General features: G+C 40.2%; 1 pseudogene; it reads left to right on the forward strand.

The window, feature by feature from the left end:
* Positions 1 to 37,617: 37,617 nt before the first annotated feature.
* On the forward strand, positions 37,618 to 38,935 carry LOC142853529 (Y-linked testis-specific protein 1-like; annotated as a pseudogene).
* The last annotated feature ends 33,154 nt before the right edge of the window (positions 38,936 to 72,089 follow it).

Raw genomic sequence — 72,089 nt, forward strand, 5'->3', positions numbered from 1 at the left:
TAAAGAGGCACAATGACCATGGCAACTCCTTTTTTTCCCCCAAGAACAGGTTTTTCTGTGGAACAGTCCTGACTGTCCTGAAACTCAATCTGTAGACCATGCTGGCCTCAAACTTACAGAGATCTGCCTGCCTGTGCCACCTAAGTGCTGGGACTAAAGGTGAACACCACCACCTCCTGGCTACCATGGCAACTCTTTTCGTTTGATTGGTTTGGTGTTTCAAGACAGCATTTCTCTGTGTAGCTTTGAAGCCTCTCCTGGTACTCGCTCTGTAGTCCAGGCTGGCCTTGAACTCACAGAGTTCTGCCTGTCTTTACACCACTCCTCCACCCCCAAGTGCAGGGATTAAAGGTGTGTGCCACCAGTGCCTAGCTCGGTGTTCCTTATAAAAGAAGCATTTAATTCAGGTGCCTCGCTTACAACTTCAGAAGTTCAGGTCGTTGTTAAAATTGGGGAGAACATGGCATTGTGCAGGCAGTCATGGTGCTGAAACTGAGAGTGCTACATTTTACAGGCAACAAGTCAACTGACTGACCCCAGATGCAGGGCAGCTCCTCTCAGAGCCATCGCGATTCAGCCAGCCGTCAGGTCAGACATCCTGAATCTTCCCTGGTAAGAGCACCTAGTGGTGCTATGCAGATTATTAGAAATGGGCTAAGTAATTATGTGAAAATTAGCCTAGAAGAGGCTAGATATAATGGGCCAGGCAGTGTTTAAAAGAATACAGTTTGTGTGTTGTTATTTTGGGGCATAAGCTAGCCAGGCGGCCGGGAGCTGGGTGTCAGGAAGCGGCCACTACAGAATGGCGCCTGACGTGGTAGCAGCAATTTTTCGGGTCTGCTCTGCTTGCTAGAGGCAAGCAAGCACTCTCATCTAAGAGAGGCTTCCTGACTCAACTTTAGCTGCAAAACCTTGCAGCTCTTTTAAGAGGTCCTGCGACAAAACACTTAAATGGTGTTGATGAAAAGCTGAACACATGCTCTTTGGTTTTCAGCCATAGCAGGAACAAAAGCTGAGCCATTGTAAAATGCCAGCTTTCTGGGCCATCCTGAACAAACGCTGACTCTTTCAGGCAGGCAGTCTGTGTGGTTAAGAACACTGTTGCAGCTTGCTTGCTGGCAGGGACCTTGAAATGCCATAGAGTTGTGGCAATAAAAATGGCTACAGCTGTTACCTCTTCCATGAGGCTGGAAAGCTAAGTAATGGGCTGGATGTAGCTGGCAAAGCCACGGCTTTAATCCTAACCATATTGCTCAGTAATTTAAAGATTCATGTAGTCAGAAAAAGAGAAATATACAGTAAAAAGAGATTCAAAGACAAAGAAAACCCTTAAATAATTTACAGTGTGTTAAAAATATATGCAGGCTAACAGTTAAAGTTCTTAAAGTAAAAAAACAAAAAAAGGAAGAAAGAGATTAGTTTGGTGTGGTAGTACACACCTTTAATCCCAACACTTGGGAGGCAGAGTGAGATTGACCTCTGTGACTTCAAGGTGTGGTAGCACACGCCTTTAATCTCAAAGCCTGGGAGGCAGAGACAGATGGATCTCTGAGAGTTCAAGGACAGCCTGGTCTACAGAGTTATTCCAGGTCAATGATATACAGAAAGGGTTGTTCTGAACACCTTCAAAAAAATCACTTCACTCAACTGCTGACAGAGATGAATCTAGCACACAGGTTATACCATAAAAAACGTAAATAAAAGTGCCCCATTCAGCAGGAAGCACTTTGGAGAGCAAAAACTGTGCCCATGTTCCCAAATATTGTTTATAAATGTTCTTTTACATTTAAAAGGGGATATGCTAGAGATATGAATAATTTGCATTGGTCGGGATTTGACTTTATTGATATAAATTTAAGGTCAATCTTGTTACATGTGTATGTATTTCTGATATTGATTAAGGTCTTCTGATTAGGTAGTTCATGTAAAAATGTAATGTATATAGGTTGTTAATGGATAATCATTAATAATAGTCCAGTGTGTAGTTATGTTAGGTAGATTTTTTTGGATTGACATAGATATATTTTAGATAGACATTCTTCATATTTTTCAAAGACTACAGAACAGGACATTTAATGTTTTAATAACTTAGGGCTTTTCATGACAATGAGACATCTGCTCCTGGCAGCACCAATCTACTCCAAAAGGAAGATGGGCATTGAAGAGGCTCCTTATCGAGTTTGATAGCCATTTGGGCAAGAAACTGCTATTGCCTGGACTATTGCACAAACTGGACACATAGAACCCACAGAGAGTTGACTACTGAACTTGCTTAAAGGTGAGATGATCTTACAGGCTTCTGATTCATGAAGGAGTCTGCAAGACATTCTGCAGGACACAGCAGATAGTGACTGAACTGCCTTTGAAATTTTCTGCTTCATGGAAATGTCTCTGGATTCTATGGGCCTGAAGGCCGAAGATGGATGCCCCAGAGGTACAAAAGAACTTTGGGTGACTGTCCAGGCAGCGAGATGTCTCTGTTAATTCTAGAGTTTGGAAGTTGCTTATTTTTTGTTTGCTTGAGTAATATTGTATCCTTCTTGTGTCTTTGATGGAGGTGAAGAAGAGATAGTTAGTTAAAGTTATAGTCTTCCTTAGTTAGGAAAAGAAAAAATAGATGTAAATATTGTATTTTTTACTTGATAACTGTTTTGTTATATTAATTTTGCTATGTTAATGTTAAAGCCTTCCTTCCTTTTTGTTTAAACAGAAAAAGGGGAAATGATGGAGGAAGGTCATTGGCTAATAAAGAAAGTGCCTTGGCCCATTTTGTAGGTTAGAACATAGGTAGGTGGGGTAAACAGAACAGAATACTGGGAGGAATAGAAAGTGAGCTCAGACGCCATGCTCCCCTCTCCCGGGCAGATGCGATGAAGTCAATGATAATGGCACTGGGATTTGTCTCTACTTCATGTAGTGGCTTTTTGAGATCCTAGTCTATTTGGATGCACACCTTCCTAAGCCTGAATGGAGTCGGGAGGTCCTTGGATTTCTCACAGAGCAGGGTGGTACCCTGACCTCTCTTAGGACTGGAGGATGAGAGAGGTATCACAGATGGGGGAGCTTAAATGAAATGGGAGGGGGGTAGGAAGTGGAAATTTTGAATTGTATTATTTATAAAGCATAAAAAATTAAAAAAATACCACAATTAAAGGAATGGGGGAAAAAAGAAAGAGAGCATAGGCATAGGGATCAAAACCATGATAGTGATACCCACAGAAATAGCTGATCTGAGATAGTGAGAGCTCCTTGTTCTGGACTGATAGAAGAAAACCTGCAAAAACTAAATTAGAACCCCTGAATTTGATTGAAAGTCTTGCGGAACAGGCCACTAATTGTGGAACCAGAATGTATCCCTAGTGCTTTAACTGTCAACATAGTATGTTCAATTAGGCTGTTGCTACACGAGATAAGCAGCTACCCTTGGCAGAAAACCAGCGGTTCTGGCATTCCACAAAATCTTTGTGTACTCTAGGCAATACCATCTTCAAGATCACGCCTTCAATTTCACTATAGGCGTCCATTGAGGGTCACTCTTGACAAATGCCTGGCCTCAACCGTTTTCTTTAAGTGAAAGGCGAGATACTTCTACTTTTGACTTTAATGTGAGAACCATGTAGCTAAGGCTGGAAGGTTCTGTTACTAGCTGGATCATGGTCCCTGGTTTAATTACACCTTCACCAATTTTCAGTTTCTCTTTGTTTCCTTCACTAACTTTGCTTGACTCCTCAGGGATTTGCTGTGGATACTGTGCTTGCCTAACCACAGGGATCATTCAGCAAATGGCCTACTAGAGGTGGGATTAAAGGCATGTATCACAGCAGCTGGATCTAAACTTTTCCTTAATTCCTTTACACTAGTTGTTAACTTAATTGTGTTGATCTTGCCCTGATGTCACCACTCCCTTAATTTCATTTCCAAGTGTTTTTTTCCTTAAACACAAGATTTAACTTGGTTCCACTTCCTGGTGCTCCTTTTAGCCTTGAATTTTTTACATCTTTTATTTTTTAAATGCTCAGTTTGCCTCGTTTCACTATAAATACTGCTTAAAGTCACTACTTACAATAGTAGACTACTCCAGTGGTTTTCTTTTTTTCTTATTTTTTTATTTTTTAGACTTCCTCTGCCATAAGGATCAATTCCAAACTCCACAATTTAGAGTTAGGCAGACTCTAGAAAAGGGCAAAAACTAGATACATTCTACATGACCCAGCAGGACTGGGTCTGAAAAAGCCTGGGATAAAACCGGACTAGCTGAACATAGCAGACAATGAGGACTACTGAGAACTCAAGAACAATGGCAAAGGGTTTTTGACCCTACTGCACCTATGGTCTATGTGGTAGCCTAGGGAGTTTGGATGCTCACCTTATTTGACCTGGATCAAGGTGGGTGGTCCTTGGACTTCCCATAGGGCAGGGAAACCTGATTTCTCTTGGGCTGACAATGGAGGGGAACTTGATTGGGTTAGGAGGAAGAAAATAGGAGCCGGTGGTGGGGCGGAGGCAGAATTCTTAAATAAATGAATAAATAAATAAATAAATAAATAAATAAAAAGAATTGTGTTAAAGTTTTAAAGATCCAATGCTTTCAGTCCACACACACTAGCAACTACTCCACAAGCTCGTTCTGCAGAGGCAGATGTCATCCCTAAATAGGACAGTCTTTTATCTACCTGGACCTTGTAACTTGGAGGTGCTGTGATTGCAGTTAGCACTGCCAGCTCTCCTGGGAGACTCACCTGGTAGAGTTTCATGTGGGGGTGAGGGTGGGACAGTGGTGCTGTCTCCAGCTACAAGCCTAAAGGTAGAGCCTGGAAAACCTTAGAGAGGAAGACCTCAAGGGAAGAGAGGTGGCTGGCAGCCCGGAATTCACAAGGAAACTTTCATAATTCTCACCCCAAAGCCTGTCAAAAATGAGATCCCATTTTTTGTGTGATATCTCAGATGAACCCCAGTGCTGATCTGTTATTTATCATCCATAAGAAACCAGAAACTGTCAAATGGTGCTGATTCTCACCGTTAATCCCAACATCCTTCAGGCAGAATTATCCACATCTGATTGTGAGTTCTAGGCTAACCTTGTTTACACTCAGAGTCCAGGAAAACCAGGGTCGTTACACACATAAACCCTGTTACAAAAGCCAAAACGTAAAAGGAACCATAGAGCGTCAAATTCAAAGAGCCGAATATAAAAGCATTAAAAAAATGTAATAGAAAGAAAAAATAAAGTCTAATGAGTAATTGCATTGTAACCCTGAGTGGGCAGAAGAATACACTGTGTGACACACTGCAGTTTTCTAAAGGCGTGAGTGGTGGGATGAACCACTAACATTTTCAGATTAAATCAGAAAGCACAGACAGCAAATGATGAAAACTCAGTTCCTTAATCTCAAGGTCAATTAAATGGAGGGAATTCTGCCATTGTGAGAGATATTTTTGTTTTCCAACACGACTACAACTGGAATGAAGTACAAGCCAAAAATGAAGGGCACACCTGTAATGGATCATTTTTGATTGGTTTGTTCTCAATCTCAAGGAGGGAAAGACACTCCTTTGATGATTGAATTTGGTGGGAAGACACACGCCTTTAATCCAGTTCATGACGCCAGAAGACACACCTTTAATTTTGGCCACGCCTTGTGCTGGAAGACTATATAAACACGTGGGTGGAGGCTTTGGCTCATTTGTCTCTGGCCCTCACCTTGTTCGCATCTCCATTCCTTCCTGGGAAATAGAGCGAACTTCTTTGGGATTCCAGTAGATACTGAAGACCAGCCAAGAGAGAAAGCACTCTGGACTGGGCAATTCCTGAAATTTTTGAAGTTTCAGTTTATAGCGAGCCATTGTTGGATTACCTGGACAGCAGCCAGTAAGTGATTCCCATAAACTCCAAGGGGGAGAGAGGTTGATTGTACTGTTCTATAAGTCACCACAACTCTACCACATGAAATTAACTAAATGGGCCCAAAAGTGGTGCTCAAATGCCCAATACTGTGGAGACCTGTCTCATTCACATACCACAGTGGTTTTCTTAGCACGATCTCAGGTTTTTGAGCACTTAGTAACAATTAGCCAGTCCTGATCGAAAAGCTTTGAAAGTCATAGAGTCGAAACTTTATAGGAAGTGAGTCACTGCCGGATAGAGAATTTATCCTGAGATGACATCAGCCACAAAAATACCTAGCTTTATAACATGATATTTTCAGCACCATGGCTTTGTATATTTTTCTCAATAGCCACACTTTCTACGCATGTCTCATTTGTTTCAGGGTTTTTCTTTATCACATTTCAATGTTCACACAAATATAGGAATTCCTTTAATTCTTTCAAATTACCTAGGTTTTAATTTTTGAAGTATTCAGAAGATATTCTATGGATTGTAATTTGCATAGAACATTATCCCTTTTTACCTTTAATTTAATTTGTATCTCTTATCACTTTATAAGTTTGGCCAAATATTTTCATTTTGATTCATTGTTGAAAATAATCAAATCATTATTTCCCTGATGTAAGTGTTTGTATTTTCATGGACACATCAGGAATTCCCTCTTTGATATTTTCTGTGATTCCTTGTCGACTGCTTTCTATGTCCTGGAAGTGCATCATTAGTTTTTTTGGGGAAATCTGAGATTTGATGACCGTATATTCATAGTGCTAGACCTGCATCTTAACGTTGATTCAATTTTTGTTTCTAGCATTGCCGGCCAACAAGAAAAGTAGGTGGATTGAGACGACACATCATGGCCAGCCCCTGGGACGAAGTCATCCTTGACAAAGATTTCAAGATCTTAACACCTCTAGGCGTTGGTTCTTTCGGGGAGGTGAAGCTTGCCTGCCACATTCCCACCAAAACACAGGTTGCTGTCAAGATCCTTAGTAAAAAAAGCAATAGTCTGGGTGAGATGAACTCTGAAGTAAAGATCCTTCAGACTTTGGAACACAGTAACATCATTCATTTTTTTCATGTCATTGACACACAGTCAACGACTTATATAATCATGGAGTATGTGGCTGGAAAGGATCTACAGATTTTCCTCAGTGAGGTTGAATATTTAAAGGAGCAAGATGCTAGACCCATCTTCCAACAGGTTGTATCAGCGGTGCACTTTCTCCACCAAAGACGCATCGCACATCGCGATATTAAATTGGAGAATATCCTTATTGACGGATATGGCAATACTAAGCTTTGTGATTTTGGTATGGCAATTCAGCTTGCAGAGGGGCAGAAGTTGGAAGAATTCTGTGGTTCTTTGCAGTATATGGCTCCAGAGATTTTGGCCAGGAAACCTTATGATGGGCTGGCTGTTGACATGTGGAGCTTGGGAGTCGTCCTGTATGTAATGGTCACAGGACAATATCCATATGAAGAAGACACATTAGATGGTATGCACAGGCTCATCACCAACACAAAGTATCCCATCTTTGACCACTTGTCAAAATCCTGTCACATCATCATTGCAAAATTACTCATGGTTCCCACAAACAGGAGAATAACAATATTTCAACTTGTGAAAACACCATGGCTGGGACCCATAAAAAAACATAGAACACCTACAACTAAAGAAATCCTTCCAAGGCTTGTAGAGACTATGTGCACCATGGGTTATAACTTGGAAGATATTTTTTCATCAATAAGATACAGGCAACCAAATAACGTAACAGCAACTTTTAATATTCTAAAACACAAATTGAGGTGTGAGAACAGTTTCCAACATACTGAGCATCCCTGTTTAAAGAGCAGCCACATAGATGCTCCTCACCCTCTTTTCTCATTGAAGAGGAGAGCCAGTGAACCAGCCCTTGCAACAATTAGAGAAGCTGGGAAGAGACAATTTAAAGAAGAGGCTGTTGGAGGAAGAAGCAAGAGTTGCCAAAGTCTTATCAAGCTCAACAAATACTCGTGCTTGGAGATGAGACCCTGTTCAGATGTCACAGTCCCAGCAGAAGGTGTCCTGATGGCAAATGTTATCAAGTGTGCTAGTGGGGACATTGGAGACAGCATGAATTCTGTGGACATCTGGCCTGGTGATCTCTCTTTATTTGAATTACCCTTGGATGGAAGTCCCACATTGTTTCTGAACATGGAGGTTTTGACAGAGGAACCTTCCATGGAACCCGATATTCCTAATGACCAGCCTGAGATTGGATCCACAACCTCTACATCCAGGCCATTCAAGGGCTGGAAACGGATGAGGAATGAATTTCCCATGTATTCGATGCACTCTTGATCTGTGTCATGCTTATTCCAGAGTGAATTATGAACACATTTTATGGTCCAAAGTAAAGTGTTGAAAGTGTAATGGTTGAGGGGCACAATTTCTTTTACCACCAAGATATTCCCTTTGATTGTCTTTTAACTCTTATATTAATAAATATATTTTTAAATGCCAAATGTACAATCTCATATGGCACCTGTTATGCATCTCCTCCCCTGAAGACAAAACCACACAAAATCACACAGAGAAATGCATGAACACATACAACTGTGTACCAGGGCCTGTAAGCTATACAAACATAAACTCTAAGCCTCCACATTGGGTTGGTTCATGACTTTTTCAGTATTATATTGTGTATTGACAAAGTCTCCCATATACATATCTGTCTATATTTCAGGTCTTACTTGTTATTCCCTGCCTTCCCGACAAAGCAACAACTCCTTTCTCATATACACATCAGGGTCGACTAGATAACTCACCTCTAACAATTTTAAGCCCACTTATATAAACCCTATTCGTTATTAAACTTTGCTATATAACCCCCTGCCTGATTATCATGGTCACGATATTCACAAAAGGCAAGTGTCTCTTTCTGTTATATTTCTCTTCTTTTCATGTCACCATACACAGGGATGGATAAGTATCACGTGCCACACAGAAGCCCCTACACTACATTCAAATAACTACAAGCAGATGACAGCGTAGGTGGCAATTCCTTCTGTCCATTCCCTACAAAACAGCCTTGGTCCTCTCAGAAGAATGTGTTTAGCCTCTGTTAGGTACAAACTTTCATGTAACAAAACCACAAATAAGTTGGTGTTCATTAGCACCCAGCATGGTGTTAGAGTTTCTGTTGCTGTGGAGTACACATTGACCACTTACAAAGGAAAATATTTAGCCGCCTGAATGTGATGGTGTGTTGTGAGGATTGAGCCACTGACAGTGGAACAAGCATTTATCCCTAGTGCTTTAATTGTCAACATACTATTTTCAACTTAGGCTGATGCTATACCGTAGTGAAAAACTTTGGTGCACGTTAGCATTACTGCACCTCTCTTCCTGGGAACCACTACCCTGGTAACCAACGACATATGCACTGGAGTTTTGAGTACTTTCCATCCCCTTTGGAGTCTTTCTTCAGTAGACCCAGAACCTGGATCTGGGTTGAGACAACCTTCAGGTGTTCCTCCTTGTAATTGCCACAGCATTGATCAATCAGAGTTAGCTGGCTGTTGAATGAACTAGTCAAAATAGTTGACAATTGATTTCTGGACTTTCCCTTTGATTCTGTACTACACCTTCTTGATTTTGTGGGGTTTTTTTTCGTATAAAGAGCTTGTAGTAGACAAAGCAGGGTTCCTTCTGCTCTCAAGGCTGAGGGATCTCTGCCACAGCAGCAGAATAAAAATTCCTCTTGCTATTGACAACTGTTCTGAGGGTGTCTCTTGGGGTGACATCCTCCTTGGTGGGGCTTTAGGTCCCAACAAGAGAAGCAGCTACCCTTGGCAGATAACCAATGGATCTGGCATCCACAAAATCTTGGTGTAGTCTAAGGCAATACAAGCTTCAAGTTCACACCTTCACACAATTTCACTATAGGCTTCCTTTGAGTGTCACTCTTGACAAATGCCTGGCCTGAACCATTTTTTTTTTATGTGAAAGGCGAGATACTGAAATGCCGTTCTTCTACTTTGGACTTTAATGTCAGAACCATGTAGCTAAGGCTGACAGGTTCTGTTACTAGCTGGATCATGGTCCCTGGTTTAATTACACCTTCACCAATTTTCAGTACCTCTTTGTTTCCTTCACTAACTTTGCTTTACTCCCCTGGAATTTGCTGTGGATACTGTGTTTGCCTAAATCTCAGGGATCCATCAGCAAATAGCCTACTAGAGGTGGGATTAAAGGCATGCAACACAGCAGCTGGCTCTAAGCTTTTCTTTAATTCCTTTTCACTAGTTATTAATAACTAGGTTGATCTTGCCCTGATGTCACCACTCCCTTTATTTCATATCTTAATGCATTTTTCTCCTTAAACAGAAGATTCAAATCTATTCTACTGCTTTCCTGGTGCTCTTTTCAACTTAAAATTTCCACATCTTTCATTTTTTAAATGCTCATTTTGCCTCTTTTCTTTATAAATACTACTTAGTGTGACCCCAAACTGATGGAGGAAGGTCATTGGCTAATAAAGGAACTGCCTTGGCCCATTTTATTGGTTAGAACATAGGTAGGTGGACTAAACAGAACAGAATGCTGGGAGGAAGAGGAAGTGAGCTCAGACTACACAGCTCTCCTCTCGGGAGCAGACGCCTCAGAGCGACGCCATGCTCCCGGCTGCTGGGCAGACACACGCAATGAAGCTCCGACCCAGGATGGATGTAGGCTAGAATCTTCCCAGTAAGCGCACCTAGCTGTGCTACATAGAATATTAGAAATGGGCTAGTCCAGGTGCGAGAGTTAGCCTAGAAGAGACTAGATAGAAATGGGCCAAGCAGTGATTAAAAGAATACAGTGTACGTGTAATTATTTCGGGGCATAAGCTAGCAGGCGGCTGGGGTGCTGGGGACGCAGCCCTACTGCTCCAATTTCAAAAGAATGGCGCCCAGACGTGTGGACAATGAATCTTCTGAAAGCCTGAGAAAGCTTGGGAAAGAATAAAGCATTTTTTCTTGGTAGCGACACTTCTCGGGTCTACTCTGCTTGCTAGAGGCAAGCAAGTGCTCTCATCTAAGAGAGGCTTCCTGACTCAGCTTTAGCTGCAAAACCCTGCAGCTCATTAAGAGGTCCTGCCACGAAACACTTAAACGGTGTTGACAAAAAGCTGAACACATGCTTTTTGGTTTTCAACCATAGCAGGAAAAAAGATGCGCTGTTTAAAAATGCCAGCTTTCTGGGCTTTCCTGCCAGGTCAAACTCTTACTCTTTTATGCAGTTGGTTTGTGCGTTTGCAAGCACAGGCTGCTGAAGCTTGCTTGCTGGCAGGGACCTTGAAATGCCATAGAGTTGTGGCAGTAAACATGGCTACAGCCAGTACCTCAGCCATGAGGCTGGAAAGCTAAAAAATGGGCTACAGCTAGCCGGCAAAGCCACACCTTTAGTCCTACTGAGATTGCTTGGTAAATTAAAGACTCATGTGGTCAGAAAAAGAGAGATATACAGTAAAGAGAGATTGAAAGACAGAGAAAATTTCTGAGTGGTTTAAAGTGTGTTAAAAAATTTATGCAAACTAAAAGTTGAAGTTCTTAAAGTAAAAAACAAAAAAGGGAAGAGAGTTGTGTCTGGTAGTACACACCTTTAATCCCAACACTTGGGAGGCAGAGGGAGATTGACCTCTGTGACTTCAAGGTGTGGTAGCACAACGCCTTTAATCACAGTGCCTAGAAGGCAGAGACAAACAGTTCTCTGTGAGTTCAAGGTGTTGTAGAGTATACCTTTAATCCCAATGCCTCGGAGGCAGAGACAGGTGGATCTCTGAGAGTTCAAGGACAGCCTGGTCAACAGAGTTACTTCAGGTCAAAGATACAGAGAACCTGTCTCAAAAAGCAAAAAGTTAAAAGTAAAAATAAACAAAATAGAGGTTAAAATAAAGCACACAAAGATGGAAAATACACAGAGAATTTTGATACTGTATGCTATTATGCTCTCTTTGAATTATTTGAATGCTGAGGAAAGAGCAACAGCTGCTCAAAGATATTTATTTATAAATGCTGCTGAACTAATCCAACATAGATATTTTGATGCCTTGACTTTGAAATTTGGATCTAAGGACATGATGCTTTGGAAAGGAGTTTCTTATTTTGTTTTCACAGAGGATGAGACCCTGTTCATATCTTCTATTCTGATGTGGTATGATGGACCACGCCCTCCTGAAGGGTTGCAGTGAACATCTTCAGACAATTTCTTCGCTCAACTGCCAACTGAAATGAAACTAGCACACAGGTTATACCATGAAAGACCTAATTAACGATGCCTCCATTCAGCAGGAAGCAGTTTGGAGAGAAAAAACTGCGCTTATGTTCCCAAATATGGTTTATAAACATTCTTTAGCATTTAAAGTGGGATATGATATAGATATGAATAATTTGTATTAGTATAGTTTTTGCTTTATTGATAGAGATTTAAGGTCAATTTTGTTATATGTATATGCATATTTATGCTATTGATTAAGATATTGTGATTGTGTAGTTCATTAAAAAATGTAATGTATAATTAAGAAATAGGTTAATTGATAATCATTAGTAATGGTCAAGCATGTCGTCATGTTAGTTAGAGTTTCTAGATATATAGAGGTACATTTCAGTTAGATAGACATTCTTCATATCTTTCAAAGACTGCAGAATATGGCATTTAATGTTTTAATAACTTAGGGTTTTTCATGACAATGAGACACTCTGCTTCTGGCAGCACCAATCTAATTCAGGAGGAAGATGGGCATAGAAGAGGATCCTTATGAGGTTTGATAGCCATTTGGGCAAGAAACTGCTATTGCCTGGACTATTGCATAAACTGGACACAGAGAACCCACAGTATAATGTTGTAAACGAATGCAGACAGATTGTAAATATATATATGTACAGCTTTAATGTAGAAATAGACTTACAGAACCACCATTCCCGCGGAGAGCAGGAAAGAAGAAGCAGCGGTTGGGAGCACGCTTGCCAAATTTATAGGCAAACATTAGCCCGAGGCGAACACGCCCCCTAAGGGGCGGGACTTATCCCTACATCTCCCCTTTTTGTCTAAATAAGACAGAACTAAACCAAATACAACTATATACAATAATAACAAATAATAAATATAACAAACAATATTGAGAACAAAAGTTTTGCTAAACATTCTATCTCAAGGAGTCTAAATAATGTAGAGAGTAACTACAATTATATAATCTTTAACTCCGTCAAAGATCTGAGAAGGGAATAAATATTACTTAACAAATGAGATATATCCAAAATGTGCAACAATTGACAGAGACAACTGACCACTTGGGCAATCACCCAAAGTCTCGTTTGCAATGTTGGGTCAACCAATTTTGGCTAAGGCCTAACATAACTGACATACCATTATTAAAGGCAAGAAACTTTTCAAAACTATCTTACCCTGTCTTGGCAGGATATGACAGTCCTGTTTTATTCATTGATGCACGCTCTGTATCTCTGTCAGTGGTTGAGGTATGGGCATTTCTTTGCTCAAAGGCCAGGTCGGCCAAATAGAAAGGCTCCAGGTGGAGGGTCTTTGGTGCTCAACATTCTCTTGGGAATAGAGCCGTGTTGCCAGGAGCAATTGTGTCTCACTATCACGAAACTCTGAGTTAGATTAAAGGCCATTTTCTACAGCTCTTTGAAGAGTTTGAAGATTATCTATCTATACTGAGTATAATCTCTATATATCTAGAGAACCTGATTAGTCTAATTGTAAATGACAAACTTAGATGACTATTTATCTATATAATTCTCAATATCTAACTTAAAGACTAAGACAATAAACAACTGTGTAACAAATGAGGATAATGACCTCCAAATATAAACACTGTACAAATATACATTGCAATATGGTAAATATATATCAATACACAAACATTATATAAGTATCTTAATCAGAGGTAGAAATGTACACTGCAATATGGTAAATATATACTATATATATATCAATACAATATATGTCAATACATAAAAATGTTTTAAACAGAGGTAGAAACATGCATGCATACAATAGTCAATATAATTTAACTTAGTATCAATATACAAGAATCGATACCAATATATTTGTCTAAAAGCAGTAACTCACAATTATAAATCTATTATCCCATCATTCCCTCTTTTTTTTTCAAAATGATCCCTGAGCTTATAAAATTCCTCCCCCAACCTCCCAACTTCTAAATGATGTCCCTAAACCCAGGGGTAAACTTTACTGGGAGAGGGGACATCGTCCTCTAGAATTACTTCCAGCTGTCATGGGGGTGACGCTATTTCTGGGGGATCCTGTGAAAGTAAAATGATGGTTAAATGTCAAGATCAATGTCTTTTAAAATTGCAAATAGTCTCTGAGTATTTTGTGGAGGTCTGGCCAGAATGTTGTACAAGATGTGCACCATTTCAGCTAACCAAGTTGGGATCGTTTTGTGCAGCTGGTATCCAAAACGGGTCTTGTAGTAGCGCTATCAGTATCATGACGTCATATCAACCAGGTAGATTTGTTGTTGTAGGGCCCCATCTTCTTCCTGGAAACTTCAAATGTCACTTTAGGAAAAACTCATTATTCATTGTGAAAAACTTAAACATTAATCATATAGACGTACATATATATATTCAATGAAAGGCATGATAGATATATCCAATGAAAAGTATGATAGATATGAAGAAAAGCAAAGATGTTTTCTATACTCATATTTCTTTCTGTCCCATATCATGGCTCTTGACATGAGACAGAAACTCCAGAAACTCTTGGTTTTTCTCTTATTAACAGGCATGGAATTGGAGAGGGACTGAGCCAGAGTCCAACTTCAAAACCAGCTCTACATATTTATAAAGAAATGTTTAATAAGACATATATATATATATGTATATATATATATATATATAAAATTAATACTTACAAAAATGTGTCCATCCATCAGTAATTAAATATTCAGGGTCCCTTAATTTCTTTGAAGATTAGTATTTTCCTATGGAGATAAGAAAAGAACCCGGCCCCAACCTATCTGTATTTCTTACCATCAGTATGCTCACCATCCTTGTGAATGAATTGCTATTTATCTTTTCCAAGTGGCTTCTCTTCTTCAAGCCGAACCTTTATTAATTTTGATGGTATCCACAATTTTTCCTCACCTGTGGAGATAAGAGCAAAACCCCTTCCCCAACGCAGCACATATCCTGGCTTCCATTCTCAGGTCAGCACATCCTTGAAATAAACTGGTTGATTTAGTTCATTAGACTTTTCCATTATCAATTGTCTTTCTGCGGCCGTTGTCCCCTTCTCATTAGGGTTGAGCAAATTCAAGGTTAACAAAGCATTATGTAACCTATTTCTGGGGGTGTTTTCCACCCCTTTCTGTTTGTTCAACATATCCTTTATAGTTTGATTTGATCTTTCTATGACTGCTTGACCTGTAGGATTGTATGGTATACCTGTAACATGCTTATTATTGTAATAATCAAAAACCGTTTCATTTTCCTAGATACATAAGCAGGACCATTATCCATCTTTATTTGTGTAGGTATACCCATGATAGCCATGACTTCTAATAAATGAGTGATTACTGAATCAGCTTTTTCTGAACTTAAAGCAGTTGTCCACTGAAAGCCTGAATAAGTGTCAATGGTGTGATGAACATATTTTAATTTGCCAAATTCTGCAAAGTGGAACACATCCATCTGCCAGATTTCATTCCTTTGGGTGCCCTTTGGATTAGCCCCTGCAGGCAGTGGCGTTTGGTTATAGAAAGAGCAAGTATGGCATTTCTTTACAATCTCCTTAGCTTGTTGCCATGTTATTGAAAACTCTTTCTTCAAACCTTTGCTATTAACAAGATGTTTTTTATGAAATTCAGAGGCTTGTAGCACACCACCAATCAATAATTGATCAATTTCTGCATTACCTTGTGCTAGAGGACCTGGCAGACCCGTATGGGATCGGATGTGTGTTATGTACATAGGGCAAATCCTGTTCCTGATCAAATCTTGAACCTGGAGAAACAATGAGGTTAGTTCAGTATCATCAGGTATAAATTCAGCAGTTTCAATATGTAAAATAACTCTTTCTGCGTATTGTGAATCTGTAACTATATCAATAGGTTCTTTAAAATCCCTTAGCACCATAAGAATGGCATATAATTCCACCTTCAGGACAGAATTATACGGACTTTGTTCCATCTTACCCAAGTCTTCTGATTTGTAACCTGCCTTCCCTGATTTATTGGCATCAGTATAGAATGTATGGGCTCCAGTTATTGGAGCATCACGGACGATTCGAGGAAGAATCCAAGAAGTTCTCTTTATGAGGTTAAGCCTCTTGCTTTTTGGATAGTTGTTATTAATGTCTCCCAAAAAATTAGCACAAGCTCTTTGCCATGGTTCATTATCTTCCCATAATTTCTTTAGTTCATCAGCAGTGAAAGGCACTATAATTTCTGCTGGATCTATGCCTGCTAGTTGATGAAGTCTCAGCTTGCCTTTTATAATTAAGTCAGAGACTTTTCCACATAAGTTTTCAGTTTCTTACTTGGTTTATGTGGTAAAAAGATCCATTCCAAAATAATATCATCTCTCTGCATTAAAATTCCTGTAGGAGAAATTTTTGATGGTAGTATGACGAGAATACAATCGAGCTCTGGATTCACCCTGTCCACATGTGCCTGTTGTAATTTTTCCTCAATCATTCTCAGTTCCTTTTCTGCTTCAGCTGTTAATTCTCTGGGACTGTTTAAATCTTTATTACCATCCAAGGTTTTGTTCAAATGAATTATTAGATCAGGTGTTATTCCAATAGCTGGTTGTAGACTTGAAATGTCTCCTAACAGTCTTTGGAAGTCATTAAGTATCCGTAGGCGATCTCTCCTAATTTGTGCTTTTTGTGTCTTAATTTTTTGCAAACCTATTTTATAACCTAAATAATTAACAGAATCTCCCTTCTGAATCTTTTCAGGAGCGATTTGCAATCCCCATTTAGGTAAAAGTATCTTTATTTCTTCAAACAGTCTGTTCAAGGTATCCATGTTTGAATCGGATAACAATATGTCGTCCATGTAATGATATACTATAGATTTGGGAAATTACTTGCGTATTATTTGCAATGGTTGGTTCACAAAATATTGGCACAGGGAGGGGCTATTTAACATACCATCGGGGAGGACGGTCCAGTGGTACCTCCTTGAAGGTTGAGAATTGTTATAAGTAGGCACTGTGAAGGCAAATTTTTCTCTATCTTCTTTTTGCAAAAGTATAGTGAAAAAACAATCCTTTAAATCAATAACTATGAGAGGCCATCCTTTTGGTAATAAAGAGGGCAAAGTAATTCCAGATTGCAGAGGGCCCATAGGTTGAATAACCTTGTTGATGGCCCTGAGATCTGTCACCATTCTCCATTTACCTGATTTTTTCTTAACCACAAATACAGGAGAATTCCAAGGGCTGGTAGATTCTTCTATATGTCCAGCATCTAATTGTTCTTGTACCAGCTGTTCTAAAGCCTGTAATTTTTCCTCAGCTAAGGGCCATTGCTTTGTCCATATTGGTTTCTCAGTCAACCATTTTAGAGGCAAGGCTGTTGGTATCTCTGAAGGGACATCAATTGCTTGTTATTGTACAGCCCGAATGGCTGGTTTTCTCCATTTGTAATATCTTTTAATATTATTCTCAGAAATATAGGCTCTAGAAGTAGCAGGAATGTTAATTTCGGTAATCCATTGTTGTAATAGGTCACGACCCCATAAATTCATTGCGATATTGGCTACATATGGCTTTAATTTTCCTATTTGTCCCTCTGGCCCTATACATTCAACCCATCTCGTGCTCTGCCTTACTCGAGATAGGGTTCCAATTCCCAGGAGGTGAACATTTACATTCTGAAGAGGCCAATGCGGATGCCAAGATTCTGGGGTAATGATACTTACATCAGCACCTGTGTCCAGCAGGACAGTAATAAAAATGCCATTTACACACACTCTCAGTTTAGGTCTTTAATCATTTATAGAAGTTTGCCAAAACACACGTAACTTATCTTTCTGATCATTATTGCTTGTAACAGTAGGCATGGGGCTTCCTAATTGTCCTGATGAGGCACGTTCTCTGCAGAAACTGGAAATGACTGAACCATGTTTGCCATGGGGGCCTGTGAGGCCCCCCTCTCATGTTTCCCGACTGTATCAGGTTGCCTTGTCTATCTCTTGTAGACCTTCATTCGTCCAATGTCTGCCTTTCCCACATCTTCTACATAAACCTGAAGGCTGAGTCCTCCTATTTCTGTTATTTCTAGACGATGCATTATTATTATTTCTGAAAGATGCATTATTATTATTATTTCTGAAAATCCGTTATCTACAATTCCTTTTCATATGACCCATTTTGCCACAATTAAAACATTTGGTATTCTGGTGTCTCCTTTTACCATTGGAAATTGTTTCTTCTACCCATGCTTCAGTGCCATAATCAAATGTATCAACATTGAGTGTATGCAAGATCCATTCTTCCAAGGGCGCTGATCTTAGCTTTAAAAGGCCCAAAATCCTTTTGCATTCCACATTTGCATTTTCATAAGCCAAAGACTCAATCATTATACGTTTTGCTTCTGGGTCAGATATCCCTATTTGTACAGCCTTAGTTAATCTTTGTAAAAAGTCACTAAAGGGTTCTCTCTGACCCTGTTTAACTCTGACAAATGATTCCATTCTCTGTTCTGGGTCTTGTACCCTGTCCCAAGCCCTTAAGGCTGTTGTAGTACACATGAAGAGTGTGTTTTCATCCAAATTAGCTTGTTCCTGAGGGTCGGAAAAGAGCCCTTCACCTAGAATTTTATCTAGGGAAATGTCAATTCCCTTTGCTTTTTCCTGCTGTTCTAAGAGTCTAGCCTCTTGCCTGAATAAGCATTTCCATTTCAATTGTGGTCCACTCTCAAGTACCGCAGAGCTCAGCTGGAGCCAGTCTGAGGGGGTTGCTCTGCTTGTTGTGGCCCAAGATCTTAGCATCTCTTTAACAAAAGAGGCTTGCATCCCAAAAGTCATGACAGCCTGTTTTATTTCCTTGAGGTCATTCACAGAGACAGGCTCCCATGTATCCTCCTTGATGACCCTAGGGTTTCTGGAACCAATCACCTTCTCTGTTGTTATTACTGGAAAGGCAGGTAGAGCTGTAGGTAGAGCTTTGTGGAAGTTGTCCCGGAGAGATTTACCCACAGATGTAGTTAAAATTTGCCTTTCTACCCTTTGCTCTTCTTCATCAGAATTTAGAAATTCCTCAATCTTTTCAATTCTATTCACCATGCCTTCTGCAATGTCTGAATCTCCTGTCCAGAATTATGTTCCAAAGCCTTCATTGAGGATTCTAAAGTATGAAGTTTGTCCGTTAGAGATAATATCTCATCTTTGGACATAATTTTTATGGCATAAACCGTGCCTTCTTGTATTGACAATCTTTCCGTCATTCTGTCATAAGCTTTAGACAAAATCTGATTGTCACATTCAGCAGTTTTGATTCTCTCAGTTAATGTTTCATTTCCTACAGAAAGGGACTGAAGCTTATGATCCAAATCAGCTGTTCCCTCTTCCATAGTAATGAATTTCTCCTTAACATCAGCCTAGAGAACTTCAAACTGATTCTTGAGAAGATTGTTGTCATTCTCAATTGTTTTTAAACGTTCAATCTCTGCCTTAAGAATCCTGGATTCGTCTCGTAAAGACTTTATCGTATTTCTATTACCAAACCATTTAGTGCCTATGAAAACTATGAATCCCAGAAGGATCCATAGATGTGGGGTGATAGACACCTCTTGTAAAATCTCCCAGATGGTACAATTAAAAAAACTGTTAAATTCTTGAACAGTAATGTGTTCAGACATTTTATTTATAAAAGAAATTTTTTTTTTGCCTGCAATGATAGGTTCCTGCCAGTGGTGGTCTCTGTGTTTTTGGAGCCTGTCCTGGAACTAGCTCTTGTAGACCAGGCTGGCCTCAAACTCACAGAGATCTGCCTGCCTCTGCTTCCCAAGTGCTGGGATTAAAGGCGTGCGCAACCACCGCCCAGCCAAATCACTTTGTATCAGACCAAATCTACCACTGTGTAAGCTTTTGTTGTAAAACTGCAGGTACTTGCGTTTCTGCTAATTCAGGCAGTTGGGTTCCGCTGCAAACTTAGCCAAGGCAGGCAGAATGTGCCTGTGTGGCCGAGTGTGTCTCGGACTCGGCACTGGGGCCCAAGTCACAAACTAAAAAACGGCACCCAGGAGGGTGCTGTGTTAGCTAGCGGGCTACCCGCTTGAGTCGGGGACAAAATAGCCCGACGTTGGGTGCCTAAATGTAGAGGCGTAAACGAATGCAGACAGATTGTAAAAATATATATACAGCTTTAATGGCGAAATAGACTTACAGAACCATGGTTCCCGCGGAGACCAGGAAAGCAGAAGGGACGGCTGGGAGCATGCTCACCAAATTTATAGGCAAACATTAGCCTGAGGTGAACACGCCCCCCAAGGGGCGGGACTTATCCCTACAATGGTGCCAGTATTTTATATCTGGCATCAAATCTCATTATTTTTTAAAAATTAATTTTGTATTTACTTTACATCTGACTAAAGTTTTCCGTCTCTCCTCTCCTCCTGTTTCTTTCCCCACCTCCCCTTTGCACCCTCATCCACCCCTCCTCTGTTTCTGTATAGAAAGGGGGCAAACCTCCCTTGGATGTTAACAAAGTATGGTATAATCAAGTTGAAGTAGAACTAAGCTCCTTCCTTTGTATTAAGGCTGGGTGATGCAACCCAGTAAGAGGAATAAGTTTCCAAAGGCAAGTTCAAGAATTAGGGACAGGCCCTAATCCCACTGTTAGGAGTCTCACAAGTAGATCAATCTATACAACAGTCACACAAATGTAGAGGGCCTAGGTTGGTCCCATTCAGGCCCCTAGATGTTGGTCCCGAATTAGTGAGCTTCTATGAGCCACTTCCATACAATCCTTCCTCTATGTCTTCAAAGACAAACATATCATGTTTGTCTTTCTGGGTCTAGGTTACCTCATTTGGGATGATATTTCTTAGTTTTATCCATTTGCTTACAAGTTCGATAATGTCATTGTATTTTAGAGCTGAGTAAATGTAACATATTCTCTTTATCCATTCTTTAGTTGAGGGGGATCTAGGTTTTTTTCCAGGTTCTTGCTATTACAAATAAAACTGATATGATCATATCTGAGCTAGTGACCCTGTGGTAATGATTGAGCAGCCTTTGGGAATATTCCCAGGGTTTCCATAGTGAGGTCTTGAAGTAGATCGATTCCTAGTTTTCTGAGAAACTGCCATATCTGCTTCCAAAGTGGCTGTACAAGTTACACTCCCATCATATCACATTATTGTTGAAAGGCAAACAAAACAATTCTGTGGAAGTTATTAGATATTTTTAACATTATTTTCCTTCCTGAAATGATTGCCAGGGAATTCTTAAGTGTCTTCTTGACAAAACAACAGAGGAAACTCTGAGAATCATAAGAAGATGTTTTTAAAACACACACTCCACCAGATTAGAAATTTACAAGAAATGAGTAATTTTGTTATAACTTTCTTTTTAAATTATTTTTATATCTTTTGTATCATGACTCCCAATCCCACCTATATCCCTCCTACCCCTGATAAAACAAAATTAAGTTAAATACTTCCTTACCTCAAGAGGGAAGAACCAAGGCATAGTCACAATCTGAACAAATCAAAACCAAATTCCAATTGTATAAATAATTAAATGTCCCATGTCTGGAACACACATAGGAACATATTACATGAAGAGTGACAAACCCTGGGACAAATAGCTCTACATGGGATGTCTCCATCAAATCCCTCCAGTCATGGACAGGGAAGAGCAGGTAGAAGGAATGTAAGAGCCAAGGGAGATATAGGACACCAGAAGACCATGGCCCTCTCAGTCAACTGAGCAAGGCTCATGTGAACTCACAGAAACTGAAGCAGCAAGCATAGGCACTCCATAAGTTTGTTGTTGGTTTTTTACATATATATTACAGAATTCTATCTAGTATTTTGATGGAATTCCAAGTATGTGAAACTGTGGGTTTTGGATCTTGAACCTTCTCTTAGACTCTTTAGGCTCTTAGGCTCTCTTAGGGTTCATTGGATCAATATACGTTATACAAAATTTTCTAAGGACTACTAACAATAAAACAAAATAAAGAAATTATTTGATTAAAAATAAAAGAATTGAATAAAATAGAAAATTTATGTGTGAGGCATAAACATTCACTTGTAATGGAAATAAATTTGTTGAGGAGAAGACAGAACTCCAAAGAGCATGCCCCTTGATGTTCTACTGGCACATTCTCAGCAGATACAACCAGGCGACAAGAGCTTAGCTCCTAAGTCACAGGCTCTGTGTAGAACCTGAGTGTTACTTACCTGCTTTTACTCCAGAATTATGCCATTAACTAATACAAGGAACTTGGGCCACAGGCTAAAAAGGGATTTCCAAAGTAAACAGATACCTATATTCTCAAAAACCATAAAATTTGTACCCCTAGCCTGACTCTAGCACTTTGGAGCCCTACAGAAGTCATCTTGGATTCAGGTGAAGAGGAAATATATACAAGAGAATGTTGGAATAGAGGGAAAGTAGTCTTCCCTAACTCTACTTACTTATAGAAACATATTCAGTGTCTCCATCCCATTCTGTGAGCCATTGGATATGAGAACTGATGCTTCTGGTTATTAGCAGTGAGTGGGACAAGATAACACCTTTTACTGCAGTTCTTCAGCTGAATTATTGAAGGTTATGGACAGTAAGAACACAGCAACTTGCACAGACTGCTAACTGGCTATCAGGCATTTATTTATTAAAGGATGTGATCCATATTGCAAAAATTTTAACTTAAAAGGGATACTGGTGTTTTGAATTATGCAACATAGCTGGAGAAGGGAGATGTGTAAGGATGCAAAGAAGCCTTAAAGGAATGGGGAAACAGTCTCAAGGATAGAACACCAAGCAAGCTTTCAGAAGCATGCATTGACTGTGATATAAAAGCTATTTTTAGAGTTCCTCATACCAGAGCCCCTGATCTAATCTGTGTTTGCTGAAGGAACACATCACCTCTGCAATCTCAGCCACTCTTGTACACTGTTTACAGTGTTCAATGGTGTGAGACTTCCTGGTTTGCCAAGAATATACTGTGACTAAGATCATGCAAAGGCTGTAAAGCTCCTGCAGAAAAACAACTCACAAAAAACAATCACTGCTTATCAAAATGATTTCTCCAAAGCCTGAGTACATCTAAAACAATTGCTTCACTTTGAGGTTTATACCAGGTGTGAGTCTAATAAAAACCCATCGAAGTGGGATAAAGAAACAACTTCCAAAAGAGAGAGAAAAAAATTCTGATAGGGCCAAAAAACTTTCAGGTACTATTTGGGTAACTCTCCTCTACATGCTCTAACCTCTGTTAAGGAACCCTCTCACTCTCTGCCTCTTCTTTGTGTTCTCTTACACAATGGAGTTACCTTCCCTGTAAATTGATATAAGCAAAAAATTCCCTTGAAATAGTAGGATTATAGAATAAAAGAGGAAGCAATTCTCCATGCTTTGATCAGCAGAGAAATGGGTGGGGTCACATCAGATTAGGAGAGTAAAGTATGGGAAACAGAAACAGAGGGGCCAATTACAAAATCCAATCAGTAGATCCCACATGACATGCCAAGCAATGCTGGAAAAGAGGAGGGGAAATATTTAGAATTCCCCTTCAGATAGCAAAGTACCAGCATAGCTCTGAACACAGCTGAAAGGGGTTTAACGCTGGCAGCAAACTGGGCAGCACTATTGTCATTGGATTGTCTGCCAACAGTGTACAGACTCTCCTGACCCCTTACAACAATGACTTCTACACGTGTGCTGCTGGCAGAAACTTCATGGAAAGCTGTCCATCTGGCCTTGTCTGTGAGCCCCCTGGGAAGCTTTTAGAGGCACTAAAGCCCCAGGCCTTAATGCCCTTCTTATAGATTTCCACACTTGTCTGTCTTTGCTTGAAAAATGGCCTTGTCACAATTTAGATAACAATTTAAAGTGGCCACCTAATGGCACCTTTTATCCCTATATGCTATGGGAGCTTTCTAACTGGCAGCACACAGGAGGATGGAAGGAGTTTTCTTATATCCAAGCCTTTTACTATCTAATCTCTAAGTCTAAGCCCTCTGTCCTTGCAAGTTGTTCACTGCTCACAGGTTCCTGGCTATGCAATCTGAGCTGGTAGAATCCTCCACTTCCTCTCTGGACCCAGGAATAAAAACCACCTTTCTGACCTCAGGGGCAGCAACTCCTGTTTCTTCAGCTCCTGCTCTGGTCCCAGCTAACAAACCCCTACCTTTCCAACCCCAGCGAGCAGCTACTTTGACTTCTTCACCTCCCATTCTGGGACCCTGCTAAGGTACCCACACCTTTCCAGCCTCAGCAGACAGACACTTCCACTTCTCCTCCTGCTGGCTCCCTGCCACCTCCCCCTTTGGCTTACACCAGCGCTGGTTCTACTGCCCTCTTCAACGAAGAAGTATCCAAACAGGCAATGATCTTAAGTGACCATGGAAAAGCCTGATTGGATAAGAAGAGATAAATTAAATCATAGAGTCATAGCAGAGTTGTAGTGTGAAATCTGCTTCTTAGTTGTCATATCCTGTGTTGAACAAAACCAGGCAGGACTTACTCTCTTTGTGTGGGGGTCTCAGAGACCACCACAGTCAGCACAATAAAAGTCCATAGGAGTCGAGACTAAGTAGCTGGTGATTTTCAAACTTCAGGAACTTGACCCCAAGTAGATTATTTTTAAGCATAATTAATCATAGCACACTTTGGTGAAAACTTTCCTGTTGATAATGAATTCAGTACAATAAAGTATGTATAAATAACCTTAAGGAAAAAAGTAAATAAATTTAAAGAAGACATGACTTTCCAAACTCTTTGTAAATACATTAACATCATCAATAAAAGTGGGGTTTATAGATTGGCAACATGTGACACCTTCAATAAAAATATGTTCCATAGGCTGACAGAGGAAAACAATTTCCCAAAGGGGGACATAACCACAAACACAGAGGAAATTCAGAGAGTCATTAGATCTTACTACAAAAGCCTGTATGCCACGAAACTGGAAAATGTAAAAAAAAAATGGACACTTTTTTAGATAAATACCATTTACCAAATTAAACCAGGACCAGGTGAACAATCTAAACAGACCTGTCAGTCGCGAAGAATTAGAAGCTGTTATCAAAAACCTCCCTACCAAAAAAAGCCCAGGGCCAGATGGTTTCAATGCAGAATTCTACCAGAACTTCCAAGAAGACCTAATACCTATACTCCTCAATGTACTCCACAATATAGAAACAGAAGGGTCATTACCAAATTCCTTTTATGAAGCTGCAGTTACTCTGATACCAAAACCACACAAAGACTCAACCAGGAAAGAGAATTACAGGCCAATCTCACTCATGAATATCGACGCAAAAATCCTCAACAAAATACTGGCAAACCGAATCCAAGAACACATCCGAAAAATTATCCATTATGATCAAGTAGGCTTCATTCCTGAGATGCAGGGCTGGTTCAACATACGAAAATCTATCAATGTAATCCATCATATAAATAAACTGAAAGAAAAAAACCATATGATCATTTCATTAGATGCTGAAAAAGCATTCGACAAAATTCAACATCCATTTATGTTAAAAGTCTTGGAGAGATTAGGGATACAAGGGTCATACCTAAATATAATAAAAGCTATATACAGCAAGCCAACAGCTAACATCAAATTAAACGGAGAGAAACTCAAAGCCATACCGCTTAACTCAGGAACACGACAAGGCTGTCCACTCTCGCCATACCTCTTCAATATAGTGCTTGAAGTTCTAGCAATAGCAATAAGACAACATAATGGGATCAAGGGAATCCGAATTGGAAAGGAAGAAGTGAAACTTTCGTTATTTGCAGATGATATGATAGTGTACATAAGCGACCCCCAAAACTCCACCAAAGAACTTTTACAGCTGATAAACAGCTTTAGTAATGTGGCAGGATACAAGATCAACTCCAAAAACTCAGTCGCCCTCTTATACACAAAGGATATGGAAGCAGAGAGGGAAATCAGAGAAGCTTCACCATTCACAATAGCCACAAACAGCATAAAATATCTTGGGGGTAAATCTAACCAAGGAAGTGAAAGATCTATTTGAGAAGAACTTTAAGGCATTGAAGAAAGAAATTGAAGAGGATACCAAAAAATGGATGGACCTCCCTTGCTCTTGGATTGGGAGGATCAACATAGTAAAAATGGCAATTCTACCAAAGGCAATTTATAGATTCAATGCAATCCCCATCAAGATCCCAGCAAAATTCTTCACAGATCTGGAGAGGACAATAATCAACTTTATATGGAAAAACAAAAAACCCAGGATAGCCAAAACAATCCTATACAATAAAGGATCTTCTGGAGGCATTACCATCCCTGACTTCAAACTCTATTACAGAGCTACAGTAATGAAAACAGGGTGGTACTGGCATAAAAACAGAGAAGTCGACCAATGGAATTGTATAGAAGACCCGGATTTTATCCCACAAACCTATGAACACCTCATTTTCGATAAAGGAGCTAAAAGTATACAATGGAAGAAAGAAAGCATCTTCAACAAATGGTGCTGGCACAACTGGATGTCCACCTGTAGAAGAATGAAAATAGACCCATATCTATCACCGTGCACAAAACTCAAGTCCAAATGGATTAAAGACCTCAATATCAGCCTGAACACAGTGAACCTGATAGAAGAGAAAGTGGGAAATACCCTACAACAGATGGGCACAGGAGATCGCTTCAATTGTATAACCCCAGAAGCACAGACATTAAGGGCAATATTGAATAAATGGGACCTACTTAAACTGAGAAGCTTCTGTAAAGCAAAGGACACTGTCACTAAGACACAAAGGCAACCTACTGACTGGGAGAAGATCTTCACCAACCCTGCAACAGACAAAGGTCTGATCTCCAAAATTTATAGAGAACTCAAGAAACTAGACTTTAAAATGCTAATTAACCCAATTAAAAAATGGGGCACTGAACTAAACAGAGAATTCTCAACAGAAGAACTTCAAATGGCCAAAAAACACTTAAGGTCATGCTCAACTTCCTTAGCAATCAGGGAAATGCAAATCAAAACAACTTTGAGATATCTTACACCTGTCAGAATGGCTAAAGTCAAAAACACCAATGGTAGCCTTTGCTGGAGAGGCTGTGGAGGAAGGGGTACCCTCATCCATTGCTGGTGGGAATGCAATCTTGTGCAACCACTGTGGGAGTCAGTGTTTCGGTTTCTCAGGAAATTCGGGATCAACCTACCCATGGACCCAGCAATATCACTCTTGGGAATATACCCAAGAGATGCTCTATCATATGACAAAAGCATGTGTTCAACTGTGTTCATAGCCGTATCATTTGTAATAGCCAGAACCTGGAAACAACCTAGAACAGTTGTTTCAATGGAAGAACGGATGAAGAAAGTATGGAATATATACACACTAGAGTACTACGCTGAGGTAAAAAACAATGACTTCTCGAATTTTGCATGCAAATGGATGGAAATAGAAAACACTATCCTGAGTGAGGTATCCCAGACCCAAAAAGATGAACATGGGATGTACTCACTAATAATTGGTTTCTAGACATAAATAAGGGTCACGGAGTCTACAATAGGTGAACCTAAAGAAGCTAAGTAAGAAGGTGAACCCAAAGAAAAACATATAGTTATCCTCTTGGCTAAGGGAAGTAGACAAAATTGCCAGGGATAAAATTGGGATCTTGGGGGTGGGGTCGGATGGGGGTAAGGGGAGATGGGGAGAGAAAAAGTAGAAGGGAAGGAGGGGGGGCTTGGGGAAACAGGAGGATTGGGATAAAGGAAGGTTGGATAGGGGAGCACGGAACCACAATTCTTAGTTAAGGGAGCCACTTTAGGGTTGGCAAGAGACTTGACCCTAGGGGAGCTCCCAGGTGCCCAAGCTGAGGTCCCCAGTTAGTTCTTTGTCCAGCTGAGGATAGGGAAACTGAAATGACCCTATCCTAGAGCAATACTGACGAATATCTTGCATATCATCATAGAACCTTCATCTGGTGATGGATGGAGATAGAGACAGAGACCCACACTGGAGCACTGGACTGAGCTCCCAAGGTCCCAATGAGGAGCAGAAGGAGGGAGAACATGAGCAACGAAGTCGGGACCAAGAGGGGTGCACCCACCCACTGAGACAGTGGAGCTGATCTACTGGGAGTTCACCAAGGCCAGCTGGACTGTTACCGAAAAAGCATGGGATAAAACTGGACTCTCTGAACATGGTGAACAATGAGGGCTGATGAGACGCCAAGGACAATGGCACGGGGTTTTGATCCTACTTAATGTGCTGGCTTGGTGGGAGCCTAGCCAGTTTGGATGTTCACCTTCCTAGATATGGACGGAGGGGGGAGGACCTAGGACTTACCACAGGGCAGGGAACCCTGACTGCTCTTTGGACTGGAGAGGGAGGGTGAGAAGTGTGGGAGGAGGGGTAGGGAAATGGGAGGCTGGGAGGAGGTGGAAACTTGTTTTTTTTTTCTCCTTTTATCAATAAAAAAAAAGAAAAAAAAGAAAAACAATTTCCCAATAAGAGACTGACTGAGGGGATAATTGGAGGGAATCCCAACCATATAGATAGCACAAAGGTACCAGTTCTATCTAGGAACCATGTCTGTTCCTAGCCATCTAGGTGGGCAACAGGTTATGCCTTTCTTCCTTTGAAAGAACAATCCTATGTGTTTAACATGCCCGGTTCTGCTAGTGCTTACTCATGAGCACAAAGACCTATTTGTCCTCTATATCTATGTCTGATTAAAAACTTACTGTTGAAAATAATGAATTTGGCCATGGTGCCTTCAGTACTGACTCATCCGAACTTTCTGGTTTTTACCCATCTGAGACCCTGGTAGTCACAAAGTTATTTAAGAAAGTGTTAACCAGGATGTGCATGTGTGGCTAATCAGTAAATCAACATTCTGGCTCACCACCTGACTCAGCTCCTTCAGTATGTCAACACAACATCACCTTTCTTGTCCTTTATGGGCAAAGCTATACTATTATGGTGGATAAAATTACCATAGGGAACACTCACTTACTTAACTGCCTTGAGCAGATCTTAGGGCACACAGCACCTGTTCAAATATAGCACTTATGTGTTGTGATTTAGACACTTCATAACTAACATCCAGTTACAGTCTTACTGGAGATCAAACAGATCCTTCATAGTTGTTAGCTCTTTCTCAATCTTTTTCTTTTTGGAATTACTCCCATTAAAGTCTTAATGTCATTCTTTCTTGCTTTTTGTACCACTCTCTTGACCCTCATTCAACAGCTGTTTCTAGAAATGACTCTATGTTATGGGTTTAGATAATTTTTATAAAAACACATAGGCCATGGAAAATCTCTCTCAGGCCTAAAGGCGGTCTCTAGACTTTTAAAATGTCATCTGACATATAGGAGTTTCTACAAAATGTTTTCACTTGCCAATATAGAAAGATGATTGAGAAAATGAAATGTCTCTTTTCTCAAAGCGTTTACTAGTTGCAAAGTTTCTGAATTTGTGTCCAAAATTAGTTCCTTCTACTCCCTCCGAAGATGTTCTGCTCCCTTATCTTACATTAAATTTCTCTATATTAAAAATACTGTACCTCTAACCCCTGACATATTTTGCTTGTTTCTGCTCAAACTGACCTGGTATTTCTCATCTCCCTCTCTAACCAATGACAATCCCTCGAGTCAATATTAGACCTTCTTATGTTTCAGTTCTGTACTCCCTTCATTCTTTTTTTCACAGTAATGCGCACTGTCTGGACAGTGCATAAGATGTTGACTTGTGACAATACCCAGAACTTAACTGGTAGCAAATGAATGTTCATCATGATAGGTCTGTTCCACACTGGAGTTATTGTTAGTTTAGACTGGTTTCTCTATTTAATCCATGTGGAAATTGAAATGCATCCATTCCTTCTTTAATGACTGGATTTTAAAGGTTTGGTTGCCAATCACAGGACAAGGCAAAGCATCAAAGAAATGCTTTCAGGGAACATTTAACTGTACAAATAAGATCAAAAAATTCTGTAAGTATTTGATGTGGCATTGGTTACAAATGCATATTTCTTTTACCTATGCTTAATTTTTCAGGCGACTGGTGTAGGAGGATCTTCTTTCTATGTGTTGCTTTCACTGGTTAAATAAAGAGACTGCCTTGCATAAACAATCCTAACAATCATAAATCAGGGTATTTGGAGAACATTGGGATCCCACAGAATCAAAGCAATGGAACATAGAAACTGCCTTTGAATTGAGAGAAATCAAGTCTTCATGAGAGGAAGGAATTAGAATTGGAAGCTAGGATAAATAAACTGCAGTGTTTTCCCCAACAATGAGTTCAGATCCAATTGCAAATCAAGACGATATAGAAAATTCTCTAGTTGTGAAATACCAGAACCTATATTAGTAAAGGACAGGGCAGAAGTACGTGTGAATCAATCAAAGAATATGGGGAAAGACTGCTAAACTTAGGACCATTTGAGTGGTAGTATGGAAACTTAATTCAATAGAAGCTAACTGGAATATACACATAAATGAAGGTGATCTGAAAGAAATCACCAGATAGTAGGCAGAAGGACATTCAAAGAATGCGTGTTAGAACACAGTGGTTTAAAGGGTTTCAATAAAATAGTGATACATGGAGGTCTAGACTGAGATGATTTGAGAGGAGACAGAGAAATTACTAATATTAAGGACCCTTTGAAAAGTTCATATGCTAACACAGTAGAGTAAAAGCTTCCTAAAAGGTATATACACATATACATATAAAAGTTAATATGGGATACCTTATAATGGAACAATGTTCCTACTTAATAGTATAGGATGGCAAATTAAAAGTCCAATGAAAAGAAAGGGTTACCTCTTTAGAGTTCTTGGACAGTGAGGTCCCACCGAAACCCAATTGTTGCCAGTGTTTTTCTTCTACAACTTGACAGTAAGGTTCTACTGATGAAGAAACTAACAGAGTACAGAACATGAAGAAATCAATATGGTACTTACCTAGAAGCTGAATCTCTACTGGCTTTCTTTTTAAAGTACTCAAATGTGCTATGCCTACTACCAGAGGAATCATCAGTCTTACTGAACTCTGAATTTTGTAGGCAAATGGATGGAGCTAAAAAACATCATTTTGAGTGAGGTAACCCAGATACAGAAAGGCTATTATCACATGTACTGACTCATAAGGGGTTTTTTAACATAAAGCAAAGAAAACCAGCCCACAAATCACAATCACAGAGAACCTAGACAACAATGAAGAGCCTAAGAGAGACATACATGGATCTAATATACATGTGAAGTAGAAAATAACAAGATCTCCTGAGTAAATTGGGAGCATGGGGACCTTGAGAGAATGCTGAAGGGGAGAGGAGATGTAGGGAGGGGAGCAGAGGAAAATGTAGAGCTCAATAAAAATAATAATAATTAAAAAACACTTCAACCCTCCCTCAAGATTCCCATGCTCCCAGTTTACTCAGGAAAGCTTGTCGTTTTCTACTTCCCATGTAGATTAGATCTATGTAAGTGAGGGAGGAACTTAATCAAAGCACACTGCACCAAACTTTCAAAGAACAAAAAATTAAAGAAAATATTATGAGCGTATCTAATTAAATTGAACTTGCACACCAAAGAAGAGCCAAGCTATATGGTAAGCTTTATATATATTTTACTACAACAGAATGTGGAAAAGTATTAACATGTCTACTATTAGTGAATGCCAGCCAATCAAACAAAGTAGTGGACGTATGACAGATGATGGCAGCTACGGTGAGGACTACAATGAGAGGGGCATTGTCTAGAAAAACATCCTCTCTGACCTGTAATTAAGCATGCTTCCCAAGAGGAGTCCACTGCAGAGATATTTCCCAAATCTCAGAGGCATAAGAGCTGTTCAAGTTTTCATTGGAAGTGGGAGAATGTCCTGACCTCTTATCTTTGGACATGTGCCAAATAGTCATTTTCTACTCAAAGCCTCAGATGCATACAGGTGAGTGTTAGTAGATAGAAGGTTATAGAAGAGTTGACTCCACTAGAGATTGAACTAATAGCTACTCACATAATAGAATTGATGCTGACCCATAGTCCTACAAACTCTTTAAATTTTCACATTAAGCTCTTATTTTTCTGCTGTAATTTTGGGCTTCAAGGTATAAAGAAATGTATATTTATCCATAATTTTATGTTGTAATAAAAAATCTATAAAATGATACTTAAACAAGATGTTATCCTTTGCTCAGATCTGATTGGATTATTTTGATGTTTTGTATATTTTAGTATTTTCTTGATTTCTTGATGTGAGTATCTTAGTTAGGGATTTTGTTGCTATGAAGAGACATGATGACCATGGAAACACTTATAAATGAAAAACATTTAATTAAGGGAACTTGCTTACTGCTTCAGAGGTTCAATTCATTATCATAAGGCAGGGAGCATGGTGGCATGTAGGCAGATATGGTGCTGGAGCTGAGGGTCCTACATCTTGACTTAAAGGAAACAGGAAGGCAACTGACTCACTGGGCAGTATCCTAAACATAGAAAACCTAAAAATTCACACCTACAGTGACACACTTCCTTCAATAAGGTCATAACCACTCCAACAAAGCCACATCTCCTAATAGTGTCACTCCCTATGAGATTGGGGGCCAAATATATTCAAACTGGCACATTCCACTTCCTAGCCCCGTTACCCTTTAACAATATTATAATGCAAAAATAATTTAGTCCAACTGCAAAAGTCCCCATAGTCTACCATAGTCTCAACAATGATTGAATGTTCAAAGTTCTAAATCTCTTCTGAGATTCATTCAATGTCTTAGTATAATCCCCTGTAAAGTCAAATGAAAAAGTTGACCACATACTTCCAACATATATTAACATGTGGTATACATTATTATTTTCGTTTTCTCCATTGATGGTGAAAGAAAGCTTTGCTGGGAATATTAGTCTGGGTTTGCATCCATGGTCTCTTAGTGTCTGCAGCACATCTATCCAAGACCTTCTGGCTTTTATGGTTTCCATAGAGAAGTCAGGTGTAATTCTGATAGATTTACCTTTATAAGTAACTTGGCCTTTTTCCTTTGCAGCTCTTAAAAATTGAAACGCACATGTACTAGCACACATATATACACACAAAGTAGAGTGACTAAAATAAACTTAAAATTCTTTTAAAAAGAAAAACCAACCTCTGCTGCTCTTGTGCATGCTGCCAGAGTTTCTGTAGGGTCCTGTGTGCATCTGTAGTATCACTATTTGCTTGGTAATTACGTCACCTATGATGATTATTACAATCATATCACCTATGATTATTACAACCTTTCTTCATCTGTGTCTTCGTCTTAAACTTCTCTTTCCTTTCCCTTTCTTTTACTTCATAGATCCCTGAGCCTTGAGGGGAACACTGAGGACTTTAATATAGACATCCCATTTAGTGCTGAGTACTCTCAAGTCTCTTATTCTCAGCATATTCTCCAGCAATGTCTCTGTTAATTACCATCTAGTATAAGAAGTGGCTACACTGATGAGGGTTGAGTGATACTCACATTGTGGATATAATTATTTGTTGTTAGAAGTCATTTTATTGCTATGTTCCCTTAGCAGAATGATATTTGTAAGTTTTCCCAAAGGACATATCAACTATCTAGTCTCCAATTGTTGCCCACTTTAGCAGTTTCAGATATAGAATGTAATTCATGAAGGAGGCTTTAAATCTAATTTTAAAGCTGATTGGTTACTCCCATGACATCTGCGCCACATTGCACTAGCATATCCTGCGGTCAGGTTGCTACTGTAGGTTACAAAGCTTGTAGCTGTGTGATATTTATTGATGATTACTTTTCTTCTCTGGTAGCATACAAAGTGACTTTCAGTACTATGAATGTTTATCAGTAACAGGCAAGCTTCAGCTGGATAGCAACTCAATTTCTCCATATTCCAAGGCATAAATAAGTTGTGTCTTCAGCAACAGAGTCTTAACAGCAGGTTATGGAGAGTAACCAAACAGCTTTGAAAATCGGTTGTGATATTTGTGGAGATGTCAAGGGGACCTTTTGCCCAAGGAATCAAAAAGATATAAACCATTCCTGAAAGTTTTATTTGGTAGAATAAGATCTCCTTTTGGAAGTATTCTCTCCCAAGTTATATGGAAACTCCATGTAAATTCCCTTAAGGTATGTGAGTATTTTCGGAAGCTTTTATGGTGGTAGGTTTCTATGTTGCTTTTCTAAAGGTGCATTCTGCTGTTTTGTCTCCCTCTATTCTCTTTTTACCCTTCTCCCCTGCACGCCTCAGTTTAATCCTTCTACTCTAGTTTCCCCATCATCTCTACAAATTCTATATTCCATCATATTCAGAGTCTGGTTTTATCCCCTGCTTTTTCAGTCTCAGTCCAGCTGGCCTTGGTGAGCTCCCAATAGATCAGCCCCACTGTCTCCGTGGGTGGGTGCACCCCTCTTGGTCCTGATTTCCTTGCTCATCTTCTCCTTCCTTCTGTTCCTCATTGGCACTTTGGGAGCTCAGTCCAGTACTCCAGTGTGGGTCTCTGTCTCTATCTCCATCCATCACCAGATGAAGGTTCTATGGTGATATGCAAAACATTCATCAGTATGGCTATAGGATAGGATCATTTCAGGTTCCCTATATTCAGCTGCCCCAGGAACTAACTGGGGATCTCGCCTTGGGCACCTGGAAGCCCCTCTAGGTCCAAGACTCTTCCCAACCCTAAGATGGCTCCCTTAATTAAGATATGTGCTTCCCTGCTCCCCTATCCAACCTTCCTTTATCCCAATCATCCCGTTGCCCCAAGTTCTCCCCATCCTACCCTTCTCATTTTTCTCTCCCCATCTCCCCTTTCCCCCCTCCCACCCCACCCTTAAGATCCCGATTTTTTTTGCCTGGCAATCTTGTCTACTTCCCCTACCCAGGAGGATAGCTATATGTTTTTCTTTGGGTTCACTTTCTTATTTAGCTTCTTTACAATATCCAATTATAGACTCATTGACCTTTATTTATCTCTAGAAACCAATTATGAGTGAGTACATCCCATGTTCATCTTTTTGGGTCTGGGTTACCTCACTCAGGATAGTATTTTCTATTTCCATCCATTTGCATGCAAAATTTGAGAAGTCATTGTTTTTTACCGCTGAGTAGTACTCTAATGTGTATATATTCCACACTTTCTTCATCCATTCTTCCATTGAAGGACATCTAGGTTGTTTCCAGGTTCTGGCTATTACAAATAATGCTGCTATGAACATAGTTGAACAAATGCCCTTGTCATATGATCGGGCATCTCTTGGGTATATTCCCAAGAGTGGTATTGCTGGGTCCAGGGGTAGGTTGATCCCGAATTTCTTGAGAAACCAAAACACTGCTTTCCAAAGTGGTTGCACAAGATTGCATTCCCACCAGCAATGGATGAGGGTACCCCTTTCTCCACAACCTCTCCAGCAAAGGCTATCATTGGTGTTTTTGATTTTAGCCATTCTGACAGGTGTAAGATGATATCTCAAAGTTGTTTTGATTTGCATTTCCCTGATCACAAGGGAGGTTGAGCATGACCTTAAGTGTCTTTTGTATTTTGGCCATTCTACTGAGAGAAAATGATATCTCAAAGTAGTTTAATTTGATTTTTCTCAACAGCTATTTTCTTAGTCATTTTTTTTCATCTTTCAAGAAATTTCCCTTTAGAACACTCATCCATTGCTGTTGGGAATGAAAACTTGTGCAACCACTTTGGAAATCAGTGTGGCAGTTTCTCAGGATATTGGGAGTTAACATACCTTAGGAACCAGCACTACCACTCTTGGGAATATACCCAAGAAATGCCCAATCATACTACAAAAGCATTTATTCAACTATGTTCATAGCAATATTATTTCTAATACCCAGAAAATGGAAACAACCTAGATGCCCCTCCATGGTAGAATGGATAAAGAAAGTGTGGAATATATACACATTAGAATACTACTCAGCGGTAAAAAAAACAATGACATCTTGAATTATGCATGCAAATGAATGAGAATAGAAACACTATCCTGAGTGAGATAACCCAGATGAAAAGTAAGAATATGGTGTATACTCACTCATTAGTGGATTCTAGTCATAAACAAAGGACAATGAGCCTATAGTTCATGATTCTAGAGAAGCTAAATAATAAGGTGAATCCAAAGAAATATATATATATATATATATATATATATATATATATATATATATATATCCTCCTGGAAATTAGAAGCAGACAATATCGCCAGGAAAAAGTTGGGAGCATGGGGGTGGTAATGGGGGAAGAGAAGAGGGGGAGAGAGAATGGAGAAGGGAAGGTTTGGGGAGAGCTTTGGGGAGTGGGATGGTTGAGATGGAGGAAGGACAGATATGGGAGCAGGGAAGAAGATACCTTAATTGAGGGAGCCATTTTGGGGTTGGCAAGAGGCTTGGCTCTAGAGGGGTTCCCAGGTGTCCACAGGGATGGACCCTGGGCAATGGAGGAGAGGGTGCCTGAACTGGCCTTGTCCTGTAGTCAGACTGATGACTATCTTGAATAGTCATAGAAGCTTCATCCAGTGACAGATGGAGATAGAGACAGAGACCCACATTGAAGCACTGGACTGAGCTCTCAAGGTCCAGTTGAAGAGCAGAAGGAGGGAGAAGATGAGCCGGGAAGTCAGGACCACATGGGGTTGGTCCACCCACTGAGACAGTTTACCTGAGCTAATGGGAGCTCACCAGCTCCAGCTGGACTGGGACTGAATGAGCATGGGATCATTCTGGACCCTCTAAATGTGGCTGACAATTGGGGCTAATGATAATGGCACTGGGATTTTTCTCTACTGCATGTACTAGCTTTTTTGGATCCTAGTCTGTTTGGATGCATACCCTCCTATGCCTGGATGGATAGGGGAGGGCCTTGGACTTCCCACAGGGCAGGGTACCCTGCCCTCCTTTAGGGCTGGAGGTGAAGGGGGGAGGGTTAGCGGTGAAGCAGGAGGGAAGTGGAAATCTTGAATGGTATTATTTATAAAGTAATTTAAAAAATTTAAAAAAATAACCAAGGGAGAAATAGGAGCTAGGAAAAAAAACCTTCAAGTGAGTTGTTGACTCAGAAACCAGAGACTTTTTCAGAAAATAAAGATACTGGGAGTGAGTTGCTTGGGCCAGAGTGTGACTCAAGAAGATGAGAAGGGATTTTATTTTTTGTCTCCAGATGGTAGTATGAGCAGCATTTTAGGACCTGGATGCTGGACTCTTCTGTGGGTAACTAGTGAAGAAACCAGCCTATGAGGGGTTCTATGACATAAGTAGAGTCTTGGTGATGTCACAAAGCCCTGGGTGGGGGTTGCACATTTGTTCCACTAGGGATGCTAGACTCCCTTGAAGGTGGCTTCACTATCTTCACAGTGGCTATGGAGGTCAGTTCAGCTCCTGAGCCCCATGAGTGTTCAACAGGCTTTTGGTGCCTGAACATTTCCAGAGGACAGAATATGGACAACTAGGACATTTTCTATTGGCACTCATGGTGGAGGCAATGACTTTGTGTCTGGTTTAAACAGACGAGCTTTTCCAACCCAGAGAGTGGGCAGCTATGATACCCAAGCAAAGAAAGATAGCCACAAAACAGTGGACCATGAGTGCTGTGGCCTTCCACACTAGGTCTACAGCCATGATGAAGATGCCTCTGAGTATGAGAGGCGGGCCACCTCTCCAGAAGAGGGACGGGTCATCTCTCCAGAAGCAAAAATTGGGCAGTCCTTTTGAGGCCCTGGAGAACACTGTAGGTCGCAGAAGTTCTCATGGATGGAAAGAAGGCAATGAGCCAGTCACTCAGTGGAATGCCATCGTTCTAGATCAACCGCCAACAAATCTTTCTACTTCCTGAAGTATGATGGGATTGATGTGTCTATGAATTGGAGCTTCCCAGTGATGAAAGGATTTTAAACCTTAAGATTCTGCCTAATCACGTGCCATTTCCTCAGGTGACAGACACCCACCTCGCAAACACCGTAGTTGGCAGAGCAGTGAAATATAAATTTGAGGGCAAAAATGGCTCTAAGGTTGAGTGGAGGGGATGGTCCTAGAGGAGGTGCCGATCATGAAGCCCTGGTTCTACATTACCTATGAGAAATACCCGGTCTTGTACATTTTCCACCTCGTGGATGACTACATTGAAGGCAACATCAACATCACGACAGAGTGTCCTCCAGTACAGGTGACCTCAGAAGTAGGCAGGGATGTCTTGACAGGCAAATGAGTGCAGTACAAAAAAAGCAACGGAACCCAAAAGTCAGGCAAAATCATTCACCAAGTTCCCACTAAACCTCCCATGTATTTCATCAAGCTTGATAACGATGTCTATATCTATGTCTATGATTTGGTGAAGAGCCGTTAAAGTGAAATTCACAAAGTATGGAGGGACAGACATAAAATTGTGTTGGGGGGATGCTCTTTTTTTTCAGAGATACATAAGGTCCTCTAATATCCCTGGTATCTTTTCCAATGGAATTTGTCTTGTTCTAAAAATAAAAATTTGTGAACATGCAAAAAAAAAAAAGAAATTTCCCTTTAGTTTTATAAACTCTTTAAAAAATTTCTATGTTTTCTAGATGTTCAGTTGTTAAAATTTATTTACAGATTTAAATACTTCACTTTATCAAAATTATAATATGAGTTTTTTCTTGTGCTGTATGCTACCACTTTGTTCAAATGGTCTTGTGCTTTGCTGTAGGAAGAATTTGAGGTTCCTGAAGTCTCACTTAGTAATTGGGGTCTTAATGCCTGTGATATCAGTGTTTTGCTCAGAGTTCTTTCCTGTGGCAATAAATCCAAGTCTATTCTGCATTTGCTCTTCTTTCAGATTCATTATATCTCGTCTTACAATGATGCCCATGGTCCATTATAGTTGACGTCTGCATTACATTTATCTTTATATATTATAAGCAACTGGATTCTTTGCCAGAAATCTTTGGATATTATGACACAAAGACTAGAGGCCTCCGAGTGACCTAAGAATGAATAATTTGTACCCACAAGTTACATTATTATAATATTAGATTCTATTGCAAGACAATTTTGGAGTCATTTTACAGAACAGCTACAGGCTGGGTGTCCTGAGACTGGTCCCACAAGTGAGCACTTTTATTTTTAACAAACTGAGAACCAGGTTATACTTAGAAATATATATGTATATACATATAGATATTTGCATGATACAAGCATTAATGAAAAAGGGGGTCATGAATTTGAAACAGAGAAATGAGGGGTATAAGGAAGGCTTTGAGGGAGTAAAGAGAAAAAAGAAATGTTATAACCATTACAATCTCCAAAATAAAAAATAATTTGAAATTTATAAAAATAAAACAAACTTAGATCATTTCTTACATGGTCCTGTCTTCTACTTCTTTTTTTCACATGTCTGCAACAAGTTTACTTGGTGTTTTCTGAGTGATTACTTTGTTTTATATTTTTCCCCTTTTAAATTGAAAATAGGTTCTTTCTCATCCAACAAATTTATCCTTGTTCTAGTTTCCCCTCCCTCTCATCCTACATCCTCCCCAACTATCCTTCCCTCTGGATCGACTCCCTATTTGTCTATCATTAGAAAAGGGCAGCCTTCTAAAAGATAACAACAATGCATATAAAAATGAAGCAAAACCACCACATTGACATTGGACAAGGTAAACCAAAAGAAGGAAAAGAGCCGAAGAGAAGGTTGAATCTCCATAGACCCACTGCTTCACAAACTTGTGACTTCCATGAAAATACTCAATGGAAAGCTGCCATCTATTTGCAGAGGAACTGGCACTGCCCTGTGGAACCCCTGTGCTTGCTGCTTCAGTCTTTGTGAGTTCCCATAAGCTCTGCTCAGTTTATTGAGATGCCCTTGCTCTCCTGGGTCCTACATCCCTTCTGGCTCTTACATTCCTTTCACCTGCTCCTTCCCTGATTTGATGCAGGCATCCCATTTAGAGTTGTGTCTTTCAAGGTTTCTCACTCTCTGTATATTATTGGCCTGTGGGTCTCTGCATCAGCTCTCATCTGCTGCAGGGGATACTTCTCTGATGATGGCTGAATAGGCACCAGTCTATGACTATAGTACAATATCATTGGGAGTCATTTTATCACTACTATCTTTTAAGATCAGTAGCATTTGTTTTATCCTGGGTTTCTGGGATATCCAGTCTTGGTTATTGGTCACCCAGGCTGCGTCAGCATGAGTCCCATCTATTAGAGTAGACCTTAAGTCAAATCAGACTTTGGTTGGTTACTGACAAGCAGTGTCACCACTGATCTAGCATAACTTGAAAGTAGGAAAGCATTGTAGATCAAAGTGTTTGTGACTGGGTTGGTGTTTATGTTTCTCTTTTAGAAGGCCATAGAGTACCTTTCTATACCAAAGACACTAGAACATATGGAGAAAGTTCTAGGCAAGCACCATCTAGACATCTCTATTGGTCAATGAGTTGTATGGGTATGGTCTTGAGCCATAGGTCCTTGCTCTGTGAAGATCAATCTCTTGTCTTGGCAATAGCCTTGGTTGTTTGGGGATTTCCATGGTATACCTTTGGTCAACTCAATTGGATGTAACTAGTCCCAGCACTGGAAGCTTCCCCTTGTTGACAAGAGATGGCCAATTGGGACTCTTTCTCTCCTATCATTTGGTTGCTTTATTAGGATCTCCTTCATATATTTTAGGAAGTTTCCATTGCACTTGGATTCCATATCACCCCTCAAATACTCTTCATTTCTAGTAGTCTCCCCCCTCTTAAGCCCCTCCCCATAAGATTCTCCCATACTCATCCCTCCCGCCCTCAGTTGACCTTAAAATCTATTCTATTTCCTCATCCTTGGTAGATCTATGTGTCCCCCCCAATTCCCTATCTTTATACTTATTTTTTTTCTGAATCTTTGGACTGTAGCCTGATTATCATTTCTTAAAGGTTAATATCCACATGTAAGTGAATTCATACCATATTTAATTTTCTGGGTGTGTGTTATCTCTCAAGGTAATATTCTTTTAACTTCCAACATTAGCCTGCAAATTTCATGTTCTCTTTCTTTTTAAAAGCTGGGTAATATTCCATTTTGTTAATGCACCACTTTTATTTATCCATTTTCTGTTGAAGGACAACTAGGTTGTTAACAATTTATGGCTATTATGAATAGAAAAACAATGAACATGGTTGAGCAAGTCTCTATGTGGCAGGATGACACATCCTTTGGGTATATGTTCAAAATGGCATCACTGGATCCTGAAAGACATCAATTCCAATCCTTCTGAGGAACTTCCACATTGATATCCATAGTGGATGTACATTGTTCCACACGCATCTGAAATATATGAGTGTTTCCTCTTGACTTAGTAGTCCTAGTTTCTATTGCTGCAATGAAACACTATGACCAGAAGTAAGTTGGAGAGGAAAGAGTTTTTCTGACTTATGCATCCTCATCATAGTCCATTGCTGAAGGAAGTCTGGAGAGGAACTCAAATGGGGTTGAGGCATTTTCTTAATTGAAGCTACGTTCCTTCACATGACTCAAGCTTGTGCCAAATTGACTTAAAACAATCCATCAAATTACTCCTTGTCAAATTGACAAGCACATTACCATTAAGTTGTCTTTTCTTTCTCAGTTATTCCCAAGATCTCACATTAAAAACTTAACTTTAAATGCCCACAATCTTTACAAATTTAAACACATTAAGAATTCGGTCCCTTAACATATTCAGTGTCTTTAAAATCCAAAAATTCCTTTGAAAGTTTGAAATCTCTGTGGTTTATGTTAAAAATAAAAGTTAACTACTTCCTAACTTCAAGAGGGAAGAAAGAACCAAAGCAGAATAACAATATAAGCAAAGGAAAAACCAAACTCCAACTGTATAATTAATGCAATGCCCAATGTCTGGGATACATGCAGGAGCTCCTGAGCGCCTCCCAGGGGCTTGCATCATTTTTCATGTTCTGCTTTCTGAAGCACACACAGCTTGTATTCTAGGCTCCAGTTGGATCTTTTCCACACTGCTGCTATACTCAGTGGTCATCCCAAAGTGCTGGCATCTCCAAAATACTGGTATCTTTTTCTGCAACTGAACTTTAGTTTCACCGATAGCCTCTCATAGGCTCTCTTCATGGTGCCAAGCCTCAACTTCTCTGCATGACCTCTTCCGTTCTGGACTTTTAACTACCACTGAGGCTGTTCCTTCACTAATGGCCTATCCTGGCCCCTCACAGTACCAAACCTCAGTTGCTCTCTATGATCCCTTCATGCCTTCAAAATCATTACCACCTGGCTGACCCTAAACTATCAAGTTATTCTGACAGCTTGAAATGAAAGTTTGGCCAACTCTGGAATACACCTTGTATGCTATCTCGGAGAGAACACTTTCCATGGCAATGATGCAGGTCCCTTCTTAATCACTGGTAATTTCTCAGCTACAGCCAGCCAACATTGAGTATTCAAGTGAATCAAGTTTTCGCTTTAGTAGTTCTGGCGTCTTGCTACTCACAGATTATTCTTCAGCATAAGCATACCAGAGCCACAGAATCTTAATTCAAATTAACAAATGGCCCAGATGGAGTCTTGGAAAATCCCTTCTAAAACTTGACATGCCAAACCTCCATCTTCTGCACTGCTCTCAACATTCTTATCTTCCAAGCTCCCAAAGAACATCCCACTCTCAACACTCAATGGCTTTCTAGTTCAAAGTTCTAAAATCTTTCCACAGTCCTCCCCAAAACTCTGCCAGGTCTGTCATAGCAATTCCCAGCTATGCTGGCTCCATCTTATATTCATTAGATTTTCTATTACGGTGATAAAGGACCATGAGCAAAAGTAAGTTGGAGAGGAATGGGTTTACATGACTTACACTCACAGAGAAGCCAGGAAAGGAACTCAAACAGGACTGGAACTTGGAAGCAGGAGCTGATGCATACATTATGGAGGGATTCTGCTTGCTAGTTTGCTCCTCATGGCTTATTCAGTCTGTCTTTTTAAGAAACTAGGACCACCAGCCCAGGGATGGCACCACCCACAATGAGCTTAGTTTTCTCCCATTAATTACTAGTCAAGAAAATACTTTACAGGCTGCCTACAGCCTGATAGCGTTGAGGTATTGCTTAACAAAGGCTGCCTCCCCTCAGATAAATTCAGCTTCTGTCATGATGAAATAAAATTATCCTAGAACACCCTTATTCCTTATCCTGCCAGCAGGAGTTCTCACTCATGTTATTGAATTTAGCCATTCTTAGAAGTTTAAACTGTAATTTCAGAGTAGCTTTGATTTGCATTTCCCTAAAAGTTAAGGGAAGGTATTGAACATTCCTCTGAGTGGATAATGATCTTGATGTGTTCTTAGATTCAGTTTCCATATGTTTTATTGAGTATTTTTGCATATATGTCCGTTATGTAATTTAGTCTGTAATTATCTTTATGTGCTGGTTCATTATGTGGTTTGGGTATAATTGTAGTGGTGACCCCATAGAAAAAAAATGATCAATGTTCTTTATATTTTGTGGAATAATTTGTAGAGTATAGGCATTAACTTGTCTTTAAAATTCTGATAGAATTCTGCACAAAGAACATCTGGTCCTGGGTGGATTTTGGTTGAGAAAATTTTAATGACCTGCTTCTATTTCACTAGGAGTTATAAGTTTGTTCAAAATGCACATATTATCTTGATTTAACTTTACTAAGTAGTACCTATCAAGAAAAGTATCCATTTCTTTTAGACTTTCAAATTTAGTGGAGTGAAGGATTTTTAAAGTATGTTCTTATGATTCTAAAAATTTCCTTAGAATTTATTATGTCAAGTGGGTACTTGATTTCCATGGCAATAATTCCATGGAAGAAAAAATGTGGAAAGTAGATAATAAATTCTACAGAATTGTTTTGTTTGCCTTTCAAGAGGAATGTGATTTTATGCCTGATATGAAATATCTCCACAACAAAACTTTAATTTTATGTTTCATCAGCTGATATATGGGAGAACCCTGTTTAAAAGATACTGACAGAATGATTTTTTTCTAGGGATATTATATCCAGCATAATTCAAGATGATATAACATTTTTTCAATGAAGGGCAGGTAAGGAGGTAATGGTTGTGAGATTCTGAAGGAGTTGAGTCAGTATGTAGATCTCTGGATTTACTGATTACCCACACAAAAACCCATAAAGTGTTTACTTTTCATCTGAAATCTGTGACAAGCAGGCTCTCAAATGCATAAAAAGGCAGTGGAGGCTGTGCTGGGGCTGTCCTAAAGGCACCATGGCAAGGCTCATTCTTGTCACAGGTGAGTTGGTAATCAGATTTAATTTTTTTGTTTAAACAGAAAAAGGGGAAATGATGGAGGAAGGTCATTGGCTAATAAAGGAACTGCCTTGGCCCATTTTATTGGTTAGAACATAGGTAGGTGGACTAAACAGAACAGAATGCTGGGAGGAAGAGGAAGTGAGCTCAGACTACACAGCTCTCCTCTCGGGAGCAGACGCCTCAGAGCGACGCCATGCTCCCGGCTGCTGGGCAGACACATGCGATGAAGCTCCGACCCAGGATGGACGTAGGCTAGAATCTTCCCTGTAAGCGCACCTAGCTGTGCTACATAGAATATTAGAAATGGGCTAGTCCAGGTGCGAGAGTTAGCCTAGAAGAGACTAGATAGAAATGGGTCAAGCAGTGATTAAAAGAATACAGTATCCGTGTAATTATTTTGGGGCATAAGCTAGCAGGCGGCTGGGGTGCTGGGGACGCAGCCCTACCACTCCAATTTCAACAACAAACAACAGCTTGACAGAGACTATACTACTGTTTTTTTTTGTGTGTGTGAGATTTCCTCTGCCATAAGGATCAATTCGAAACTCGAAACTCTATACTTAGTCAGACTGTTCAAAAAGGGCAAAACCAAGATATTACTTCATGAATATATCACAAGATTCCCTAGGGAATATACTAATTTTATTCTCATCTAAAATCTTTCAATGCTGTCACACACAGCTCAAATCCCACTCAGCATAGCTGTCTTCCTTGCTCTTATTTGTATGCCCTACCAGGAGCACTTAAATCTTTGAACTGTTTTTCTAATCCACAGTACCAAAGTCCATATTCCTTCATCAGAAACATGATCACACCTATCACAGAAAGACTCTAGTTCTTGGTATCAACTTTATATTAGTTATGGTTCTGTTGCTGCAAAGAACCATCATGATAATTGCAACTCTAATGACGGAAATCATTTGATTGGGTGGCTACACTCTCAGATGCTTAGTCCTTTGTCATGATGTTCAACACTGTAGTGTGTGCATAGACATTCTACATACACGTGAATTCTCAGTGATAGGAAGTGAACTGATACACTAACAATGGCTTGTGCATAGATGAGAGGTCAAGGCCTGCTTCTAAGGTGGCACACTTCATCCAACAAGGCCGTACCACTCCACCTAATCCACATCTGCAAATACCTTTCCTATTAGTCTAGAGGAGGCAAATATTTTAAAATACCACAAATGATAACCTACAAACAGATCAGTTCTTGGAAGGTAGAGAACTCCATAGACACACACAACATGCACACACATTCGCACCCCCCCCCCCACGCACACACGGACACATTTCTAGTTCTCTGGCATGTTTCGTACAACTATCCATGAACATGCCCACAATGTCACCAGCCACAAAACAAACCAGCTCTATTATTACAAGATACTTTGAGCCCTGTGGCTTTCTATGTCATTGAAAATCTGAGTGCTGAAAAACCCTTCCTTTCTAGAAATGATTCTTTTGATTATATCTTTGAATGCTGGTTTGTGTTTTGAGACTGGATTTCTCTATAGCTTTGGGGTCTGACCAGGAATTAGTTCTTGTAGACTAGAGTTGCCTGGCATTAACAAAGTTCCTCCTGCCTCTGCCTCCTTAGTGCTGGGATTAAAGGTGTCGGCCACCACCACCTGACTAGAATTGATTATTAACTGTGGATTGATCACAGTCATGATAAATTAACCAGGGCTCTTTTGTGGTGTAGAAGATTAGAAAAAAAGAAAAAACCCAATAAAACCGCTGCTGGTTTTGTGAGAACAAGATTGAGTGGTTGCTTGTGGTGGAATTACAAACTGGCATTCTAAGTAATGTCAGATAGTACTCCAATAGGGTCACAGCCTGCAGCCGTGTATTTTTGTTGTACATTGGTTTCACCGCTAGATTCTTACACAGCAATTGGAATGTAACAGTAGTCCTGATAGGTTTGGAGTTCTGTAATCTACGGGACATCAACATATAGACGTTCATTGCCAGTTGGTTGGTTTAGCTTTCTGAGATTTTTGTTTGGTGTTTCCTATTTATATTTGTAATTCTGGGTTTCTTTCTAGGGTTAATTTGTGAATCTATTGTCCCTTTCTTATCTAATTATTATCCAAACTTCTGTTTGGATAATTAAATCCCATATATCCATTTTGATTATTTTGTCCTATATTAAAATATGTTAATGGATAGCCCACACATAACAAACTAGATTATAACTTCCATGCATGCCTGTCCTGTGCTTTGACCATATTTCCTCAACTATTTAACTTCCTCCTGTTGATCTTTGTGACTGATCCTGTGACCTTTACAAATCCTTAGTCCCCTCATTTCTCATATTATAAAAACACAAAATAGGTCTAATTTCTGTATGTGGATCTCCTTTGTTTCTTGGAAAATTATATCTAATTGTACCTCCATTCATTATAAAACAATGGTTTACTAGTCACTGTGCTTAGTGTGGTACTGTCCTCACAGTCTAATTATATGCTATGCTAAGGTTCAATTTGTTTAATTTGAATTCTCCTCCGGTTCCACAGTAAGGCCATTTTGATTGTGAATGAATAGGTCTTTAGTGGGATGCTGAGATGGATGTGACTTACCACAGACTCTCATTATTTTTCTCAATAAGTTAATGAGGCAAAGCAGTTCATACTTTATTTACTGTGCTCATTTGATTGTGGGCTCAGTGTAATCCTCCCACAGGTATCAGTGTAGATGCATTCCTTTGCGTGCCCTCCCCTAAAGTCTTTTCTATCACTATGGTGTTAGTCATATTTAGGGCTTCAATTGCTTTATTAGTATAGACCATGACCAACATGAATGATGTGGAAAAAAGAGTTTATTCATATTCCACTTCCAAGACTGCTGTTCATCTATGATGAATCTTAGGACAGGAACTCAACAGAACAGGATCTTTGAGACAGGAGATTATGCAGAAGCCATAGAAGGGTGCTCTTCCTAGCTTGCTCAGTCTGCTTAAGTATAGAACCCAGGACAACCAGTCCAAGGATAGTACCATTTAAATAGACTGACACCTCCCACATTAATCACTAATTGAGAAAATGCCTAACAGGTGTACATCATAGAAGATTTACTTCCTCAACTGAGTCCCTCTCCTCTCTGACTCTAGCTTTTGTCAATTGTTTATTCTTTAGTTTGCAGAGATTTGGGGAATCCAGGATGCTTGGAATCTGTCATTTATCTCAATAGCCACACTTGCTATGTATGTCTCATGTATTTAAGGGATTTTCTTTTATTAAATTTGATTGTCCTGCTTAGAATGTGGTAAGCTTGTTTTTATTTATTTATTTATTTATTTTAGTTGTTGAAAAAAATTTTCCGCCTCCTCCCCGTTTCCCGTTTCTCTCCCCCTCCTCCCACACATTGCTCCCTCCGCCTACTCCCCTAAGCCCCACTCCATTCCCCCTCCCTCTAGAGACTGAAGAGCAGTCCAGATTCCCTGCCCTGCAGGAAGTCCAAGGTCATGAGACAACATGAATTCTGTGGACAGCTCGCCTGGTGATCTCTTCTTATTTGAATCAACCTTGGATGGAAGACCCAAGGTGTTTCTGAACATGGGCGTCTCGACAGAGGAACGATCCCTGGAAACAAATATGCCCAATGACCAGCCTCGGATTGGATCCACAACCTCAGCATCTCTGATTTCCCTCTCTGCTTCCATATCCTTTGTGTATAAGAGGATGACTGATTTTTGGGGGTTGATCTTGTATCCTGCCACATTACTAAAGCTGTTTATCAGCTGTAAAATTTCTTTGGTGGAGTTTTGGGGGTCGCTTATGTACACTATCATCTGCAAATAACGAAAGTTTCACTTCTTCCCTTCCAATTCGAATCCTCTTGATCCCCTTATGTTGTCTTATTGCTATTGCTAGAACTTCAAGCACTATATTGAAGAGGTATGGCGAGAGTGTACAACATTGTCGTGTTCCTGAGTTAAGTGGGATGGCTTTGAGTTTCTCTCCATTTAATTTGATGTTAGCTGTCATTTTGCTGTAAATAGCTTTTATTATATTTAGGTATGACCCTTGTATCCCTAATCTCTCCAATACTTTTATCATAAAGGGATGTTGAATTTTGTCAAATGCTTTTTCAGCATCTAATGAAATGATCATATGGTTTTTTTCTTTCAGTTTATTTATATGATGGACTACATTGATAGATTTTCTATGTTGAACCAGCCCTGCATCCCTGGGATGAAGCCTACTTGATCATAATGGATAATTTTTCGGATGTGTTCTTGGATTCGGTTTGCCAGTATTTTGTTGAGGATTTTTGCATCAATGTTCATGAGTGAGATTGGTCTATAATTCTCTTTCTTGGTTGAGTCTTTGTGCAGTTTTGGTATCAGAGTGACTGTAGCTTCATAAAAGGAATTTGGTAATGACTCTTCTGTTTCTATATTGTGAAATACATTAAGGAGTATAGGTGTTAGGTCTTCTTGGAAGTTCTGGTAGAATTCCGCATTGAAACCATCTGGTCCTGGGCTTTTTTTGGTAGGGAGGTTTTTGATAACCTCTTCTAATTCTTCACGACTAACAGGTCTATTTAGATTGTTCACCTGGTCCTGGTTTAACTTTGGTATATGGTATTTATCTAAAAAAGTGTCCATTTCCTTTATATTTTCCAGTTTTGTGGCATATAGGCTTTTGTAATAAGATCTAATGATTCTCTGAATTTCCTTTGTCTTTGTGGTTATGTCCCTCTTTTCATTTCTGATCTTATTAATTTGCAAATTAGCTCTCTGCCGTTTGATTAGTTTGGATAGGGGTTTGTCAATCTTGTTGATTTTCTCTAGGAACCAGCTTTTTGTTTCATTGATCCTTTGTATTGTTTTCTGTGTTTCTTTTTTGTTGATTTCAGCCCTCATTTTGATTATTTCCAGTCTTCTACTCCTCCTAGGTGAGTCTGCTTCTTTTTTTCTAGAGCTTTCAGGTGGGCTGTTAAGTCTCCAATGTGAGCTTTCTGTGTTTTCTTTAAGTGGGTACTTAGTGCTATGAACTTTCCTCTTAGGACTGCTTTCATAGTTTCCCATAAGTTTGAGTATGTTGTTTCTTTATTTTCATTGAATTCCAGGAAGACTTTAATTTCTTTCTTTATTTCTTTTTTGATCCAGGTATGGTTCAGTAGTTGACTGTTCAGTTTCCATGACTTTGTAGGCTTTCTGGGGGTAGCATTGTTGTTGAATTCTAACTTTAATCCATGGTGATCTGATAAGACACAGGTGGTTACTAATATTTTTTTGTAACTGTGGATGTTTGCTTTGTTACCGACTATGTGGTCGATTTTTTAGAAAGTTCCATGAGCTGCAGATAAGTAGGTATATTCTTTCCTATTTAGTTGGAATGTTCTATAGATGTCTGTTAAGTCCATTTGAATCAATACCTCCATTAATTCTCTTATTTCTCTGTTAGGTTTCTGTCTGATTGACCTGTCCATTGGTGAAAGAGGAGTGTTGAAGTCTCCTACTATTAGTGTGTGTGGTTTGATGCCTGCCTTGTATTTTAGCAATGTTTCTTTTATGTACGTGGGTGCTTTTATATTAGGGGCATAGATGTTCAGGATTGAGACTTCATCCTGATGAACTGTTCCTGTTATGAATATAAAATGCCCCTCTCCATCTCTTCTGATTGATTTAAGTTTGAAGTCAACTTTGTTAGAGATTAGTATGGTCACACCTGCTTGTTTCTTAGGTCCATTTGTTTGATAAGCCTTTTCCCAGCCCTTTACTCTGAGTAGGTGCCTGTCTTTGTGGTTGAGGTGTGTTTCTTGTAGACAGCAGAATGTTGGATCCTGTTTTTGTATCCAATCTCTTAGCCTGTGCCTTTTTATAGCTGAGTTGAGTCCATTGACATTAAGTGATATTAATGACCAGTGGTTGTTAACTCCGGTTACTTTTTTAGTCGTAGAGTTTGTGTGTTTCCCTTTTTTGATTTGTGGTGGTGAAGGGTCTCTAGATGTCTGAGTTATTGTGGTCATTGTTGGACTCCTTGGTTAGTGATTTTTTTCTATTACTTTCTGTAAGGCTGGATTTGTGGCTGCGTATTGTTTAAATTTTTTTTAAATTGGAAAATTTTATTTTCTCCATTTATAGTGAACGAAAGCTTGGCTGGGTATAGTAATCTGGGCTTGCATCCATGGTCTCTCAGTTTCTGCAGTACATCTATCCAGGACCTTCTGACTTTCATGGTTTCCATGGAGAAGTCAGGTGTAAGTCTGATAGGTTTACCTTTATAAGTAACTTGATCTTTTTCCTTTGCAGCTCTTAATATTCTTTCCTTATTCTGTATGCTTTGTGTTTTGATAATTATATGGCGAGGGGATGTTTTTTTTTTTTTTTGATCCAGCCTATTCGGTGTTCTGTATGCTTCTTGAACCTTCATAGGTATATCTTTCTTTAGGTTGGGAAAGTTTTCTTCTATAATTTTATTAAATATATTTTCTGGACCATTGAGCTGCACTTTTTCTCCTTCTTCTACTCCAATTATTCTTAGGTTTGGTCCTTTTTTTGTGTCCCATATTTCCTGAATGTTTTGTGATAAGAATTTGTTGGACTTGTGTTTGCTTTGATCAGTGTGTTTATTTTCTCTATGGTATCTTCAGAATCTGAGATTCTTTCTTCTAACTCTTGTATTCTGTTGGTTATGTTTGTTTCTGTAGACTCTGTTTGTTTACTTATATTTTCCTTGTCCAGCCGGCCCTCTATTTGTGTTTTCTTCTTTGCCTCCATTTCAGTTTTCAAGTCTTGAACTGTTTCCATTATCTGTTTGATTGTTTTTCCTTGGTTTTCTAGGGTTTCCTTCACTGATTTATTCAATTCTTCAAACTTTCTGTTATATTTCTTATCCATTTGTATAAGGGCGTTTCTTACATGCTGTTTAAGGGCGTCAATCACTTTCATGAAGTCAATCTTTTCTACTTCTTCTTGATTAAGGTGTTCATGTCCTCCCGTTGTGAGGTCGCTTGTTTCTGGTGGCTTCATGTTGCTTTTCAGCTTGTTGGGCGAATTCTTGCCTTGGCGTCTGCTTATCTCTTTTTCCAAATGCTCCCTTATGGATCTTCTTTTGCTGGATCAGGTCTCCTTGCCTACCCAATGCTGGCTCTCCCCAATGTTGGCTCTCCCCTACGCTGGCTCTCCTGGCGCCCCAACGCTGGCTCTCCTGGCGCCCCAACGCTGGCTCTCCTGGTGCCCCAACGCTGGCTCTCTTGGCTCCCCCTATGCTGGCTCTCCTGGCGCCCCAACGCTGGCTCTCCTGGCGCCGAGAGATCAGGCCTCTGTGCTGATGGAGCAGCTCGCAAACAAAGCGCCTACCCTGCTTGGTGCAGGCAGGCCATAGAAGCAAAGGAACTCCCACCCGCTTGGGTGCCCCGAGGATTCAGACCCAGTGCCCAGACAGGCTGGGCTGGGTGATGTTATGTGCCAAAAGAGGGCGGTGGGGCCGAAGTGGGGAGGGTTCTGGATGAAAGCTGGGTGGTCTAGGAAGAAAGAGGCAGTATGCCGGGAGTAGAGCTGCAGAGAGCCCAAGCTACATCTTTCATTTTTTAAATGCTCAGTTTGCCTCATTTCACTATAAATACTGCTTAAAGTCACTACTTAAAATAGCTTGACTAGAGCAGTGGTTTTCTTTTTTCTTATTTTTTTATTTTTTAGACTTCCCCTGTCATAAGGATCAATTCCAAACTCCACAATTTAGAGTTAGGCAGATTCTAGAAAAGGGCAAAACCTAGATACATTCTTCATGACCCAGCAGGCCTGGGTCTGAAAAAGCCTGGGATAAAACCGGACTAGCTGAACAGAGCAGACGATGAGGACTACTGAGAACTCAAGAACAATGGCAATGGGTTTTTGATCCTCCTGCACCTATTGGCTATTAGGGAGCCTAGGGAGTTTGGATGCTCACCTTACATGACCTGGATCGAGGTGGGTGGTCCTTAACTTCCCACAGGGCAGGGAAACCTGATTTCTCTTGGGCTGAAAAGGGAGGGGAACTTGATTGAGGGAGGGGTAAGAAAATGGGAGCCAGTGGTAGGGCAGAGACAGAATTCTTTAATAAATAAATAAAAAGAATTGTCTCAAAGTTTTAAAGATCCAATGCTTTCAGTCCACACACACTAACTACTCCATAAGCTGGTTCTGCAGAAGCAGATGTCATCCCTAAATAGGACAGTCTTTTATCTACCTGGAGCTTGTAACTTGGAGGTGCTGTGATTGCAGTTAGCACTGCCAGCTCTCCTGGGAGACTCACCTCGTGGGGTTTGGGGTGGGGGTGAGGGTGGGACAGTGGTGCTGTCTCCAGCTACAAGCCTAAAGGTGGAGCCTGGCAAACCTTAGAGAGGAAGACCTCAAGGGAAGAGAGGTGGCTGGCAGCCCAGAATTCACAAGGAAACTTTCATAATCCTCACCCCAAAGCCCTGTCAAAAATAGGTTCCCATTTTCTGGGTGATATCTCAGATGAACCCCAGTGCTGATCTGGTATTTATCATCCATAAGAAACCAGAAACTGTCAAATGGTGCTGATTCTCACCTGTAATCCCAACATCCTTCAGGCAGAATCATCCACATCTGATTGTGAGTTCAAGGCTAATCTGGTTTACACACAGAGTCTAGGAAAACCAGGGTCGTTACACACATAAACCCTCTTACAAAAGCCAAAACGTAAAAGGAACCATAGACCCTAAAAGACAAAGAGCCGAATATAAAAGTATTAGTAGAATGTAATAAAAAGAAAAAAATAAAGTCTAATGAGTAATTGCATTGTAAACCTGAGTGGGCAGAAGAATACACTGTGTGACACACTGCAGTTTTCTAAAGGCTTGAGTGGTGGGATGAACCACTAAGATTTTCAAATTAAATCAGAAAGCACAGACAGCAAATGATGAAGGCTCAGTTCCTTAATCTCAAGGTCAATTCAATTATATGGAGGGATTTCTGCCATTGTGAGAGACGTTTTTGGTTGCCAACATGACTACAACTGGAATGAACTATAAGCCAAAGTGAAGGGCACAACTGTAAAGGATCATTTTTGATTGGTTTGTTCTTAATCTCAAGGAGGGAAAGACACTCCTTTGATGATTGAATTTGGTTGGAAGACACACACCTTTAATCCAGTTCATGACGCCAGAAGACACACCTTTAATTTCGGCCACGCCTTGTGCTGGAAGACTATATAAACACGTAGGTGGAGGCTTTGGCTCATTTGTCTCTGGCCCTCACCTTGTTCGCATATTTGTTCCTCCCTGGGAATTTGAGACAACTTCTTTGGGATTCCAGTAGATACTGAAGACCAGCCAAGAGAGAAAGCACTCTGGACTGGGCAACTTCTTCAAATTTTTGAAGTTTCAGTTCATACCCTGCCATTGTCGGATTACCTGGACAGCAGCCTGTAAGTGATTCCCATAAATTCCAAGGGGGAGAGAGGTTGATTGTACTGTTGTATAAGGTGCTCTGTTGTTTAGAGAACTCTGACTAATAAGTCACCAAGGCTCTTTCATATAAAATTAACCAAATGGGCCCAAAACTGCTGCTCAAACGCCCAATACTGTTGGGACCTGTCTCATTCACATACCACAGTGGTTTTCTTAGCACAATCTCAGGTTTTTGAGCCCTTAGTGACAATTAGCCAGTGCTGATTGGAAAGCTTTGGAAGTCATAGAGGTGAAACTTTATAGGAAGTGAGTCACTGCTGGATAAAAAATTCATCCTGAAATGATATCAGCCACAAAAAAACCCTAGCTTTATAACATTATATTTCCAGCCCCATTGCGTTGTATATTTTTCTCAATGGCCACACTTTCTATATATGTCTCATTTGTTTCAGGGTTTTTCTTTTATCATATTTCAATGTTCACACAAAACTAGGAATTCCTTTCATTCTTTCAAATTCCCTAAGTTTTAATTTTTGAAGTATCCAAAAGGTATTCTACGGATTGTAATTTGCATAGAACTTTATCCCTTTTTACCTTTAATTTAATTTGTATCTGTTATCACTTGGTAAGATTGGCCAAAATTTTCCATTTTGGTTCATTGTTGAAAATAATCAAATCATTACATCTCTGATTTCTATTTGATTGACACATCAGCGATTCCCTCTTGGATCTTTACTGTGATTCCTTGTCTACTGCTTTGAGATTGGACTCTTCTAGTATTTCTTTGTCCTTGGAGTACATCATTAGTTTTGTGTGGGAAATCTAATATTTGATGACCGTGGATTCATAGCGCTAGACCTGCATCTTAACGTTGATTCAATTTTTATTCCTAGCATTGCCTGCCAACAAGAAAAGTAGCTGATTTGGGACAACACATCATGGCCAGCCCCTGGGATGAAGACATCCTTGATAAAGATTTTAAGATCTTAACACCTATAGGCGTAGGTTCTTTCGGGGAGGTGAAGCTTGCCTGCCACATTCCCACCAAAACACAGGTTGCTGTCAAGATCCTTAGGAAAAAAAGCAATAGTCTGGGTGAGATGAACTCTGAAGTAAAGATCCTTCAGACTTTGGAACACAGGAACATCATTCATTTTTTTCATGTCATTGACACACAGTCAACGACTTATATAATCACGGAGTATGTGGCTGGAAAGGATCTACAGATATTCCTCAGTGAGGTTGGATGTTTAAAGGAGCAGGAGGCTAGACCCATCTTCCAACAGGTCGTATCAGCGGTGCACTTTCTCCACCAAAGGCGCATTGCGCATCGCGATATTAAATTGGAAAATATTCTTATTGACGGATATGGCAATGTCAAGCTTTGTGATTTTGGTATGGCAATTCAGCTCGCAGAGGGGCAGAAATTGGAAGAACTCTGTGGTTCTTTGCTCTATATGGCTCCAGAGATCTTAGCAAGGAAACCTTATGATGGGCTGGCTGTTGACATGTGGAGCTTGGGAGTCGTCCTGTATGCAATGGTCACAGGACAATTTCCATATGAAGAAGACACATTAGATGGTATGCACAGGCTCATCACCATCACAAAGTATCCCATTTCCTATCACTGGTCAATTCCCTGTCACATCATCATTGCACAATTACTCATGGTTCCCACCATCGGGAGAATAACAATATGTCAACTTGTGAAAAGACCATGGCTGGGCCCCATAAAAAAACATACAACACCTACAACTAAAGAAATCCTTCCACAGCTTGTAGAGACTATGTGCACCATGGGTTATAACTTGGAAGATATTTTTTCATCACTAACATGCAAGCAACCAAATAACATAACAGCAACTTTTAATATTCTGAAACACAAAATGAGCTGTGAGGACAGTTATCACCAAAGTGAGCAGCACTGTTTAAAGAGCAGTCACGTAGATGCACATCACCCTCTGGTCCATTTGTAGAGGAGAACCAGTGATCCATCCCTTCCAAGGACTAGAAAAAGTAGGAAGAATCAAACTAAAGAGGGGGTGTAGAAGAATGAAGCAAGAGATGCCAAAGTCTTATCAAACTCAACAAATACTCGTGCTTGGAGCTGAAGCCCCGTTCAGAAGACACAATCCCAGAAGGAGATGTCCTGATGGCTAATGTTATCAAGTGTGCAATTGGGAACATTGTAGACAGCATGAATTCTGTGGAAATCCGGCCTGGTGATCTCTCTTTATGTGAACCAACCTTGGATGGAAGACCCAAATTGCTTCTGAACATGGACTTCTTGACATAGGAACCATCCCTGGAAACAAATATTCCCAATGACCAGTCTCAGAATGGATCCACTACCTCTGCATCCAGGCCATTCAATGGCCGGAAACGGATGAGGAAGCAAATTTCCCATGTACTCGGTGAACTGTTGATCTGTGGCATGCCCATCCCAGAGTGAAATCTGAATGCTTGTGTCAGCTTCAAAGAAAGAGATGATGTGATAGTGTAATCCATAAGGGGCCCAATTGCTTTGGCCAGCAAGATTTTCCCTTCCATTGTATTTTACCTCTGTTATATTAATAAATATATTTTTGTAAATGACAAAAGTACAGTCTCATATGGCACCTGTTATTCATCTTCCCCCTGAAGTCAAAACCACACACAAACACAGAGAGAAATTCATGAACACATTCAACTGGGTGTTAGGGCTTATGAGGTACACAAACATAAACCACAATCCCTCCACATAGTGTTGGCTCATGACTTATTTAGTATCATATTGTATATAGACATTGTCTCACATAAACATATATGTGTATGTTTCAGGTCTTCCTAGTTATTTCCTGCCATCCTGACCAAGAAACAGCCCCTTTCTCATATCTACACATCTGGGTCTATTGTATAAATCATCTCTTTCAACTTAAGGCCCACTTATATAAATCAGATTCGTTATTAAACTTTGGTATATAACCCCTGCCTGATTATCATGGTCACAATATTCACAGAAGGCAAGTGTCTCTTTTATTATATTTCTCTGCTTTTCATGTCACCCATACACAGGGATGGATAAGTATTATGTACTACACAAAAGTCCCTACACTACATTCAAATAACTACAAGCAGATGACAGCGTAGGTGGCAATTCCTCCTGTGCATTCCCCCCAAAACAGCCATGGTCCTTTCATACAGAATGGGTTTAGCTTCTGTAAGGTACAAACTTTCGTGTAACCAACCACACATAAATTGGTGTTCATTAGCACACAGCGTGGAGTTAGCGTTTCTGTTGCTGTGGAGTACACATTGACCACTTACAAAAGAAAATATTTATGTAGATCGCTAAATAAAGTTTCAGAGGTTTAGTCTAGGATCATCCTTCCCAGACATGGTGGCATGCAAGAAGACATGGTGCTGATGAAGGAGCTGAGGGTGGATTAGGATGTAATTTTTATCCTACAGATAATGGGAAGTGGTGTAATTCACTGCACATGTCTTGAGTCCATATTCTACCTCGAAGCTCACCTCCACAGTGACAGACATCCAAAAACAAGGACACAATTCTCCAACAAAGCCACACTTCCTAGTAAAGCAACAACCTGGGATTTTTTTTGAGGCTGGTTACATTTGAGCTACCACCTTTCATCCCTGTACCTTATAAATTGTACCAATATTATAATGCAAATTTTTTCAATGCAGCTTCAAATTCCCCCATTGTATACCACAGCCTTAACAATGTTTGAACTCAATGTTGAATGTCTACTCTGAGGCGGTTCATATAATCTTTTAATTATTATCTGCTGGAAAATTAAAAAACAAAAGCCATTTTAAACACTTTCAACCAAAATGTCAAAAGATATGCACTACTGTATAAAAAATAAGGAAGAGAACATAGTGAGGAGATACTAGAGCAGAACAAAGCTCGACCAAAAACATGAGTGCTTACTCCAAACTCTGCATCTTTAAGTCTGATGCCAAAACGCTTTTCAGATAAACAACTTTTTTCAGCTCATTGCTGGCAACATACTTTCTTTTTTTCATTTTAAATAACTTTTATAATACAATCTTTTTCATTTTACATAGCCATCCCAGTTCAAACTCCCTCCTCATTTCCTGCCTCACCCATTCTTCACTCTCTTACCATTAAATAATAATCTGAAACCAAAGGAAAACATAGAGATTCTCCTGGAAATTGAAAGCAGACAAGATTGCCAGGCAAAAGTTCGGAGCATGGGCATGGGGATGTTGTAGAAGAAAAGAGGGAGAGAGAGTAGCGTAAAGAGGAGGGTTAAGGAGAGCTTGGTGGAGTGGGATGGTTGAGATGGAGGAAGGACGGATATGGGAGCAGGGAAGAAGATATATTAACTAAGGGATATTTGGGGTTGGCAAGAGGCTTGGCTTTAGATGGGTTCCCAGGTTTCCACGGGGATGTCTGTAGCTATGACCCTAGGCAGTGGAGGAGAGGGTGTCTGAACTGACATTGTCCCATAGTCAGACTGATGACTATCTTGATTATAATCCACAGAATGTTCGTCTGGTGACAGATGGAGATATAGACGGAGCCCCACATCAGAGCAATGGACTGAGCTGCCAGGGTTCAGTTGAAGCATAAAGAGGGAGAATATGAGCAAGGAAGTCAGGACTTCAAGGGGTTGGTTTACCAGCTGAGACAGTGTGCCTGATCTAATGGGAGCTCACCAAAGCCAGCTGGACTGGGACTGAACGAGCATGGGAACAAACTGGACCCTCTGAATGTGGCTGACAATTGGGGAAGACTGAGAAGCCAATGACCTTGGACTTCCCACAGGGTAGGGTACCACCCTAACCTCTCTTAGGTTTGGAGGGTGAGAGCGGTAGTGTTAGTGGGGGAGCATGAGTGTAATGGGAGAACGTGAGAAAGTGGAAATTTTGAATGATAATTTTTTTAAAGCAAAAAAATTACAACAATTAAAAAATGGGAAAAAAAGAGAGAGTACAAGCCTAGTCATCAAAACCATGATAGTGATAACCGCAGGAATAGCTGATATGATATAGTGAGAGATCACTGACTCTGCATTGATAGAATGGAACCTGCAAAAAACCAAATTAGAACCCATGAATGTGGTGGACAGTTGTGAATTAGGCCACTGACTGTGGAACTCGCATTTACCTGTCAACATACTATTTTCACTAAGGCTGATTCTACACTAGAGTGAAAAACTTTGGGGCACTTTAGCATTACTACACCCCCCTTCCTAGGAACCACTACTCTGGTAACCAACGACATATGCACTGGAGTTTTGAGTACTTTCCATCCCCTTTAGAGTCTTTCTTCAGTAGACCCAGAACCTGGATCTGGGATGAGATGACCTGCAGGTGTTCCTCCTTTTCCTCCTTGTAATCGCCATAGCATTGATCAATTAGAGTTAGCTGGCTGTTGAATGAACTAGTCAAAATAGTTGACAAATGATTTCTGGACTTTCCCTTTGATTCTGTACTACACCTCCTGGATTTTCTGTTTTTTTTTTTTTCCTATAAAGATCCTGTAGTAGACAAAGCAGTGTTTCTTCTCCTCTCAAGGCTGAGGGATCTCTGCCACAGCAGCAGAATAAAAATTCTTCTTGCTATTGACAACTGTTATGAGAGTGTCTCTTGGGGTGACATCCTCCTTGGTGGGGCTTTAGGTCCCATCAAGAGAAGCAGCTACCTTTGTCACATAACCAATGGTTCTGGCATCCACAAAATCTTGGTGTACTCGGTCAAAACAGGCTTCAAGTTCACACCTTCACACAATTTCACTATAGGCTTCGATTGAGGGTCACTCTTGACAAATGCCTGGCCTCAACCACTTTCCTTAGGTGAAAGGCGAGATACTTAAATGTTGTTCTTTACTTTTGAGTTTGTCAGAACCATGTAGCTAAGGTGGACAGGTTCTGTTACTAGCTGGATCATGGTCCCTGGTTTAATTACACCTTCACCACTTTTCAGTTTCTCTTTGTTTTCTTCACTAAATTTGCTTGACTCCCCTGGAATTTGCTGTGGATACTGAGGTTGCCTAATTCTCAGGGATCCATCAGCTAATACCCTACTAGAGGTGGGATTAAAGGCATGTACCACAACACCTGGATCTAAGCTTTTCTCTAATTCTCTTTCACTAGTTATTACTAACTAGGTTGATCTTGCCCTGAGGTCACCACTCCCTTTATTTCATATTTTATTGTGTTTTTCTCCTTAAACACAAGATTCAAATCCATTCTACGGCTTTCCTGGTGCTCTTTTCAACTTAAATTTTCTACATGTTTCATTTTTTAATGCTCATTTTGCCGCTTTTCATTATAAATACTACTTAGTGTGACTACCTACTACAGCTTGACAGAGACTATATTTTTGTTGTTGTTGTTGTTGTTTTTGCTTGTTGTGACATTTCCTCGGCCGTAAGAATCATTTCAAACTTGCAACTTTATACTTAGTCAGACTGTTCATCAAAGGGCCAAATCCAGATATTTCTTCATGAATATATCACAAGATTACCTAGGGAATAAACTAATTTTATTCTCCTCTAAAACCTTTCAATGCTGTCACACACAGTTCAAATCCCAATCAGCACTACTGTCTTTTTTGCTCTTAATTGTATGCCCTAACAGGAGCACTTAAACCTTTGAATTGTTTTTCTAATCCACAGTACCAAAGTCCATATTGCTTCATCAGAAACATGATCACTCTTTATCACAGAAAGACTCTAGTTCTTGGTATCAACTTTATATTAGTTATGGTTCTGTTGCTGCAAAGAAACATCATGATAATTGCAACTCTAATGACGGAAATAATTTGATTGGGTGGGTTACACTCTCAGATGGTTATTCCTTTGTCGTGATGTTCAACACTGTAGTGTGTAGACAGAAATTCCACATACATGTGAATTCTCGGTTATAGGAAGTGAACTGATACTCTAACAATGGCTTGTGCATATATGAGAGGTCCAGGCCTGCTTCCACAGTGGCACACTTCATCCAACAAGGCCATACCACTCCACCTAATTTACATCTGCAAATGCCTTTCCCATTAGAGTATAGGAGGCAAATACTTCAAAATACCACAAATGATAATCTGATAAACAGATCAGGTCTTGGAAGTTAGAGAACTCCATAGACACACACATACAACATGCACACACAAACGCACACTCACACACATACACACTCACACACACACTCACACACAGATATGAACACTTTTGTAGTTCTCTTTCAAGCTCGGTACAAATATCCATGAACATGCACGCAATATCACCGGGCACAAAACAACCCAGCTCTATATTAATAAAATACTTTGAGCCCCGTAAATTCTTTTATTTTTATTTTTTTTATTGAGAAAAAAAATTTATGCCTCCTCCCAGGCTCCCAGTTCTCCCCCTCCTTCTACTCCTCTCCCTGTCCCCCAAATCCTCTCCTCCTCCCCCACTCCTCTCCCGATTCCTCTCAAGTCTGAAGAGCAGTCATGGTTCCCTGCCCTGTGGAAAGTCCAAAGTCCTCCCCCCTCCATCCTGGTCTAGGAAGGTGAACATCCAAACTGGCTAGGCTCCCACAAAGCCAGAACATGAAGTAGGATCAAAACCCAGTGCCATTGTCCTTGGCTTCTCATCAGCCCTCATTGTCCGTCATATTCAGAGAGTCCAGTTTTATCCCCTGCTTTTTCAGTCACAGTCCAGCTAGCCTTGGTGAGCTCCCAATAGATCAGCCCCACTGTCTCCGAGGGTGGGTGCAACCATCTTGGTCCTGACTTCCTTGCTCATCTTCTCCCTCCTTCTGTTCCTCATTGGGACTTTGGGAGCTCAGTCCAGTGCTCCAGTGTGGACCTCTGTCTCTATCTCCATCCATTGCCAGAAGAAGGTTCTATGGTGATATGCAAAATATTCATCAGTATGGCTATAGGATAGGATCATTTCAGGTTCCCTATCCTCAGCTGCCCCAGGAACTAACTGGGGACCTCGCCTTGGGCACCTGGAAGCCCCTCTAGGTCCAAGTCTCTTCCCAATCCTAAGATGGCTCCCTTAATTAAGATATGTGCTTCCCTGCTCCCCTATCCAACCTTCCTTTATCCCAATCATCCCGTTGCCCCAAGTTCTCCCCATCCTACCCTTCTCACTTTTCTCTCCCCATCTCTTCTTACCCCCCTCCCACCCCACCCTATATGTTTTTTCTTGGGTTCACCTTCTTATTTAGCTTCTTTAGGTTCACCAATTGTATTCTCCGTGACCCTTATTTATGGCTAGAAACCAATTATGAGTGAGTACATCCCATGTTCATCTTTTTGGGTCTGGGATACCTCACTCAGGATAGTGTTTTCTATTTCCATCCATTTGCATGCAAAATTTGAGAAGTCACTGTTTTTTACCACAGCGTAGTACTCTAATGTGTATATATTCCACACTTTCTTCATCCATTCTTCCATTGAAGGGCATCTAGGTTGTTTCCAGGTTCTGGCTATTACAAATAATACTGCTATGAACATAGTTGAACAAATGCCCTTGTCATATGATCAGAGTCCCGTAAATTCTATGTCATTGAAAACCTGAGTGCTGAAAAACCCTTCCTTTCTAGAACTGATACTTTTGACTGTTTGTTTGGTTGATGTTTGATTTTTAAGTTAGGGTTTCTCTGTATCTATATAGTCTGCCAAGTAATTAATTCATGTAGACTAGAGTTGCCTGGCCCTAACAAAGTACCTCCTGCCTCTGCCTGCTGAATACTGGGATTAAAGGTGTGTGACACCAGCACCTGACTACAATTGATTCTTAACTGAGGCTTGATCACAGACATGATAAAATAACCAGGGCTCCTTTATGGTGTAGAAGTGAGAAAAAAAGAAAATAAACCAATAAAACCTCTTCTGGGTCTGTGAAGAGAAGATAGATTGGTTTCTTGTGGTGAAAATACAAAGAGGCATTATAAATAATGTCAGATACTAGTCCATAAGAGGAACAACACAATCCAGAAAAAGAGGCTGCCTATAGATCAGGACAACATTTTCAATAACTCCATATCCAATAGGGGGAGAATATTCTTAATATATAAATCTCAATAACAAGATTGAAAAAAACAGCCAACCACCTCAAAATGAATAAAAACAAAACCAGAGAATATTCAAAGTGGAAACTGAAATGAATGTGAAACAAAGAAATTTTCTGAAGCCCTGCATGACTGGTGTAGGCCCAAGCAGGCTGACCAACTCTGATGCCATCAGGGCTTAGATTGTTTGTTCATAGAGTCCAAACACGGAGGATGAGTCGCCCCAGAGACTACCCCTCACACCACAGCTGATGTAAAAGCATGAAGATTTTATTAATTTTGTCATGACAGTGTCCCTCAGCATTTGGGAAGCCGAGAGACCTCGAATAGCTGTTAAAGGCTACTATTAATGGAGTAGGCCACAGAAGCAATAGAGTTTGTTCTTTGAATATTATGATTTGCTTATTCGAAAGGGCTGTTACCGACAATTGCCTGGAGAACTGTTGCCAGATCAGATGAGGTAAGAGGTCATTTTGACCCCATTTCCCAGGGACTGAATCAAAACATACGTGTATGGGTAATGGTTCAGGAACTGAGTCAACACCTTAAAGGTTACCTTGAGCCAATTTCTGGAAACATATGTGCATATATAGCTGTTAGATCCTTGGTTCCCAGTTGAAAACGGGAAGCACTATGGCACGGAGGCTGAGAAGGTTCAAAATTGTCAGAAATGGCTTCAGAATTGTCTTAAAGTTCAAAAAGGCAACCCACTGACTGGGAGAAGATCTTCACCAACCCCGCAACTGACAAGGTCTGATCTCCAAAATATAAGAAGAACTCAAGAAACTAGACTGTAAAAGGCTAATCAACCCAATTATAAAATTGGCACTGAGCTGAACAGAGAATTCTCAACAGAAGAAGTTCAAAGGGCCAAAAGACACTTAAGGTCATGCTCACCTTCCTTAGCGATCAGGGAAATGCAAATCAAGACAACTTTAAGATATCATCTTACTCCTGTCAGAATGGCTAAAATAAAAAACACCAATGATAGCCTTTGCTGGAGAGGTTGTGGAGGAAGGGGTACACTTATCCATTGCTGATGGGAATGCAAACTTGTGCAACCACTTTGGAAAGCAGTGTGGCCATTTCTCAGGAAGTTCGGGATCAACTTACCCCAAGACCCAGCAATACCACTCTTGGGATTATACCCAAGAGATGCTCTATCATACAACAAAAGTATATGCTCTATGATGTTCATAGCTCATTGTTTGTAATAGCCAGAACCTGCAAACAACCTAGATGCCCTTCAGTGGAAGAATGGATGAAGAAAGTATGAAATAGATACATATTAGAGTACTACCCAGCAGTAAAAAACAATGACTTCTTGAATTTTGCATGCAAATGGACAGAGATAGAAAACACTATCCTGAGTGAGGTAAGCCAGACCCAAAAAGAGGAACATGGGATGTACTCACTCATATTTGGTTTCTAGCCATAAATAAAGTTCTTGAGCCTATAATTGGTGATCCTAGAGAAGCTAAATAAGAAGGTGAACCCAAAGAAAAACATACAGGCATCCTCCTAAATATTAACCTATCAGGCGAAAAAGAGACAGAGACAGAGACCCACATTGGACACAGGACTGAAATCTCAAGGTCCAAATCAGGAGCAGAAGGAGAGAGAGCACGAGCAAGGAACTCAGGACCGCGAGGGGTGCACCCACACACTGAGACAATGGGGATGTTCTATTGGGAACTCACCAAGGCCAGCTGGTCTGGGTCTGAAAAAAGCCTGGGATAAAACCTGACTCGCTGAACATAGCGGACAATGAGGACTACTGAGAACTCAAGAACAATGGCAATGGGTTTTTGATCCTACTGCATGTACTGGCTTTGTGGGATCCTAGGCAGTTTGTATGCTCACCTTACTAGATCTGAATGGAGGTGGGTGGTCCTTGGACATCCCACAGAGCAGGGAACTCTGATTTCTCTTTGGCTGACAATGGAGGGGAACTTGATCGGGGAAGGGGGAAGGAAATGGGAGGCAGTGGCAGGGCGGAGGCAGAAATCTTTAATAAATAAATAAATAAAAAGAATTGTCTTAAAGTTTTACAAGATCCAATGCTTTCAGTCCACACACACCAACAACTACTCCACAAGCAGATTCTGCAGAAGCAGATGTCATCCCTAAATAGGACAGTCTTTTATCTACCTGGAGCTTGTAACTTGGAGGTGCTGTGACTGCAGTAAGCACTGCCAGCTGTCCTGGGAGACTCACCTCGTTGGGTTTGGGGCGGGGGTAGGTTGGCAAAGTGGTGCTGTCTCCATCTACAAGCCTAAAGGTGGAGCCTGGCAAACCTTAGAGAGGACGACTTCAAGGGAAGAGAGGTGGCTGGCAGCCCGGAATTCACAAGGAAACTTTCATAATCCTCACCCCAAAGCCCTGTCAAAAATAGGATTCCATTTTCTGTGTGATATCTCAGATGAACCCCAGTGCTGATCTGGTATTCATCATCCATAAGAAACCAGAACCTGTCAAACGGTGGTGATCCTCACCTTTAATCCCAATATCCTTCAGGCAGAATCATCCACATCAGATTGTGAGTTCAAGGTTAACCTGGTTTATACACAGAGTGACAGGAAAACCAGGCTGTTACACACCTAAACCCTCTTACAAAGCAAAAAGTAAAAGAACCATAGAGCATAAATCCAAAGAGCCGAAAATAAAAGTATTAGAAGAATGTAATAAAAAGGAAAGGAAAGTCTAATAACTAATTGCATTGTAAACCTGAGTGGGCCGAAAAATACACTGTGTGACACACTGCAGTTTTCTAAAGGCTTGGGTGGTGGGATGAACCACTAACATTTTCAAATTAAATCATAAAGCACACACAGCAAAGGATGAAGACTAAGGTCCTTAATCTCTAGGTCAATTAAATGGAGGGAATTCTGCCATTGTGAGAGTTATTTTTGGTTGCCAACATGATACAACTGGAATGAACTAAAAGCCAAAAATGGAGGGCACACCTGTAAGGGATCATTTTTGATTGGTTTGTTCTTAATCTCAAGGAGGGAAAGACACTCCTTTGATGATTGAATTTGGTGGGAAGACACAGGCCTTTAATCCAGTTCATGATGCCAGAAGACACACCTTTAATTTCGGCCACGCCTTGTGCTGGAAGACTATATAAACACGTAGGTGGAGGCTTTGGCTCATTTGTCTCTGGCCCTCACTGTGTTCACATCTCTATTCCTTCCTGAGAATAAGATCCAACGTCTTTGGGATTCCAATAGATACTGAAGACCAGCCAAGAGAGAAAGCACTCCGGAGTGAGCAACTCCTGAAATTTTTGAAGTTTCAGTTCATAGCCAGCCATTGTCGGATTACCTGGACAGCAGCCTGTAAGTGATTCCCATAAATTCCAAGGGGGAGAGAGGTTGATTATATTGTTGTATAAGGTGCTCTGTTGTTTAGAGAACTCTGACCAATAAGTCAACAAGACTCTACCACATGAAATTAAACAAATGGGCCCAAAACTGGTGCTCAAATGCCCAATATTGTAGGGACCTGTCTCATTCAAACCATCACAGTGATTTCCTTAGCAGGATCTCAGGTTTTTGAGCCCTTAGTGACAATTAGCTAGTGCTGATAGGAAAGCTTTGGAAGTCATAGAGGCGAAACTTTAATAGGAAGTTGGTCACTGCCAGATAGAGAATTTATCCTGAAATGACATCAGCCACAAAAAAACCGAGCTTTATAGTCAAAAGACATTCTTTGTCTGGTCAAAATCTGAGTGCTGTAAAACCCTTCCTCTCTAGAACTGATTATTTTGATTATTTGTGTGATTTCTAGTTTGTGTTTTGAGACAAGATTTCTCTGTAGCTTTGGAGCCTGTCCAGGAATTAGTTCTTGGAGACTAGAGTTGTCTGGAACTAACAAAGTTCCTCCTGCCTCTGCCTTCTGAGTGCTGGGATTAAAGGTGTGTGCCACCACCACCTGACTAGACTTGGTTCTTAACTGAGGCATGATCACAGTCATGATAAAAATAACCAGGGCTCCTTTGTGGTGTAGAAGGTGGAAAAAATTACCAATAAAACCACAGTCGGTTTTGAGAACACAATTTTGAATGTTTGCTTGTGGTGAAATTACAAAGAAGCATTATAATTAATGTCAGATACTAGTCCATAAGGGACACAGCTTGCAGCTGTGCCTTTTCTTTTTACATAGGTTTCACTGTTAGACCCATATACAGCAATCGGCTTGTAAGATTAGTCCTGAAAGATTTGGAGTTCTATAATCTACATGACCTCAACATATAGATGTTCATTTCCTGTTGGATTTTTTTGAACTTTCTTCGATTTTTATTTGGTGTTTCATGTTTATATTTCTAATTTTTGGTGTCTTTCTATGGTTTATTTGTGAATCTTTTGTCCCTTTCTCAACTATTTATTATCTAAATTTCTGTTTTGAAAATTAAATACCGTATTTCCCTTATAATCATTTTGTCCTATATTAATATATATTAATGGATATACCACACGTAACAAACTGGTTATGACTTTCCATGCATCCCTCTACTGTACTTTGAACATATTTCCTCATCTATTTAACTTCCTCCTGTTTGTCTTGTGACTGATCTTATGACTTATAAAAACCTCAGCCCCCACCTTCCTCATAACACAAACAACATAAAATATGTCTATATTCTGTATGTGGACCTCCTTTGTTTCTTGCAAATTATATCTAATTGTGCCTCAATTCATTATAAAACAATTGTTTACTAGTCACTGTGCTTATTGTGGTACCATATCCACAGTCTCTTTATATGCTATGCTAAAGTTCGATTTTTTTAATTTAAATTTTCCTCTGGTTCCACATTCAGGCCATTTTGATTGTGAATGAATAGGTCATTAGTGGGATGCTGAGATGGATTTGACATACCAAGGACACTCAATATTAATTTTCTGAATAAGTTAATGAGGTAAAGGAGGTTATACTTTATTTACTGTGCTCATTTGATTGTGAGCTCAAGGTAATCCTGCAACATCTATCTGTGTAGATACATTCCTTAGCGTCCTCTCTCCTAAAGTATTTTCTCTCAGTATGGTGTTTATAATGGATAGCACAACACCGTGACCAACATGAATGATGGGGAAGAAAGAGTTGATTCATATTTCATTTCCAAGGCTGCTGTTCATCTCTGGCGTATCTTAGGGCAGGAACTCAACTGAATAGCATCTTTGAGGCAGGAGATTATGCAGAAGCCATAGAAGGGTGCTCTTCCTAGCTTGCTCAGTCTGCTTAAGTATAGAACCCAGGACAACCAGTCCAAGCATAGTACCATTTAAATAGACTGAACCCTCCCACATTAATCACTAATTGAGAAAATGAATAAACGCTGTATATCATAGAGGATTTATTTCCTCAATGGAGTTCCTCTCTTCTCTGGCTCTAGGTCATGTCAATTGTTTATTATTTAGGTTTGAGAGATTTGGGGAATCCAAGATGCCTGGAATCTGCCTGTGCTGGAGTCATTTTTCGGAATAGCCACACTTGCTACGTATGTCTCATGTATTTAAGGGTTTTTTTTTTTTGATATTTCAATGTTCACACAAGTATAGGAATTCCTTTCATTCTTTCAAATTCCCTCGGTTTTAATATTTGAAGTATCCAGAAGATATCCTCTGGATTGTAATTTGGCTAGAACATTATCTTTTTTACCTATAATTGAATTTGTATCACTTATCACTTGATAAGATTGTCCAAAATATTTCATTTTGGTTCATTGTTGAAAATAATCAAATCATTACTTCTATGATGTAAGAATTTCTATTTGATTGACACATCAGCGATACCCTCTTGGATCTTTACTGTGATTCCTTGTCTACTGTTTGAGGTTGGGCTCTTCTAGTATTTCTATGTTTTTGAAGTGCATCATTAGTTTTGTTTTTGAAATCTAAGATTTGATGACCGTGGATTTATAGTGCTAGACCTACATCTTAACATTGATTAATTTCTGGTTATTAGCATTTCCTGCCAACAAGCAAAGAAATAGAATTGAGACGACACATCATGGCCAGGGCCTTGGACGAAGACATCCTTGACAAAGATTTCAAGATCTTAACACCTCTAGGCGCAGGTTCTTTCGGGGAGGTGAAGCTTGCCTGCCACATTCCCACAAAAACACAGGTTGCTGTCAAGATCCTTAGGAAAAAAAGAAATAGTTTGGGTAAGATGAACTCTGAAGTAAAGATCCTTCAGACTTTGGAACACAGGAACATCATTCATTTTTTTCACGTCATTGACACACAGTCAAGGACTTATATAATCACGGAGTATGTGGCTGGAAAAAATCTACATATGTTCCTCAGTGAGGTTGGATGTTTAAAGGAGCAGGAGGCTAGACCCATCTTCCAACAGGTTGTATCAGCGGTGCACTTTCTCCACCAAAGACGCATTGCACATCGTGATATTAAATTGAAGAATATCCTTATTGACGGATATGGCAATGTCAAGCTTTGTGATTTCGGTTTGTCAATTCATCTTGCAAAGGGTCAGATATTGAAGACAGTCTGTGGTTCTTTGCAGTATATGGCTCCAGAGATCTTAGCAAGGAAACCTTATGATGGGCTGGCTGTTGACATGTGGAGCTTGGGAGTCGTCCTATATGTAATGGTCACAGGACAATATCCATACACAGAAAAAACATTAGATGGTATGCACAAGCTCATCACCAAGACAAAGTATCCCATCTTCGACTATTTGTCAAAACCCTGTCACATCATCATTGCAAAATTACTCACAGTTCCCACAAACAGGAGAATGATGTGGGAGTGTCATATATCAATCTGTTGATTTCATTGGCTCTAAGCAATAAAGAAACTGCCTCGGCCCATTTCATTGGTTAGAAGATAGGTGGGAGGAGTAGACAGAACAGAATGCCGGGAGGAAGAGGAAGTGAGGTCAGACTCCACAGCTCTCCTCTCCAGAGCAGACGCCTTCAGAGAGACGCCATGCTACCTGCTCCAGGGAAGACGCACACCATGCCCCAGCTCCGACCCAGGATGGACTTAGGCTAGAATCTTCCCGGTAAGCGCACCTAGGGGCGCTACACAGATGATTAGAAATGGGCCAGAGCAGTGTTTAAAAGAATACAGTATCTGTGTAATTATTTGGGGCATAAGCTAGCCGAGCCAGGCAGGCGGCTGGGGTGTTTTGGGACGCAACCCTGCCGCCGCTCCATATTACTACAAATGACGCCCAGACGTGTGGCTAACTGAGTCCACAGAAAACCTGAGAAGGCTTAAAAATAAGGGAGAGAGAGTTTAACACAGATTTTTGCTGTTTGTTGGTGGTGTGCTGTAGAGAGATTTCCTGATTCGACAACAGCAGCAGAAAAAACGCTGTGTCATTTCAAAGCGTGGCTTCCTGGGGCCGTGCCGCCAGTGAAAACTCTGGCTTTATGTTTGTGTTCCCGTTTGGGATCAGAAGGAGAGTGCTCTGAGACCTTGATGATGATTCAGAGCTCCCCGCCTGCTCCTGGGCAGAAGGCAGAATCAGGCTTAGGCAGGCGGAAGAGCGTGGCAGATTCCTGCCGCCATACAGGGACGTGTTTTCAGACTGCGCAGTGCTCTGCATGTCAGATTTGGATGTAACTTGGATGAAAAGAATTTCTGTGCTGCACGCTCAGTCTCAGAATTAAAGTGCTGAGTGCCACTCCTACCTGGTAGCCCCAAGAGGCTTCCTGACTCAGCTTTAGCTGCAAATCCCTGCAGCTCATTAAGAGGTCCTGCCACGAAACACTTAAACGGTGGTGACGAAAAGCTGAACGCATGCTTTTCGGTTTTCAGCCGTAGCAGGAAAAAAGCTGCGCTGTTTAAAAATGCCGGCTTTCTGGGCCATCCTGCCAGGGCAAACTCTGACTGTCTGAGGCAGGAGGGCCGGCTACCGAGAGAGGACTTGAGTGTTGTCTGTTGTAGCTTGCTGGCTGGCAGGGACCTTGAATGCCATAGAGGTGTGGCTATAAACATGGCTGCAGCCTGTATATCCGCCATGAGGCTGGAAAGCTAAGGAATGGACTGGATCTAGCTGGCAAAGCCACGGCTTTAGTCCTACTGAGATTGCTTGGCAAATTAAAGACTCACGTGGTCAGAAAAAGAGAGATATACAGTAAAGAGAGATTCAAAGACAGAGAAAATTTCTGAATGGTTTAAAGTGTGTTAAAAATATATGCAAGCTGAAAGTTGAAGTTCTTAAAGCAAAAAACAAAAAAAAAAGGAAGAGAGTTGTTGTGTGTACACACCTTTAATCCCAACACTTGGGAGGCAGAGGGAGATAGACCTCTGTGACTTCAAGGTGTGGTAGCACACGCCTTTAATCCCAGTGCCTAGAAGGCAGAGACAAACAGATCTCTGTGAGTTCAAGGTGTGGCAGCACACGCCTTTAATCCCAATGCCTGGGAGGCAGAGACGGGCGGATCTCCGAGAGTTCAAAGACAGCCTGGTCTACAGATGTACGCTCAAAAAGCAAAAAGTTAACCTAGGAATGTCACAGCTTAGATCCTTAAGCGCCTAGTGATTTAAAGGCACAAATCAAAAGTGCTCCTGGATAGTAAAAAATTGCAGATTCACAATAGGACAGATTCAGACCGCTAAACGAGTCACACTGTTGGATGAATGTACGTTGGCTTGGGAGAGAGAAGAAAAAGAATATAGAGAATAAAGTTAATGGTTTAAAAAGAAAAAAGTAAAAGTAAAGTCTTTAAAGAGACAGAGTACAGATAGTTATAGATATAAATAAAAATAAGCCGCGTAAAGATGAAAAATTCACAAAGAGTCTGGATTATGTACATTGTGTTTTCTTTAAATTTTTTGACTGTGAAGGAGCTAAGTACAGAGAGACATTTCATTATATGGGCTGCCCAGTGGAACCAGAACGGATATCATGAGGGTATGATTTCAGAATTTGGATCTAAGGATATGATACTTTGGAAAAGAGATTCTTCTTTTGTTTTCACAGAGGATGAGACTCTATGGATTTCTTCTATTCCGATTTGGTATGATGGACCACGTCCTCCTGAAGGGTTGCTGTGAACATCTTCAGAAAATTGCCTTGCTCAACTGCCAACTGAGATAAACCTGGCACACAGGTTACACCCTAAAATCATTAACGACGCCCCCATTCAGCAGGAAGCAGTTTGGAGAGAAAAAACTGCGCCCATGTTCCCAAATATAGTTTATAAATGTTCTTTTACATTTAAAGGGGGATATGATATAGATATGAATAATTTGCATTAGTATAGATTTTGCTTTAGTGATAGAGATTTACGGTCAATTTTGTTATATGTATAAATGTTTCTGATGTAACTTTTACTTGATAACTGTTTTGTTATATGTAATTTTGCTATGTTAA

Source organism: Microtus pennsylvanicus, chromosome 7 (genome assembly GCF_037038515.1).
Source record: "Microtus pennsylvanicus isolate mMicPen1 chromosome 7, mMicPen1.hap1, whole genome shotgun sequence".
NCBI lineage: Eukaryota > Metazoa > Chordata > Mammalia > Rodentia > Cricetidae > Microtus > Microtus pennsylvanicus.